The sequence below is a fragment of the Leiobunum rupestre genome, chromosome 1, assembly GCF_980474605.1.
Source record: "Leiobunum rupestre chromosome 1, qqLeiRupe1.1.hap1, whole genome shotgun sequence".
Lineage (NCBI taxonomy): Eukaryota > Metazoa > Arthropoda > Arachnida > Opiliones > Sclerosomatidae > Leiobunum > Leiobunum rupestre.
The window spans coordinates 33,150,665-33,222,753 of record NC_143384.1 but is presented as its reverse complement, the minus strand read 5'-3'; the positions used below and the strand labels follow the sequence as shown (position 1 = coordinate 33,222,753).

Below are 72,089 nucleotides of genomic sequence, written 5' to 3'. Positions count from 1 at the left end.
TCAAAATGGCGGATGTAGAAGGAAGTACAGATTTTCCTAACTTAACCTTGGCTCCAAATTTAGTAGAAATGATTATTAGGAGCGCAATTATTAATGCAGGGTTAACAGATCTGAGTGTAAAGTTAGTGTATAACGCGAGAAAAACATGTAGTTATTCATAAATAAGTACAAGGGCAGAGGAATATTATTTTCCAATTGTCTCATCACCCAAGAAGTTGTCAACTGATTCTGCGAGTAAATAATAAAAAATACGCGTTATTCTATTGCGCCCATAACAAATTATCGATATGAACGGCGAAGGTTAAGGTTATTTATTTCAGATTCTTTTTTCACATTGAAAGATTTCTCAAATATTTTAATGCAAGTTTTCTATAGGAATAATGTAAGGTTTTCAAAATAGGAACAACTACCGAGTCATTAAGCCTTGTCGTTTCTTTCCATGATTTCAGTAAAACACCATTAAATCCGTTCATTAAATATATTTTATAACGAAAAATATGAGCCAGTACTATCTTTCACGCTAAATCATTAAATACAATGTAGAAATTATAATTGTCCTTTTCGAAAGGTATCTGCTGGTCAGATATTTTGGGATTAGGTGTATTTGACAGAGGTGGGCAAAAATTGTGAGCGAATTCTGAGATGAACGCTCAGACCTTTTAAATTTGAGTGATCAAGTAAGCTAGTGCTCAATACTGTCGATGCTATTTTCTCTCTCTTAAACTGAACCAGCTCAGGCCGAGCGCCGTGAAAGTCTCTAAGTCACTGATCGTTCACGGTGCGTTGAGCGAAATTGGCTGATCGACACGCTAGGCTGCTCAATTTGAAGCGCCAAGTCCTCCAGCGGCGGGATAATTCGTTCACTAGACCAATATTATACAATCAGAACTCAAAGAGCGACTTCCGCCGGTAACGTGTGCCATCTAGCTTGAGTTCTTAATAATAATAAATTACTTTATACATTACTTCACTATAGAACCAGCAATTGATTGGCTGATATCTCTTTTATATTTAATTTTAGTGTCGATGTTTTTAAATATGGCGGGTGATCAAATTTTACCGACGAGGCGATACGAACAAAAATCTATTTATTTAATAATTTTAACTTTTATTGTTATGGCTCCTCAGTGTCTTCTTCCGACGGCCCTTAATGGGTCGGAGTGTGCAATAAATGGTGGCTTTACCGGGGAGTCGGGGTCCGGCTCTTGTGACCCAGAAGGGTGGTGGCGCACTGGGAGATGTTAGCTCCGATCAAATGGTCCTATCTCCACCTCCGACTTCGGTCAGGTTTGGGCTGGATACTGAGCTTCGGATCACGGCTCAGGCTAACGGAGAGGGTCCGTGCAAACTGGCCGCCTCGGCGGATTGGGTAGCCTGCTGTGGGGCGGCGGTCCTGTTTCCCGGCCTTTTGAAGTCACACCGGGATCTCCGGTGCCAGCTGTACCGGGTTAATTGGGCTGCTGTGTGCCCGTCGTTCCCTTTTAGGAGCTCTCTCCAAAGGGTTTGACTCCTTACCTACGTAGGTTGGGTGGCTTGCGTCTAAGGTGCGATCATCAGTAGTAGGGTTCTACTACCCATGCTGGATTTGTCAAAGCTATAATACCGAGTTCAATTTAAGTTAAAAATAGTTTAACTTCATTACAAAATATATGCCGAAAAGAAAATTATTCTCATAATCGTTGTGATTTTGTTGCGTTGGAGAGAAGACTCAGTAAACCCAACTGGAATGGATTCCATAAATGTCTTTGGAATTTGATTGTAATGGTAAGCAGATGGGTATTGTTAAACCATAAATAAATTTTGAGAAACTTCTTTATCTTTGTAAAACATAGTGTGGTCATGAGCAACTCAGCCCCAATTTGTCTCATAAACGGAACTGGACACAGATTATACCAAAGATAGTGATTGTGGCGTATGTAATTTGTGTTAAGATTTGTGTTTATTCTATCAAAACATTTGGAACTTTAAATTAATTTTTGTCAAATTTGTTGGATTTGATAATAAAGCCGGAGTTCACCGAATGAATAAAGTTGAAGTTAAATAGTGAGAGCTAGAGTGATACGACTATTATCCAGAACGCACAGAGGTGCCTCTATGCGTTCTTGCTATTATAATCTAGGGAATATTGGTTTTTGGCCACGCTAGATACAAGCCTAAGTTTTTATACAGTGCATTTAAAACGTCCTGGGGGCCTATTCTGTAAATATTCGAAATCCAATGTTAAGAAAATTATAACAAAACCAAAATTTCAACCAGAGATTCCATCAGTAGACCGTTTTCGCCCTTTTACGGCTCAACAGTACTGTGTAGGAACTCTGGCTTTTCTCGAAAATCTTCGGATATCAGAATGCTCTGACTAACTACTAGTCCTTTTCTCTAAATCTACAATTTAGGCCAACTATAAGTAATAAAATTGTATGGTGTGAATGGAAAAATTATAACAATTGTTCCTACTTTTTCGGTTCACACTTTACAGTTTTCTTGCTTACAATTAGTTGAATACAATTAAGTGGCCCAATTAATAAGATAGTGTGAAAAGCCAAAGTGCATACACAATACCATTGAGCCCCGAAAGCAAAAGGGCGAAACCGGTCTAATAATGGAATCCTTGGCTGAAATTTTTACTTTTGATATAATTGTCTTAACATTGGATTTCAACGAAAGCCCGAGCGTAAACGATGTCTCCTGTATAGCGACCGCCATCCAAACATTTGTGAAGAATATCACAATAAATTGCAGTGAACTGCTCACATCTTATTAATAAAAATATTCGTTAGACAAATAGTAGTTCGTTAGCATTTATTAAAGTTTATTTTTAAAAAAAATTTAATTCATAAACAGACAACAGTCCCAAAAAATTTACTTAAATCACGTAGTAGTTACGTCACGCTTGTAAACTATCAGTAGTTTCTTTTAAAAGGCATGTTTATATCTTCAGAAAAATATAACGGCTGACATTAGCGAGATATATGCCGAGTCAATATATCAACAATTCAAATAGTAGTTTTTAACTGCTCTCTGTAAACTGAGTGACATGAAATCAGAGGTGCAATATTATAGTCGGTGAAGCGTCGAACCGTATCTCAGTCGATTACTATCTGACTATTTATTTTGGGGTTGGCTAACGGTCGAACTTTGATTGATTGCCTTTCTATTGACTTTCGCCGACTCATTGTCAACTACGACTGCTAGTCGACTATAAAATGGAAACCCAATGCTGCTGGGTTAGTCGAATAATCGCAGGTGTGGCCTTGGTTTTCGATTTCCAAGGATCTAAAAAGAGAACGCGTGGTAACAGCTGCTTAGTCAACTATTAGGGAACTTTGGTCTAGCTTGTTATGCCTCGGAGTGTTTTGAACATATCTAATAGGTACAGCAGAGTAAAACTGAAATCATGCATGTATCTCAACAACGTCTTTCTCCCAAAGTTAAAATAAGTGCATTCTTGCTAAAGCTAAAACTGTAAAACCAAGTAAATTGGAATTTGAAAACTAATTATTTAACTATCCCCGTTATTTCATTAAAAATATTAGATAAACTAATCCACGTTTTACCTATTTGTTATGATATTTGACGTGATAAGAACACAAATAATTCATATCAGATTCGATCACTAATAATGTTATAAGTACACCTCTACATTTATTAACTTTAACTATTAATTTATTTATTTAACTCGGTCATTACTAGTATTAAATAATTGATTTCAATAATTTTATGATGTGAATACGTACCTCTCGCGTAATAGTAGTCCTGGAACTATTGTCGTAAAGGAAGCTGTCGCAGTTGACCGTGTCATTCAAGCCCAAGAGTTGACCATCGGGTGTCTGTTCTCCAGGGTAAGCGGGCCTGTCGCATTTAAACTCCAACGAATCGGTGGCGTTCGCACTGGGGTCGTCGTCGATATCGCCGGTATCGCAGCGGAACTCCACTTTCATGTTGATAAACTGATAATTGACCATGAGGACACTCCAACAGACTGCTCTGATGAGCAAAGTGACGAAGATCCGCTTTTGGAACTTTCCGAATTGGCCGGTGACGTCTGTTATGTCCATGGCTAGGTCTCTTACTTTAGCGCGAGTGCCTCTCCACAAATGTTCCCCAATTTATAACTGTGCCTCGTATACTCAAATAAAGGTACGTTCGAGTAAACAGATGCTAAACTGGGTTTAAAATGTAGACGCTTAACGCTATCGGCTGTTGAAGGACGGCAGAAAATAAAAACATCGATTTCTGGTTGTTGATTTTATCAAATCGGATTATTTTTAATTTTTTTTCTGCTAAATTCATTGATAATTTACAGGACAACCGCATTTAGATTAAGCTAAATCAAATTTATTTAGTACTTAAAATTATTTTGCTCTGACTTTTCATAGTAACTTCAACTACCACTGTATATTTATTAAAAAAAGCTGTATATTAGATGATTTATCCAAAGATCCTATATCGACTCGTTGATGCTTATTACGGAGTGAAAGCTCATAGAAAACAGAGCAAATGAGACCAAAGACTTTTCAAACAGAAAAACTTATAGACTCAAATAAATAATTATTCATAAGTATGCTACTAGCTCTATTTCTTCACTAACGGTTTGTTTCACAGATATTGCGTCATCCGTATCTACAAGGTTGGAGTCTTTGCAGATTCTTTTGAGCCTAGGCCTAACTCTTCTAGGCTTAATATGGGTTTTAATAACGCTGGTGGAATATCCCACTTCGACGACTTGTTCCATTTTCGGAAAGCGATCACTTATTGGTCATTTTCCCCAAGCCTTTTATTTTTCTAAATTACTCATTATTTAACTTCATCCGCACAAACCGAGAGAGTTTATAAATTTCAATAAAGCTATATTGGGCTGACTAAAATTCCAACGCAAAAAAATCCTTCTTAATTTAGAGGTTTTCCATTGGCTTAAATAAATATGTTAGTAGCCAACAGTGTTACTCCCAAAATTACTAGGATGGATAAAAAGGTTAAAATCTAACGTAGTCCCCCTTTTCACTGGTTCGTGGTGAAACAAACCGTTAGTGAAGATTTTTGAATGGAATAAAGGTACAGTGGCATACTTATGGGTAATTATGTTACATATGATAAAACCAAAAGCTCTTTATTTAAAATACGAGAGGTCACGTGATTACGTTAGATTCATCGTGCAGTTAAAGTTAGAGAGCGCGCGCATATTTTGGTTTTTGTTGAGCTCGCGCTAAAACGCACGAGACCCTCTACGCGTAAATATTAGGAAGCGCGCGCTCCAAAAAATGACACTTTATAAACATGTATGCGTATATATTATTTTTAAGAAAGAGCTATACATTTTAAATTGGAAATTTGAAACCAAAGACATGATATATAGGGCTAGTGATCTCATAAATAATATAAATAGAGAAAATAAGCCCAGAGTTCCTTCAAATAGAGTAAATGAAACCAGATACACTTCAAATAGAACAATACGCGCAGCACGTTGAGATGTTGAAGCGATAATGAATGTTTCACGCGAAAAACAATACCAAGAATTTTAAACGAGGCGACGCTAGAAAGAACATACAGTACACATGTTTAACCTCGAATTTAAAAAAAGTTATTCTGCTGGCTATTTCCGTTGAACTACGCGCCATGATCAGCCATGTGTCATTAGTGGGCGGCCAGTCAAAATTACGCCTGCTTAATTGGAATTTTGAACAATAGCTACGCGTTCTTATTTGGAATTTTCAACATTAGCTACGCGTACTTATTCAACATGATGTCAGTGATCCGCTCGCCGGACTCATCACGCCGTAACCGTTGAGCCCCACATGATGCCAGTGATCCTCTCGCCGAACTTGTCACTCCGTAGCCGTGGAGCCCCGCATGATGCCTATGATACTCTCGCTGGACTCGTAACGCCATTTCCGTTGCCGTTGAGCCCCGCATGATGCCAGTGATCCTCTAGCCGGACTCCACACGCCGTAGCCGTTGAGCCCCGCATGATGCTAGTGATCCTCTATCCGGACTCATAACGCCGTAACCGTTGAGCCCCACATGATGCCAGTGATCCTCTCGCCGAACTTGTCACTCCGTAGCCGTGGAGCCCCGCATGATGCCTATGATCCTCTCGCTGGACTCGTAACGCCATTTCCGTTGCCGTTGAGCCCCGCATGATGCCAGTGATCCTCTAGCCGGACTCCACACGCCGTAGCCGTTGAGCCCCGCATGATGCTAGTGATCCTCTATCCTGACTCCACACGCCGTAGCCGTTGAGCCCCGCATGATGCCAGTGATCCTCTATCCGGACCTCACACGCCGTAGCCGTTGAGCCCCGCATGATGCCAGTGATCCTCTAGCCGGACTCCACACGCCGTAGCCGTTGAGCCCCGCATGATGCCAGTGATCCTCTAGCCGGACTCCACACGCCGTAGCCGTTGAGCCCCGCATGATGCCAGTGATCCTCTAGCCGGACTCCACACGCCGTAGCCGTTGAGCCCCGCATGATGCCAGTGATCCTCTATCCGGACTCCACACGCCGTAGCCGTTGAGCCCCGCATGATGCCAGTCAAAATTACGCCTGCTTAATTGGAATTTTGAACAATAGCTACGCGTCCTTATTTGGAATTTTCAACATTAGCTACGCGTACTTATTCAACATGATGCCAGTGATCCTCTCGCCGGACTCTTCACGCAGTAGCCGTTGAGCCCCTCATGATGTCAGTGATACGCTCGCCGGACTCATAACGCCGTAGCCGTTGAGCCCCACATGATGCCAGTGATCATCTCGCCGAACTTGTCACTCCGTAGCCGTGGAGCCCCGCATGATGCCTATGATCCTCTCGCTGGACTCGTAACGCAGTTTCCGTTGCCGTTGAGCCCCTCATGATGTCAGTGATCCGCTCGCCGGACTCATAACGCCGTAGCCGTTGCCGTTGAGCCCCCGCATGATGCCAGTGATCCTCTAGCCGGACTCCACACGCCGTAGCCGTTGAGCCCCGCATGATGCCAGTGATCTTGTCGCCGGACTCGTCAAGCCGTGGCCGTTGAGCCCCGCATGATGCCAGTGATCCTCTAGCCGGCCTCGTCACGCCGTAGCCGTTAAGCCCCTTATGATGCCAGTGATCCTCTCGCTGAACTGTTCACTCCGTAGCCGTTGAGCCCCGAATGATGCCTATGATCCTCTCGCTGGACTCCACACGCCGTAGCCGTTGAGCCCCGCATGATGCCAGTCAAAATTACGCCTGCTTAATTGGAATTTTGAACAATAGCTACGCGTCCTTATTTGGAATTTTCAACATTAGCTACGCGTACTTATTCAACATGATGCCAGTGATCCTCTCGCCGGACTCTTCACGCAGTAGCCGTTGAGCCCCTCATGATGTCAGTGATCCGCTCGCCGAACTCATAACGCCGTAGCCGTTGAGCCCCACATGATGCCAGTGATCCTCTCGCCGAACTTGTCACTCCGTAGCCGTGGAGCCCCGCATGATGCCTATGATCCTCTCGCTGGACTCGTAACGCAGTTTCCGTTGCCGTTGAGCCCCTCATGATGTCAGTGATCCGCTCGCCGGACTCATAACGCCGTAGCCGTTGCCGTTGAGCCCCCGCATGATGCCAGTGATCCTCTAGCCGGACTCCACACGCCGTAGCCGTTGAGCCCCGCATGATGCCAGTGATCTTGTCGCCGGACTCGTCAAGCCGTGGCCGTTGAGCCCCGCATGATGTCAGTGATCCTCTAGCCGGCCTCGTCACGCCGTAGCCGTTAAGCCCCTTATGATGCCAGTGATCCTCTCGCTGAACTGTTCACTCCGTAGCCGTTGAGCCCCGAATGATGCCTATGATCCTCTAGCCGGCCTCGTCACGCCGTAGCCGTTGAGCCCCTTATGATGCCACTGATCCTCTCGCCAGACTCGTCAAGCCGTGGCCGTTGAGCCCCGCATAATGCCAGTGATCCTCTAGCCGGACTCCACACGCCGTAGCCGTTGAGCCCCGCATGATGCCAGTGATCCTCTAGCCGGACTCCACACGCCGTAGCCGTTGAGCCCCGCATGATGCCAGTGATCCTCTAGCCGGCCTCATCACGCCGTAGCCGTTGAGCCCCTTATGATGACAGTGATCCTCTCGCCAGACTAGTCAAGCCGTGGCCGTTGAGCCCAGTATGATGCCAGTGATCCTCTCGCCGGCCTCGTCACGCCGTAGCCGTTGAGCCCCTTATGATGCCAGTGATCCTCTATCCGGACTCCACACGCCGTAGCCGTTGAGCCCCGCATGATGCCAGTGATCCTCTAGCCGGACTCCACACGCCGTAGCCGTTGAGCCCCGCATGATGCCAGTGATCCTCTATCCGGACTCCACACGCCGTAGCCGTTGAGCCCCGCATGATGCCAGTGATCCTCTAGCCGGACTCCACACGCCGTAGCCGTTGAGCCCCGCATGATGCCAGTCAAAATTACGCCTGCTTAATTGGAATTTTGAACAATAGCTACGCGTCCTTATTTGGAATTTTCAACATTAGCTACGAGTACTTATTCAACATGATGCCAGTGATCCTCTCGCCGAACTTGTCACTCCGTAGCCGTGGAGCCCCGCATGATGTCAGTGAACCGCTCGCCGGACTCATAACGCCGTAGCCGTTGCCGTTGAGCCCCCGCATGATGCCAGTGATCCTCTAGCCGGACTCCACACGCCGTAGCCGTTGAGCCCCGCATGATGCCAGTGATCTTGTCGCCGGACTCGTCAAGCCGTGGCCGTTGAGCCCCGCATGATGTCAGTGATCCTCTAGCCGGCCTCGTCACGCCGTAGCCGTTAAGCCCCTTATGATGCCAGTGATCCTCTCGCTGAACTGTTCACTCCGTAGCCGTTGAGCCCCGAATGATGCCTATGATCCTCTAGCCGGCCTCGTCACGCCGTAGCCGTTGAGCCCCTTATGATGCCACTGATCCTCTCGCCAGACTCGTCAAGCCGTGGCCGTTGAGCCCCGCATAATGCCAGTGATCCTCTAGCCGGACTCCACACGCCGTAGCCGTTGAGCCCCGCATGATGCCAGTGATCCTCTAGCCGGCCTCATCACGCCGTAGCCGTTGAGCCCCTTATGATGACAGTGATCCTCTCGCCATACTAGTCAAGCCGTGGCCGTTGAGCCCAGTATGATGCCAGTGATCCTCTCGCCGGCCTCGTCACGCCGTAGCCGTTGAGCCCCTTATGATGCCAGTGATCCTCTATCCGGACTCCACACGCCGTAGCCGTTGAGCCCCGCATGATGCCAGTGATCCTCTAGCCGGACTCCACACGCCGTAGCCGTTGAGCCCCGCATGATGCCAGTGATCCTCTATCCGGACTCCACACGCCGTAGCCGTTGAGCCCCGCATGATGCCAGTGATCCTCTAGCCGGACTCCACACGCCGTAGCCGTTGAGCCCCGCATGATGCCAGTCAAAATTACGCCTGCTTAATTGGAATTTTGAACAATAGCTACGCGTCCTTATTTGGAATTTTCAACATTAGCTACGAGTACTTATTCAACATGATGCCAGTGATCCTCTCGCCGAACTTGTCACTCCGTAGCCGTGGAGCCCCGCATGATGCCTATGATCCTCTCGCTGGACTCGTAACGCAGTTTCCGTTGCCGTTGAGCCCCGCATGATGCCTATGATCCTCTCGCTGGACTCGTAACGCCATTTCCGTTACCGTTGAGCCCCGCATGATGCCAGTGATCCTCTAGCCGGACTCCACACGCCGTAGCCGTTGAGCCCCGCATGATGCCAGTGATCCTCTCGTCGAAATTGTCACGCCGTAGCCGTTGAGCCCCTTATGATGACAGTGATCCTCTCGCCAGACTAGTCAAGCCGTGGCCGTTGAGCCCAGTATGATGCCAGTGATCTTCTCGCCGGCCTCGTCACGCCGTAGCCGTTGAGCCCCTTATGATGCCAGTGATCCTCTTTCCGGACTCCACACGCCGTAGCCGTTGAGCCCCGCATGATGCCAGTGATCCTCTAGCCGGACTCCACACGCCGTAGCCGTTGAGCCCCGCATGATGCCAGTGATCCTCTATCCGGACTCCCCACGCCGTAGCCGTTGAGCCCCGCATGATGCCAGTGATCCTCTAGCCGGACTCCACACGCCGTAGCCGTTGAGCCCCGCATGATGCCAGTCAAAATTACGCCTGCTTAATTGGAATTTTGAACAATAGCTACGCGTCCTTATTTGGAATTTTCAACATTAGCTACGAGTACTTATTCAACATGATGCCAGTGATCCTCTCGCCGAACTTGTCACTCCGTAGCCGTGGAGCCCCGCATGATGCCTATGATCCTCTCGCTGGACTCGTAACGCAGTTTCCGTTGCCGTTGAGCCCCGCATGAAGCCAGTGATCCTCTATCCGGACTCCACACGCCGTGGCCGATGAGCCCCGCATGATGCCAGTGATCCTCTAGCCGGACTCCACACGCCGTAGCCGTTGAGCCCCGCATGATGCCAGTGATCCTCTAGCCGGACTCCACACGCCGTAGCCGTTGAGCCCCGCATGATGCCAGTGATCCTCTCGTCGAAATTGTCACTCCGTTGTCGTTGAGCCCCGCATGATGCCTATGATCCTCTCGCTGGACTCGTAACGCCGTTTCCGTTGCCGTTGAGCCCCTTATGATGCCAGTGATCCTCTCGCTGGACTCGTAACGCCGTTTCCGTTGCCGTTGAGCCCCCGCATGATGCCAGTGATCCTCTAGCCGGACTCCACACGCCGTAGCCGTTAAGCCCCGCATGATGCCAGTGATCTTCTCGCTGAACTGTTCACTCCGTAGCCGTTGAGCCCCTTATGATGCCAGTGATCCTCTCGCTGGACTCGTCGCGCCGTAGCCGTTGAGCCCCTTATGATGCCACTGATCCTCTCGCCAGACTCGTCAAGCCGTGGCCGTTGAGCCCCGCATAATGCCAGTGATCCTCTAGCCGGACTCCACACGCCGTAGCCGTTGAGCCCCGCATGATGCCAGTGATCCTCTAGCCGGCCTCATCATGCCGTAGCCGTTGAGCCCCTTATGATGCCAGTGATCCTCTCGCCAGACTAGTCAAGCCGTGGCCGTTGAGCCCCTTATGATGCCACTGATCCTCTCGCCAGTCTCGTCAAGCCGTGGCCGTTGAGCCCCGCATGAAGCCAGTGATCCTCTAGCCGGACTCCACACGCCGTAGCCGTTGAGCCCCGCATGAAGCCAGTGATCCTCTATCCGGACTCCACACGCCGTGGCCGTTGAGCCCCGCATGATGCCAGTGATCCTCTAGCCGGACTCCACACGCCGTAGCCGTTGAGCCCCGCATGATGCCAGTGATCCTCTAGCCGGACTCCACACGCCGTAGCCGTTGAGCCCCGCATGATGCCAGTGATCCTCTAGCCGGACTCCACACGCCGTAGCCGTTGAGCCCCGCATGATGCCAGTGATCCTCTCGTCGAAATTGTCACGCCGTAGCCGTTGAGCCCCTTATGATGACAGTGATCCTCTCGCCAGACTAGTCAAGCCGTGGCCGTTGAGCCCAGTATGATGCCAGTGATCTTCTCGCCGGCCTCGTCACGCCGTAGCCGTTGAGCCCCTTATGATGCCAGTGATCCTCTATCCGGACTCCACACGCCGTAGCCGTTGAGCCCCGCATGATGCCAGTGATCCTCTAGCCGGACTCCACACGCCGTAGCCGTTGAGCCCCGCATGATGCCAGTGATCCTCTATCCGGACTCCCCACGCCGTAGCCGTTGAGCCCCGCATGATGCCAGTGATCCTCTAGCCGGACTCCACACGCCGTAGCCGTTGAGCCCCGCATGATGCCAGTCAAAATTACGCCTGCTTAATTGGAATTTTGAACAATAGCTACGCGTCCTTATTTGGAATTTTCAACATTAGCTACGAGTACTTATTCAACATGATGCCAGTGATCCTCTCGCCGAACTTGTCACTCCGTAGCCGTGGAGCCCCGCATGATGCCTATGATCCTCTCGCTGGACTCGTAACGCAGTTTCCGTTGCCGTTGAGCCCCGCATGAAGCCAGTGATCCTCTATCCGGACTCCACACGCCGTGGCCGTTGAGCCCCTTATGATGCCACTGATCCTCTCGCCAGACTCGTCAAGCCGTGGCCGTTGAGCCCCGCATAATGCCAGTGATCCTCTAGCCGGACTCCACACGCCGTAGCCGTTGAGCCCCGCATGATGCCAGTGATCCTCTAGCCGGCCTCATCATGCCGTAGCCGTTGAGCCCCTTATGATGCCAGTGATCCTCTCGCCAGACTAGTCAAGCCGTGGCCGTTGAGCCCCTTATGATGCCACTGATCCTCTCGCCAGTCTCGTCAAGCCGTGGCCGTTGAGCCCCGCATGAAGCCAGTGATCCTCTAGCCGGACTCCACACGCCGTAGCCGTTGAGCCCCGCATGAAGCCAGTGATCCTCTATCCGGACTCCACACGCCGTGGCCGTTGAGCCCCGCATGATGCCAGTGATCCTCTAGCCGGACTCCACACGCCGTAGCCGTTGAGCCCCGCATGATGCCAGTGATCCTCTAGCCGGACTCCACACGCCGTAGCCGTTGAGCCCCGCATGATGCCAGTGATCCTCTAGCCGGACTCCACACGCCGTAGCCGTTGAGCCCCGCATGATGCCAGTGATCCTCTCGTCGAAATTGTCACTCCGTTGCCGTTGAGCCCCGCATGATGCCTATGATCCTCTCGCTGGACTCGTAACGCCGTTTCCGTTGCCGTTGAGCCCCTTATGATGCCAGTGATCCTCTCGCTGGACTCGTAACGCCGTTTCCGTTGCCGTTGAGCCCCCGCATGATGCCAGTGATCCTCTAGCCGGACTCCACACGCCGTAGCCGTTAAGCCCCGCATGATGCCAGTGATCTTCTCGCCGGACTCGTCAAGCCGTGGCCGTTGAGCCCCGCATGATGCCAGTGATCCTCTAGCCGGCCTCGTCACGCCGTAGCCGATAAGCCCCTTATGATGCCAGTGATCCTCTCGCTGAACTGTTCACTCCGTAGCCGTTGAGCCCCGAATGATGCCAGTGATACTCTAGCCGGCCTCGTCACGCCGTAGCCGATAAGCCCCTTATGATGCCAGTGATCCTCTCGCTGAACTGTTCACTCCGTAGCCGTTGAGCCCCGAATGATGCCTATGATCCTCTCGCTGGACTCAAAACGCCGTTTCCGTTGCCGTTGAGCCCCGCATGATGCCAGTGATCCTCTAGCCGGCCTCGTCACGCCGTAGCCGATAAGCCCCTTATCATGCCAGTGATCCTCTCGTTGAACTGTTCACTCCGTAGCCGTTGAGCCCCTTATGATGCCAGTGGTCCTCTCGCTGGACTCGTCGCGCCGTAGCCGTTGAGCCCCTTATGATGCCACTGATCCTCTCGCCAGACTCGTCAAGCCGTGGCCGTTGAGCCCCGCATAATGCCAGTGATCCTCTAGCCGGACTCCACACGCCGTAGCCGTTGAGCCCCGCATGATGCCAGTGATCCTCTAGCCGGCCTCATCATGCCGTAGCCGTTGAGCCCCTTATGATGCCAGTGATCCTCTCGCCAGACTAGTCAAGCCGTGGCCGTTGAGCCCCTTATGATGCCACTGATCCTCTCGCCAGTCTCGTCAAGCCGTGGCCGTTGAGCCCCGCATGAAGCCAGTGATCCTCTAGCCGGACTCCACACGCCGTAGCGGTTTAGCCCTGCATGAAGCCAGTGATCCTCTATCCGGACTCCACACGCCGTGGCCGTTGAGCCCCGCATGATGCCAGTGATCCTCTAGCCGGACTCCACACGCCGTAGCCGTTGAGCCCCGCATGATGCCAGTGATCCTCTAGCCGGACTCCACACGCCGTAGCCGTTGAGCCCCGCATGATGCCAGTGATCTTCTCGCCGGACTCGTCACGCCGTGAGGTGGTGCCAAAATCCAAGTAAAGTGACTATACAAAATTCCAAGTAGGACCAGGCCTAGTGGCCTACCGCGGCCTGTTGCTGCTTGGACTTGTGAAATAAAAATTTACTTTTGGTGTACTAAGGAGTAATACTAAATTATATATTTTTAGTTGTATAAGATTACATGCCGCAGAAATACGTGTGCAGACTATACTTTAGTAAGCATATCTTATTCTTATCCGTATTGTGGATCTAGCCTATATTATAGCAGTATATTTTCTATCCACCATTTAACGGGACGAAGCGGGGAAAATAGGGGTTTTCGGGCGTGAAAATAATTAATTCTATTTTAGCGGAAAGCGAGTGACTTATATTGATTGATTGATTGATTTATTTATTTATTTATTTATTTACATTCAAAGACCACTTAGCCACAAGCGGCCTATATGCGGTCCAAAAAAGCAGGGGGGGGGGGGGACACGAATGGATTATTATTTAAATATTCATAAAAAAGGAAACAGAAAAAAACATAATATAGAACAAACAGTCAAGTACATAAACAACAATTAATTTTGAGTATAAGGAAGAGGAACAGAATTATAGTGATCAATTTTAATTGCAAATGCAATTGGTAACAACTTTTGTTAAGACCGTTTTTGACGGCGATTGTAGAATCTCCAGCGGCATGGCATTCCAATCGTTAATCGCTCAACATGCTAAATGACGTTGACGAACAGAGCTTTTAACTAGAGGTTGAACTTATTTAGCAGAGTGACCTCTAGTATGGGTATTGCGTGTCAATACGGATAGTTCACGAAAAGGACCGTAATTTGGCAATTTCAGTGAACGCGAATACAAATCAAACACGTAGGCCAGTGAAGAAAAGGTAGATCTACTGGGTGGGAGAGGGTTGATCTAAATTTGGGAGAGCTGATTTAAAATCCTAACGCCGACTGAAAAACGTAAGATTTATTTTGATTAATTAACGAGACTATTTTTTGTAAAACGATAACAACTAAGTTTATTTCTTAATAACGACACAATACTTCGTGTCTTAAATTCCTCTAAACTTGCACTATACGGCGTGCTACAAACATTTTTGACTGAAAGCGCGGTCTATGCGTCGACCTACGCTCCTTTAATCTTTTCGTGCATACTGTATATTATTTTTCTTTTCTTAGGGGTCTCTTCGCTGACCACCTTTCTTACAATCATTTTTGAAACTTTCCGTTGTAAGTCACGGGTTTTATTTTGGGGATTTGACCCAAACGCTCGCTCTCGGCCAGCCCTCTCCGATACAATGGAGAGAAGCCGCGAGCTCGCATCTGCAAGGGGGGTCGAACCCCAATATCCTGTTTTACCATCTTTCGCTGTGATTACAACAAGGATTGAAATGCAATACAATAAACTTTTCCCTACCCTAGATACATTTAGGGGTTTACAAGTTAAAATTTCGCTGCACTGAATACAAACACTACCAAAGGTAAATCATCAAAAGTATACATAAAAAAACCACAAAAAAATCAAAATCCAAATCTTCCAATACATTAGAAAATCACAAACCAAATCAATACAATTTCGATTATAAGACATTCAAAATAACAAACAACATAATACACTCAAAACAAACACTAATGATATTGAAGCCACTTAGACCCAATCAGCCTATACGCAAACTATACAAATCAAGAAATCAATTTCTAAATACCCTTAATCAACGTAAATAATAATTTACAAAGGGGGAAAAATAGGGGACGCATTTCAACGTTTTAACAACCAGATCCTTAATGCGGTGTCGAGTTATCGGATCAACAATTCTGAGGGCATTGTTTCGGTCTACCGGGGACGATTTGTCCAGTTTGTGAGTTAACTTAGTAAATCGATTATGCGCTTTAGTGAGTACTAATTTTTCACCCTCAAGGGCGGGAGACCACACAACAGACGCGAAGTCGATGTTAGGAATTTGTATTTACGTTATTTGTTGACATGACTATAAAAGGCCTTTGGGTTAGCTTGTTTGTATTTTTCAAACGCCCCAATAACGGCAACAGTGCTAGCGCCGCGTCTTTTAATACGCACAAAACTCTTCAATCGTTTAAATTTATAAGCGCTAGATTTGCAAAGACGGGAGTCGACGCTCTGAGTAAAGGAATCAGACAATTGACGAAATGGAACGAATAGCGAAATTCCCGTATTTAAAATATCCATAAAGTTGTTCCACAAGTATCAATGTCAGTTGACTCGAGAACTTGGCACCATTGAATATCATTCAAGTAAATATTAAAGTTTTCATAATCTCCTTTAAAAAAAATCTACAGACCCTTCGTACAGAGGGAACTGGGTTGAATGAAATATCAGTCTTGAATAGATTTATATTATGATCACTACTTCCAATAGGAGGAAATTGAAAAGGATCCTACGCTAGGTCGGGATCATCCTATATAGCTAAGTCGAGGATATTGCCGGTAGCAGAATTTGAAATCCGAGTAGGTGTCCATATTTTCTGATATAAACTCAAAAAGGCGAGTGTATCAACAAATATGTGAGCTGCCGGTGAGGCTCCAGTAAGGGGACAGAACATCAATTAGTCAATATTCGGGTAATTTAAATCAGGAGGTTCATACCCTTAGAGTCACTATAATTGGTCACGGTGGTAATAACTTGCAGAGTTTCAACGTGATTGTTGAAAGTTGGTGATCGATAAATAACGCAGATTAGTACGGATTGCGTTAACTATAACGTTAAGCAACAAAAGAAACCACCATTGAAAATAAAGAAATTATAAAGATCTTTTTTAGCTATCGGAGGTGGATGTCTAGGACAGATCTGGACGGTGTCTAAAAATATAATTATTTTCAAAAGGTATAGCAAGAGCAAACGCCTTTTCAAAAACCAACTGCAGAAATCAAAAAATTTGTATTGGTGTGTAATGAACTATCGAATGAGTCAACAAGAAAAAAGGCTGTTAGGTTTTCTGAAATATGGGTGAGAGATCGAGTCGGACTGTTTTTACCCAAACAAGAATTTCTACCTTATTTAAGAGCTTTAAATTTGCGGTTGAGGATGGTGTTAAGGCTGGATATAGGATTATAGAACATAATAATAATAATAATAATAATAATAATAATAATAATAATAATAATAATAATAATAATAATAATAATAATAATAATTTTATTTGGATTTCAACTGAGTTTCATATAATGGTGCAGGGCTAAGTCTTCAGTTAGACTTTTAAGCCCAGGTAGAAACCTGGCCGAAGTAAGTTTATTAAATACGCTGCGTGTACTTAAAATTGTTATTCAAGTCGATTGAACATTTTTAACTCTTTCAGGCAGCCAAAAATGAGGTTGAAGGAGATAAAGACCTTAGAGACGAATTTCTGAAAGCATGTGCTAAAATTCACCCAAAGCAACCAATAAAAGACCAAGAAATGTTTTTCCATGAATGGCAGAGGTAAATGCTGCACGCAACAACAAACGAAACTATTACCGCCCGGGATGCCAAGTTATCTGAGAAACAAAAGAAATCTTCAAAACGCTCTGCTACTTTACGTGATAAATTGTTCGTGTTTGGGACTTCCAAAGGCAGCAATGAAAAAGAAAATGCCACAAAATTGAAAAAGTACGTTGAGAACAATTTAAAAGGGAACAAAACTTTTGCAAAGAAAAGTCAGGCAGGTTCTGTTACTGTAAATTCCAAGGGCAATGAAGGAAAGGAAAAGGCCAAAAGGAATCTCGGAAAAAAATAATGCTAAGGCAAAACAATCTTTAGTAACTAGTCAAGCTACAACCAAAACTAGTCAAGCCATAATCAAAACAAGTCACGGAAATAGATACCGTTCTTCCAAGATAACGTCATCTAAGCCTAAGTACTTGAATGACTATAACACTTAGAAAGTGGTAGAATATTTATAATGCTAGCTTTAGTGAAATTGAGATTTTACGATTTTGAGAATTTCTGGTTTAAAGTTAAACAGGCAATAACATTGAACAAAAATGCTGTGATGAAAAGTTTGAGACATTGTGATAGTTGCAATAATAATCTACCTCTGATAGTAACATTGTATTGTGATACACACGAAAAGATATTTTAAACATTTTCTATTTTATTGGATTTTTACAATTTTTACACGGGGATTAATTAAATGTTTAAAATTCCGTGTCACTTACTGTTTAAATTATTTTTAAGAATTTTGGAAAAATCTTGTTTAACATATAAGGGGGTATCTGTATAACCTTCTTGTCAAAAGAGCTGTCCGAGAGTAAGTGAAGTTTAAGCTCGTTATCTTACCATTTACATTGAATTTGCACTGAGAAAACAAGCTTTCGACTGCCCTTTTAGTGTTTTGGGCACTAAATAGTAACCAGGATATTCATTTAAATAAAAGGTGGCAACCCCCCTATACCAAAGACCATTACACGAAGCAGGTCCCCTGTCTGTAAATATGTAAATTTTAAAATCTCTATTGTGAATGTGACAGTAGGATCAAATAATACCTTAGCTGGCACGAAAGGAATTCTTTGCCAAGGTACATAAGGTTGAAGTTTGAATCATTGGCTACGATAAATAAAACAATTTTAAAATCTTTTATTATCTTAAATGTACGAGATATTTCCAACAAATAAATTACTTCGTAGGTCTAAAAGCCGTTGTTTAAAATAGTCCAAGCAGTCCTCAATATTGGTTTTAACTTGATCGTCTAAAGATTTGAGTTTGTAATTCGAAAGCTTTCCATTTTCAAAGAGCAGGTTGAGGACTTTCAAATAATTATAATAATAAACTAGGCTTAAACCCAAGCCTAAGTAACCAAACGACTTTTAAAGCCATTAATTCAGGTGGCCGGGTTACAATGCGTAGGAGGTGGTCGCAAGCCCTTCATACTACACGAGCCAACAGCTCCCGACACCACTATTACCGTTAACCTCAACAAGTTTTTATGGAAGGGGAAACCGAAGAGCTCGGCGGAAAACCCCTTAAACCAGTGGGGAGATAACTTCCAAACTCAACGCGGAAGGACTTGTTCCGAGTTTTCACCCAGGGCCACAAGCTGGGATCGAACCCGGCTGCGAGGTGAAAGTGCTAACCACTCCGCCACTATGTCGCCATAGTCTCTTCGTGATCAGTAGGTGGTTTTCGTTGTCAGGATAAGCATGTTCGTACAGCTCTGATAACACGTCATCTTGCTGTTCACAAATTAATGAAAATTAATTAGAATGTGACACTTTCCAGTGTGCATTTCCGATACAAAACTTACTTGCGTTATTTTGGCGGGTTTGACATTAAGCTTGGACCAAGCGTCCCGAATGATATAGGATTGTAACAATTAACGGACTTGGTGTGGAATGCTTGGACCGTGTCTACCGTCTTCTCTCACCTTCATATCAATGATAGACTGACATCCAAACGAAATACCTTTATTCTTGAAAGCTTGAGCACCAGAATTCTTTGATGAAAATTTCGCATTAACATAATTTTTTAAATAAAAGAAAAATTATTTTAAAATGGCCAATAAATTTCATTTTGGAGTAGGGCACATAATCCAATATATTTTATGGTCTAGACGAAATGGATTTTTGAACCAGGGATCTACTTCAATGTCCATTATCGTTGATTGGGTATATTTTCACGCCATAAGCACCAGAGTAATTTTGAGTAAGCTTTATCAAACTGAGATTTGAACTTGCAACGTCGCCAAAGCAGGCAGACCCTTTAAAACCAACGGCATGGAGAGAGCTAAGAACTTCCATCAAGCAAGCGCAAATGAAATGGGTGTTGGTTGAACCCTCGGACGCAAAATATGGGCAAATTATGTCATAATCAGATGTTAAATCTCCATAAAAATAATAAAGTAATTTTCCAAAGGGTAAGATAATTTTATTACTTTTTGTGACGGTAATGTTTTTAATGAAGTAATAGAATCTTCAGTAACACCAGGGCAGAAAAAAAACTATTGCCTAAAACTTTCGCAATATTTATGAAGAAATTTTCACCTTCAAACAGTTAAGCTGTTGTAACGATACCTTTAAAAATATGAAAATCGGATACTTAACCATTTTCATTTATAATAATTTTAATTGGGTCCATTCCACATTCGTTCATAAACCGGTCCTTCCTTGTTATTTCAAAAATACTCTGTAAATTGAGAGAACAGATGAAATTAGTAGATTTCTAGGATTAAATCAAATTAAGTGTAAAATAATTACCTCGGTAATACACAGTCCACTCTTTTCCACGATTAAGAGGCTTTTATTTTTATCTTCATTGCAAAACCAAGACTTTATTTGACTAATTTTCGTCATATCATCTACTGCTTTCGAATGTTAACTCCTATAAAAATGTTAATGTTTTCTTGGGGAGTTCTTCTTCTGTAATTTAATAATAATAATCAGCTGGGGTGGCGGAGTGGTTAGCACTTTCGCCTCGCAGCAAGAGGAGCCGGGTTCGATCCCAGCTTGTGGCACTGGGTGAAAACTCGGAACAACTCCTGCGTTGAGTTTGCAAGTTCTCTCCCCACTGGTTTAAGGGGTTTTCCCCCGAGCTCTTCGGTTTCCCCTTCCATAAAAACTTGTTGAGGTTAACGGTAGTAGTTAGTGTAGGGAGCTGTTGGCTTGATCACGTGGCATGCAGGGCTTGCCACCACCCTCCTACGCAGTGTAACCCGGCCACCTGAATTAACAGGCTTCAAAAGTCGCTTGATGACTTAGGCCTAGGGTGGTGCCTTGGGTATTAGCCTAGCTGATTATTATTATTATTATTATTATACCCAAGGCACCACCTTAGGCCTAAGTGATCAATTTCGGGACAGACACTAATATGATCTCGTTTCAACAATACATTATATTTAACAGTTGTTTGAACTAGTTTTGATTTAAGTTCTGGGCCAAACTGGGAAGAAAAAGACGCCGTCGTTCGTGCCTCCATTTTTTCAAACCCCGGCTGAAGGTCAATCGCCACTACATTAGCAACTGACGTCACTAGACGCTGCAAGTCCATCACAAAGACCATAGCTCTCAAGTTAATTATGTTATTTATGGATAAACTTTCATGTACGCGATTTTGAGCGTTGACTCTACGGGGCGTTTCATACTTCCCCCCACTATACACATCTGATATTATTGATTCACATGGCAGGACATCCGAGTAAAAATATTACTACTGAAGAGTCCTCGAAAGCCGAAGGGAAGACAGACAAGGGAACATCTGAAATTTGAGGGCTTAACTTCACCGATTGGTCACTCGAACTACCAAAATCTGATGTTCCGTATTCCTCGCGAAACCAATAGGCGGTTAAATAAACCCGTCCCTGACTGTCTTGCCCCCCTGTTGAAAAATGCTGCCAGATCCATGCATAGAAAATTCTCAGCTTTGGCAGTATAAAGAGAAACCATAGACAAACCCGTTATAAGTCCAGTTGCAGCAGCACAAACTCTATAATCGGCGATGGATGATCTTTTATTTAAACGCCTATTGTTAGTAATTCAAAAATAAGAGTTTTGCGGTTGCTTGATGAGTGTCCTCAATACCATTCTTAGGCATACGCGTAAAGATCCGTGATCAAAACTCTACGATATTGCGAAACAAGTTTCTTCTGGTATTTCAACTTGCTATATTTTTTAATTACCGGTTAAGTAATTAATTGAATACCTGATCAATTGTTTGGTATTTAAAAAAACTTCGATAGGAATTGCTGTCTTTATAAGGCAACGTTTGCCATTTCTAAATTGTTTGTCACATTCTTTAAAGTAATCGCTACAAATTTTAGATGGACTCACGTTTTCACGGTTTGTAGAATGAATTCATTTATCAAGTATTTTGGGTTTGGGTAGAGTAAACCAATTAAGGTTTAAATCAATAGTGAGCTCACATCTAATTGTACAAATACTATATCATATAAATTAAGTGACACAGTTTTGCAAATTAATAAGTATAGTTTCGGCAGTGATTTATTACACAACTTTAATTTATTATTTGGCGATGCAAAAAGAAAAAATGTTACTCTGAGGCAATCAACATTATTAGGCGTAATATATCTCGTTATTTTTCCAAGAACTAAATTTTGTCACGGATAGATGGCACTATTACGTAGCACATCCATAAAATATCGGTCTTCTGTTAGCCGTCTCTTCTCTGTTCTTCCCACGGCTGCGTGTCCATCGTAAATTATCTATGCTTTATCCTATACATGTATCTTTGATAGATCCTCGAAAATTTGGGTTTTTGTGTGTTTGGCATATTCAAGTGGCACATTTTAATCATGTCTCTATTTGAATATTCGCGTTATAAAATAATCTATAACATTTAAGTCGCCGGTTTATATTTATAACTTATGTCATGGTAGCAATCACGCGGAATTTTACTTTTCGTTCACGTAACCATAACTTTAAATAATGATTTGCGGGGAATAAATTTAGCACCATTAAAATCCTATAATGACTGGAATGTTTACCTTCCAACAGATTCGAGTTAATTCAGTTTCGAAACTATTCCGATTCGAGGGAAGTCAGATTCGAGGGAAGTCAGTTTCGACGCTAATCAGTTTCATGTTTATTCATATTCGAGACTAATCATTTTCGAGACTATTCAGGCGTCTCTCTTTAACAGGAAAATGATTTGGTTTTCTGGTCCAATGTAAAATGTTATTGTTTCTTCTTTTATTTGAAGTTTAACAAAATATTTTTGGGTGTTTTTTGCTTTAGGAAAATAATTGGTAAATTTACCGGTAAAACCACTCGGTAAATTTACCGTAATTTTACCATTACCGGTAAATTTACAGAGGTAAATTTACCGGCTCACATCTCTAAAGGTAGGGGCATCGAGGACGGCTGACCAATCCTTCGAAAGCAGTACAGCGAGGAATAGATCATAGTCCCCACGACTATAGGCATAGCGTGTAGACGGGGAAATGGGCACGGGAAGGGAACACTGGAGGTCGAAAGAAAAAGTGAGAGCATCATGATCGCAAGGGAGGGAAGGTGGGAAAGGTCCCAATCAAAAGTAAAAACGAGGTCTAAAAGTTAGTTGAAAGGAAGACACAGTATCAAGGAGCCTTTTCTCAACAGATCTAACCCCCTTACCTGTGGTACAAGAAGCCCAGTTTATCGTAGGCGCGGTAAAATCCTCCATAATAAGCACACGGTCAGCTAACTTGCAGGCTTTCTCCATCGTCCCCAATAAGATCTTCAAGAACTCAGGAGTTGCCGAAGGGCTACGATAGCAACATAACACAATAAATAATTTTTTATCAAGTTTAAGTTGGCAAGCCAAAATGTTTGGAGAAGTTAGAGAGTGATAAAGAGTAGCCACATGGTGCGAACGAAAAGACAGAACACATCCCCCGCTTCTTGACCAATCACAATCGGAGCGAAAGGAATTATAACCCGGAATGTGGAATAATTCAGAACATATGTCCATATACAGTCAGGAAGCAGTTCCCAGGCCAACGCACGCAGTTCAAGGATTTTACTAAGCAAAGACCCAGTAGTTGTTGCCAAAAAGGTAAAAGCACAAGGCGCACAGTTTTGAGGATAAAAATCATCAGGAGACGGTAAAGATAACACAGTCGAACAGCTATAGGGGACAAACGGCAGAGCGTCAGGGTTGAGAACAGTTACTGTTATTGTCAAGATCATTAGTATGGGATGTCAGCGAGAGAGAGCGCACCAAGGTAGGCCACACCGAAGTCAGTGGCGAAAGCGCGGCGGGACCGAGTTTTTTGGCTGGAGATAATTTTGCGAATGTGGGCCGCCGTGCTGAAGCGGCTTGTAGACGCCATTAGCTGGATAAGGAAGCCCATGTCCTGGAGGTGGCCCTGCGGGCCGGGACTCGTTTCCCGAGGCTGCGAATTGGTCATACGCTAGAGAAACCACGACATTGTTGCGGATAGCGAGGTGAGTTTTGCCATTGGCCAAACGATGGCTTAGTTCTTCGCAAGCGCGACGGTAGTTCGCCAACTGCTGTGGCGTTTGGTCAATACGAGCAGCCAGACGGTAAGCCGAATCCTCCAAACATCGCTTTTTTATAAGACCGAGGAAGGAACGTTTACCCCGCCATATGTGGAAATGTGATAAGTAGCGGACGAGGGCGGGCACCAGTACCCGAAGACGGAACCACCCCGAGCCTGTGATACGGAACGGTGGTCTGTACGCCGCACGAAGAAAGGAGTTCGTCAAGAATCCGATGTTCCTCCCCAGGCTGCTCAGGCACACCAAAGAGGACAGCATTGAGCCAGGGCCGTCTTTACGTGATTGGGGGCCCCTGGGCAAAGCGATACGCGGGGCCCCTAATAATTCCAGACAATTTCTTAAAGGCCTAGGTTTTTTTCTGCCTGTCCCCCTTTAAATTAACTTATTGGAGCACAAATACCCCGGTGGTAGGCCAACCGCTGAACATGTTGGCCTAATTTAAAGGGGGGGCAGGCAGAAGAAAAACTAGGCTTTTAACCTCCAATGCAAAGTCCATCGTCGCCCGAATCTTCAAATATTGGTTCAAATAAAAAAATGCGACGGTCTACACCGTCTATATCACGAAAAGACATGTTTTAGATAGTTTAAAAATTTGTAAAATGTAAATAGACAATACTACAATTTAAAAAATGTGAAAAACAATATTTGTAAGATTCATCTTTTTCACCTTACAAAAGTTGAAAATGGGGCCCTCCAGAATCTTGGGGCCCTAGGGCAGTGCCCTATTTGCCCAATGGGAAAGACGGCACTGCATTGAGCCGTCGGGATTCACGAGCCAGGTCTTCAGAGGTGACATAATCAGCGGGAGAGGGAGGCTGGCGCGTAACCACCAGTTTTTCTACAAGTGAATTTTCCAGGGTTGTAAAATTGTCGCGAAGGGAGGAGGAGAGCGAGTGCACCTCAGAAGCGAGCAAAGTTACTGATTCACCATTTGTTAAAATAGCCTTGTCCAGGCCGTCCATGTGGTGAGATTGAGCGGTAAAGGCTGTATGGAGCGTATCTTGGACAGATTTGAGGTTTTCAAAGGCCGTCTTATAATGGCCTTCAAACTGCGAAAGCTCGTCGGCAGCCAAGCGGATGTCCGCTCTGTCGGCCCTTTGCGCCGCCTGGCAGACCCGCAGTCGGTTTTCAAAATCGGAAAGCGAGGCTTTGACTGACTCATGAAGGTCCAGAGGAGGTAGGGCAAACTCCGAAAGTTTATTTTCTAAATCGGCAATCTTCGCCCGCACAGCTTGAATGGAGAGCCTCAAAAAGGGGTTACAAGACGAACAAAGCCAATGAAAACGTGAGTCTTTGACGACCCCCTCGTACACGTTGTCACTATGAAAATTCGACGAGTCACCCTTTTTAAAAAGAACTAACCTTCAAAACTGAACTGAACTCCTACGTATCTCGTGACGATAGCAATACATAAAAACAAGTTCGGCAAGCGTAATGACTTTATAGAAAGGCCTATTTCTTGGAACCGAATCCGCAGAAGCAGGCAACACGGGACCGGTTTTTTAGATTTTTTCGCCGGCATCATGAACGAGAGAGAGAGAAAAAACACCACGCGGAGAGCAAGGCCTAGCTCTGCGATGAAAACTTACTTTTAAAAGGCCGAAAATCAAACAAAAAACCATAATCACCCGAAACAAAGATCACGAGCCGAAAGAGCGTTAAAAACTGAATTAGAATCCCACAAATAAACGTAAAATATTCACCTAATAACCGCAGAGGTATAGAAAAGCCGAGAACGAGAAACAAGTCAACCGACTCAGTCAGTGATATATATGCCCCAAGGGGAGCGCATTCGCGTTTTTGCCCGGCGTTCCTTTTGAGAAAACTCGCTAGCTCTCTTTCAGTTTTCTACCGCGCGAGTGACGTAGCTGGTTGACGGTTTTCCCGTAGACACGGAGAGTAGGGTGTCTTATAAGTACCGTGTAGTTTGTCTGTCATGGGTAAAAAAAATCTGTGCAAAAATGTGGTGAAATTGCATAATCTTGGGAGAATGTGAAGAATATAAATACGTTGGAATTATTTTTAGGTTTTTCAATTATTGTGGTCGGACGTGGTCAGAAGAAAGAACTATATTTTTTAATAAAACTGTTATTAAAATAAAAAATAAGAACATTTTAATATTGAAAAGGCACATTTTGAAATTCATTTAAAAAGGATTATATTGTTCCGTTTAAATCTGTCAACTGAACAAAAAGGCAGATTATTTTTTAAACTTAACTACTTAATTTTTTAGTTTTCTTATCTTTTTTCCTGTCTTGGGCCTCAATAATACTCTGAATTTAAATATTTAATTCTAGTTCTCTATTTTAAATAACAAAAAACAATCTCTCTTGGATATTTTGAAAATAATGGCATACGTTCAATAGTTAGGTTATTGATAAAAATTTAAATCTTAATTTCCTTTCCAACTTTACCTTAAAACTATCACTTTTACAATTTCACTATTAATTTATAATAATATTAGGCCTAGGCCCTATGCTATAAGCTTATAAAAGTTCTGGGTTTATAATAATATAATACTTACAGAAATTTATATGAAGTGCCAAAACAAGTGTAAAATTGAAGCGAAATCGACGGCACGTATTTATCTTCTATACCGCATTTTTTCTGGTTTCCTTTTTTAGGAATTCGACTGATTTCTCTAGCCTCTCTCTCTCTTCGCGCTCTACTAACCTCCCACGGCTTGTTTCGGGTTTCCTGTCAACCAGCGACGTCATTGAAGGAGGGCCGGTAGTTGTCAAGCCCCCCAACGTACCCGCTGAAGCGCTTCTCTACAGACCCCGTCGAAAGAGCTAAGCTTATTATTATACGCAGTATTTTACCAACCTTGTATATGCCCGTAGTTTGAGAGATATCCTTTGAAGATTCTACTTCAACATGAAATAAATTATCAGTTGGAACTGCGTTGGGTACCAGTCTCGGTATCATTGAATATTTCTATATTCGCGTTTAAAAAATGGTCACTATACAAACAAAATCGTTCTCTGATGGATGCCAGTTATCACGTTTGACGGCGCTAATCCATTTTGAGAGTGTTTCGGGTTTTGGGAAGGGAAACCTATAGTTTAAAACAATTAGAGGCCTATAAATAATAACATAAAATATTTAAAACTACTCCTACCTATGAAAAGATACGTTTGTGCGAAAACGCGCAACTTTTGACCATTTTAGCACTTGTAAATACCAAACCGTTTTGCATCTCTTTAAAGCCTACGTCGAATTCCGGGAAAACTCACAAGAAAAACTCTCGAGCCTCGCAACCGTAATTCGACGAAAACTCGTTTTTAAGCCTAGTCATGGTTATTATATTATTAGCTTACCTGATTATCTCTTTTATAACCATACAAATACCTGAAATTAGGTATCACTACACTTCTTTCGCGAAGAACATTATAATTACTTTAAAATATTAAGTACGATAACAAATTGAGGTTTTTAATAAGCCTTTTTGTGCGGGAAGATAGCCTATTTGTTACCATTACGACGCATTCTTTTCGCGTCAAACCGAGGGGTAAGACACTCAAGAACTCAGGTGTACATTTGCTATTGGAACTCTTATGAACTCCCCTGAACTCTAGAGAACTCTCAAGAACTCCCACGAACTCTCACGAACTCTCCTCGAACTCCCACGAACTCTCAAGAACTCTCCTCGAACTCCCGCGAACTCCCTCAAACTCTCGAAAACTCTCCCGAACTCACCAATGAGCTCTCTGGAACTCACCCTTGAACTCTCAAGAACTCTTGAGAACTCTTCCGAACTCTCGAGAACTCTTCGGAACTCTCGAGAACTCACCAATGGACTCTCTGGAACTCACCCTTGAACTCTCAAGAACTCTCAAGAACTCTAGAGAACTCTCAGGAACTCTCGTGAACTCTCCCGAACTCTCGAGAACTCTTCGGAACTCTCGAGAACTCACCAATGAACTCTCTGGAACTCAACCTTGAACTCTCAAGAACTCTCAAGAACTCTAGAGAACTCTCAGGAACTCTCACGAACTCTCGTGAACTCTCGTGAACTCTCACGAACTCTCGTCAACTCTCGAGAACTCTGCAGAGTTCGAACTCCCGGTGTACACAAAAATCCTAAGTGTCTTACCCCTCGCGTCAAACCTCGAGCCAATGTTTTTGAAATGTCGTGTTACGTCTTACACTTGATGTAGTTAAGCCACGCCTTTTTCTCGATGCGCTTTCGTATCACCATGGATTACTACCCATGTAGCACAAATCTTCCAATTTACAGTTGGCCGATGGTCGGACACCGGTCATTTTATCCGACTAAGAGCCAACCTGAAATTTTGGGGGTTGACGTTTTTAACTTATTAACGAACATATAATCAGAGAGGGTAAAGTCGCTTCGCTACTGAGAGGCGTCTCTTCCTATTCCCGCAATGTTAAAATTTCGTTACCAGTTTTTGACGCACGCGCGAATAGAAGAAATTACAAATGAAGTTCAGGATCCCACTACCAGGTGCTACAGGGTGTCGTTAGTTAATTTTTTTTAGAAGATTTTTGTTACATCCGGAATATGGCACCGATTATTTTCTTATTTATAATACTAAAAGGGTTAAATAAAATGTGAAATGGTTGATTCATGTGAATTTATGACGGAAGTAAGTACAACTAATTATTTTTAAATATTATTATATTTTAATATTGAAGTGTCAATTCTTTTTAACAGCCTAAAATAATGGGAAACATAAATAGCCAAGGCCTAACAACAATAACAATAGAAATTAATATATTTGAAATGAAATTAGATCAAATAACTTAATGAAAATAAATAAGAAATAAATATATAAGATAAAGCTTCGAAGTAGTTAAAAAAAGACGAATATGAGGTATGTGTTTAGTGCTGTATCTTCATCAATTTCCTGTCCAGTCTTTTCTGTGTCTTTTTGTATTCATGATCGAGATCTTGTTTTTCCAGGGCACTGTGTATGCAAAACTCAACGAAGAAACTTATCATGTTTTGAAATACAGTCGGACATGTTGAATCTATTGAAGCTTGAAACCAAGTCTTGTCAATTCGACGTGTAATAAATCTTTCCATACGCTCTTTGACATTTGTCATGTGAGATAGTAGTTTAAAGCTAGTATCAAATACCTCATTTGTTTCAGTAATAAACTTTCAAAAATTGTCAGTAGGTACTATAAGGCTACCAAAAGAAGAGTTCTTTGTTGTTTTGATAGACTTGAAGAAGGAGAGCACATTTGTAGGATCAATAATTGGATCGTTCTTTTTGAGTTGGTTGAGGCAAGAGGAGCATTGGTGGTTTGAAAAACAGCGATGGATTAAATATCCTGATATATAGCTAAGGACATTTTGTTTAAGTAGATTTGGACTCTCAATTGAATTGCATATTTCCAAGTCCTCATCAGTGCATTGTTGTTGGCCTTGCAAAACATTTTGGTTTTCATTGTCCGTAAGTATGTCTTCATCTGGCCCAGGGGCTGGTGATTTAAAGGAATCAATATTCAAAATGAACTCGTCTAAGTCATCAATGCAATTAGAATCAGATGGTTTTAAAAGGTGGTTTACAGATGCAGCTCGAAATTGTTGAGGGTTTGGGTGATCCCTGTTACTTCCTTTTTGTCTTATGGAACCCAAGTAATTTTCAACAAAATCTTGGCTTATTCTTCCAGTTAATAAAAACGTAAAACCATAATTTTCTTTTAAATCTTTCCACAGGAGTAACAAAGATTGAATCGAAAGTTTCCACCCTTCGATGCATGGCAGGGTTATGTATCTGCAGTTTTGTGGTTTCCATGTATTGAACCATTCCAATTTATCCTTCAACATTTGTACATGAATTGTTGTCTCGCTCATTGCTCTCTTACACAGGGTTTCAAGGTTGAGGGTCCTGCTATTGAACAAATCAAATAAATCATTCATATGTAAGAGGAACTCTACGGTGTACGTGCTTTGTAGCGTTAATTCTCACAACCCCAATGAGCAAGCAGTTTGGATACAGTTAGCAACGCTTCTACTAAATACTTGGGCTGCTAGACTAACTTTCATATTAGAGAATGCTGGTAATTTAATGTGTTTTTGTTTCAATTTGTGTGCACTTCGAAACTTTCCTATTTCTTGATCCAAGTCAAAAATTATCTCTAGATCTCTCCATGAAACCACATTTCCCTCCACCATAATTGGATATTTTTTGAAATTATTTCGAGCACTTTTCAAAAGATGTGGAGGATCAAAGAAGAAATAAATTTTCTCATTATCAATTTCAATGTAAGGCTTTTCCACAGTGACACCCAAATTTTTAAACAGATTTTGGTTTCCTGTTCCTTGGTCGCATACTACAGCTTTGACAATGAGTCCAATATTTTTTAGGTGTGATATGCATTCTTTAAGCAAAAGTTCCAAAGTTTGACCAGGGCACGCATCTTTGGTGAGGAAGTACCCAATTGGTTGCTTCCATTTGAGCTTTATGCCTTTAGCCATAAAGACAAGGGTCTGATTAGCGTATTGCTTCGACCTTCCATAGGACCCATAATCTACGAAACCTTCAATGATGTCATTTTCATGGTCATAGGTGAGTTTTTCTTTTATACTCATTTCATCAAAGGAAACTATCACTACTTTTTCACTACTTTTTCTATTTTGAAACTTCATTTTTAAGGCCTCTAAGGTTTTGTGATCAAAACCCGGAGCAATTTTCATTCATGCTAACCATTTCTCCAAAGTTCGTTTTGTCGGGAGACATAAAACTGCTTGCCACATTCTATATGCTTGGGGGCTGTGGTAGAAAAGGGAAAGCGCCCATTTCTTCAGCATAGTTGAGTACCTTCTTCCTTTTTTACTTCTCTGTCTCAGTTTCAACTCTGAATCAAAAAGTTCTTTACCAAAACTAGATAAAAATCTTGTGGCATTAGAAACATCACAAACTGTAGCACTGTTCACTAGTTTTTTTTTAAGCTTTTCAATTTATGTTGCATTCTTTGAATTTTTTATTTATGCCTATTAATGGTTTTTTGCATTCTTAACTCTTGTTTTGATTTCAGCCCTGTAACTTGGACAGCTTTATTTTCGCTTTGCTTTTTTTTCTGTTAAACCCACTTCAGCTTCTGCTCCTACATCTGTTAATACTGATGTAATAATTTAAAATATGTTAACAAGTAATTGCATTGAAGATAAATAAATTTATATCACCATATACACTGTCTTTATTTTGAACATGGGTTTTTTAAGTGCTCTCTTCGAATGTGTTTAGAAGATGGTGACAATTGCGTGTTTAAATCTAAAGTTCTTTTACCATTGTGATTAACAACTAAAGTAATGTAATTTTTTAAAATTATTTTTTATTGAGATAGACAGTTTCAAATTTAAATTACCATTTTCGGAATTTTCGCATGAAATACTGTTGGACAAAGAGTAATTATGTTCATCTAGAACATTCAATGTGTTTTCCTCAGAAACTGGTTGTGATGCGTTTTTGACCAACGCGCTTTCTTCCAACCCATGTTCATATGTCGCGTATGGATATGCTATGCATTTTAGTATATTAACTGTCAGTAAATTTTTTAAACAACATTAAGAGCACTTAGATGTTTTTCTTTACCTTCACTAACTGTACTGGAAAATGAGTAGTGTTCATAAAATATTGTTGGCACAGCTGATGGTATTAGACTATTTTTAGTTTTAATATTCATAAAACTATTGTCAGTGAAATGATTAGAGCCAAGCCTGTGGTTAAAGTGTAGGTATTCCGTTGTTTTATTTGTCAGTTTCTCATTTTTTACATTATTCAACCATGATAGGGAACTGAAATTTCAATAAGAAAGTTAAAGTAAGAATAAACCTATGTAAAAAACGCGTATTCGCCGTTCTTTTTCCCTTGGAAACTTGAAAAATGATAATCGAGAATTCTTATTTTTCGTATTTGAACAATTTACGGCGGAACAAAATGGTCCAGGCATATTTATACCATTTATAAACTAATTAAAATGTAAATTACCAACTAATCAATTTTTGCGTCGTCCTAAACTGAATATTGAATCGCGCGCTAGGACTGGCAGAGACTCTTGCAGCGCCATCAAACGTTCGGATCCTATGGGCATTTTCGCGGAAAAAAATAAATACGGATTTTTGAACGAGAGACGCCTCACAGTAGCGAAGCGACTTTACCCTCTCTGATATAATTTAGTGTAGTTTTAATGTTGGCCAAAACGACTCTCACTATTTAGCCGAAAAGTAGGATGTTTTATGGTTGGTCAAACCGTCTTTGTTTTGGGCACGGCGCCTACGCTTTTTTTTTCGTTGGCAAGCCGACACTTAGGATTTTGAAATCGAATATTTTGAAAATTAGCAAGTTTATAGGTTGCCAAATCCGTCTGTACTTTTTCACGTTGCCTACTTGATTTTTAATATGAATGCCGACTCCCCCATGCCATCCAAATGGATGGCATAAAGTCGGTAACAAGTCGCGTCGCAAAGAATACAGATTTCAATTAACGTCGGCATAAAAAATATTTTTTGTTAATATTTAAAATTAATTATAAAGTACAAATTAAGTCGGCTAATGTACTTCAATGTCGAAGTCGGCTGACGGTCGGCCCATGATCGGCCAACATTATTTTTACCGTCAAAATGTCCTAGCGCATTTTATTTTGGCAGGACGTCGACTGGCCTTTAAATCGCGACTCCGTACTGTATCTAATCTGACTATAAGTTTAATGAAAATTTACTTAGCATCTTTAAATAACAGTTGGTCGAATGTACTTTTTGAGGTCAAAATCTGAACTATCTGTTGTATACTAGCCGACCAATTGCCAACTGTGTACGTCTTTATATTTGCCCTTACGTCGCACAAAACTAGGAAATATTAAGCTTTAATAAAACAAAAACGTAAATAATTTTTAATTAACTTCTGGTATGACGTCTACTACTAAGAAAGAGTTCAAATAGACAGTCGAAATATTTATTATTTTATAATAAGTCCCCTCTGGCATAGGTCACATGGGGGTAGAGGAATTGTTTTGAAACAAGTACAGTTCACAAAGATCCTAAATTTAATTAACTTCTGGTATAGAAGTTTGAAATATGGGGTCTTTTCAACGATAGATTCAAGAGTTAATCTATCGGCAATTTAAATGCCTCAATTAGGATAAAACACATAAAAATTATGTTGAAAATACATATTTTATTATGCGTCGACGTCGGCCCGACCCTACTTTGCTATGATTCTTCAATAGTTTTAGAGTTGGCAAGTACTAAGTTTTAAAGTCGAAGAACCATCAAGGAATATCTGTTGGGCCGACGATATTTTAGGCGGACATTTCGACCCTCAAATGTCCGCAACGCCAACTACAATGGTCGGGACCATGGCCCAACCATGGGCCGATACCGTAAATAAACCGCCGTCATGCTGTTTTAGAGTTGGCAGGTACCAAGTTTTAAAGTCGAAGAGCCGTTAAGAAATATCCGTTGAGCCGACGATATTTTAGGCGGACATTTCGACCGTCAAATGTCCGCAATGCCAACTACAATGGTCGGGACCACGGGCCAACCATGGGCCGACATCGTCGGTAAGCCGTCGCCGTGCTACATGGGTAGTGTTTAATCCATGGTAGCACCGTCCCAATGGAACCTTCCAACTTCCAAGTGTATACATCTATAGTTTCCTGATACTACCCAACACTGACCGTGGAGTATAAGATTTCTATGGTGAAGACTTTCTCCCTTTGCTGGAGTTGTTTACAGGGCCGGCTCAAGAATTTTTTTTCACCCGGGCAACGGGGATTTTTGGCGCCCCTCTTATTTTGAAACTAAATTAAACTACCCCCCCCCCCCGTAAAAAACCTTACCATGTCGATGTTATAAATTTACCGTTTTCATAACAATAAATAATCCCTTTGATCACTTTTTAAATACTTTGTGTAAACATATTTAATAACTTTTTTATGGTACATGGTCGTTTTACTTGGAGCTTGAAACACTACGTAAGGTGGCAAGACTAGTATAACTTAAGTACATTAATTATAATGTCCATACTGAATAGTATCATGGTTAATATATGTTAAATAAAAGAATTAAGTTTACAAAGAACCCCCGAGTTAAAGATAAAAATAATGAATATTTTAATTTTTAACTCAAGGGTTGTTCTTAGTAAACTTAATTATTTTATTCCTTACATTAATTGCTTTAACAACTAAATCAAAACACTATTTTGCGGGATTTTTTAAGGCCTACACCGGGTGACCATCGGCTCCTCATGTCTTCGTCTCTGATACATTTATCGGCCACCGATGGCCACCTTCACGTTCACCAAGAGACTTAATTCCCTACTTCAATGTCTTGCCGATCTCATCATCACCGGCAACTTTAACTTTCCCAGTATTGACTGGGTTATGCAGACAAGTTCCTCGTCAGTGGCAACGAGCTTTCTTCATCCTCTCCTGGCCTCTCACCTCAGCCAGCGTGTCGCTGAGCCCACCAGGGATTCAACTGCCAACATCCTTGACCTGGTTCTGGTTTCCGATGACAACATTCTTGAAACTGTCTCCCATCTTCCGGGCATCAGTGACCATGATTTTCTCCTGCTCAATATTCGTGGGGTCCACCCCCTACCCAGGAATCCTCCTAGATCGATTCCTGACTTCAACAACGTCGACTTCGCGTCCATGGCATGCTCGTTCACTGATATCCACCTCCTCAATGCCTCTTCTATTGAAGAGACGCGGAGCATTTTCACCTCGGCCGTCAGGCAAGTGGTGACGGACCATGTTCCCACATAGCATCTATCCTCCAGGCATAATTTCCCGTGGGTAGGCTCTTCCCTCAGACGTCTGATACGCATCACAAAGCGTAGGTACAACCGCTCCCGGAAGTACCCTTCGGCTGCTAATGTACAAGCCTTCAGTCATGTTGACAAAGTAGCGTCGGATATCACCACCCACAGGAAAAAGTTCTATCAGCTAGTCTCCAAGAAGGCAAAGTCAGCGGGAGATCCCGATCTCTCCAGCTCTGGAACGACGTTCACCACAGCAGTAGACAAAGCCAATCTCCTGGTGTACAACGGAAGGTATTCCGGTGTACTTTTCCGGCGTATGTTGTAGCCGTAGTTCCGCTCTTGGCGCCTCTTGCACCTCATCTTCTCAGTCAAAGGAATACACCAGCTGTTGACCAAAGTCAAACCGAATAAAGGCCCTGGCCCTGACGGCATCCAGTCAATTGTATTGCGCCAGTTCGGCGATGCATTAGCGGCTCCGCCTACGACCATCTTCCAGCTGTCTTATGACGCCAATGCTATTCCGTGTTATTGGAGTCTCGCTAACGTCACGCCGATACCTAAGGGTGGAGATAAATCCGATACTACTGAGTACGGCCCAATTATTCTGAAAGCCGATGAGCATGTCTGTGTGTCTGCCATTTCTACGCATTTCATCCAGCACAATCTGATGAACCCGTTCCAGCAGGGCTTCAGGAGTGGCTTCAGCACCGAAACCCAGCTCCTATGCTTGAGCAGGCTGGCCGTGTCCTTGACTTCCGCAAAGCATTTGATTCGGTCCCCCACAAGGCAAAGCTCCACTCTTATGGGGTCCGGGGTCGCACGCTAAACTGGCTCTCTGCTTACTTTGAAAATAGGGAGTTTCGGATTGTTCTGCCCGGTGCCACTTCCAATTGGCCCCCAGCATCGTCTGGGGTCCCACATGGCTCGGTCATGGGACCTCTCTTCTTCATAATCTACATCAATGACATTGGAGACAACGTCGTCTCTAAGATGTATGTCTTTGCGGATGATGTAGCCCTCTCCAGGACGACCTTCTCGTCTCAGGACAGTAACACTCTACAATCTGACCTAGATACTATTAGCAAGTGGAGTGACCAGTGGCTTCTCCCACTTAACACAGCCAAATGCTCTGTCCTTTCCCTTTTCAGGGTGGGCCAGCTAGCGCATGATGCTAAATATACTCTTCAAGATGTCGACCTCTGTTTGGTCACATCCCAAAAGTATCTTGGGGTGACCCTCACTGATACCCTCGAGTGGACTACGCACATCACCCGGGTCGTCAAACAGGCTGCGAGAGCGCTTGGGTTCATTCGACGTCACCTTTCCCACTGCTCTTTTGCCACGAGGTCACTCGGTGTCAAAACCTATGTATTCCCGGTCCTGGAATATTGCTCAGCTGTTTGGTCTCCTTCGACAACGGGTGGAGTCCACGCAGTAATAAAAATCCAGCGCCGAGCCCTCCACTTCGCGTGGAGTACCTTCATAACTATAAGTGGAACACCCTGACTGCGCGCCGCCGTCTGAAGAGGCTTGTCATTATCAACAGTGTCGTGCATCGTGCTTCTGCTGCCATTTCTACACTTTCGATGGTCATTTTGGGTTGGCATCGCCTCCCCCGAGGAAATCGTGTAGCCTCCATGGTCCTCCCGGGTTTCCGACTTGCCGTTCGGAAACATTCGTTTCTCCCCTCCTCCGTCCAGGAGTGGAATTCCCTTCTGGAACACCTGAAGGACATTCCGAGTCGCGTGTAATTGCCGAAGGTACTTTTCTCGTTCTTGGACCTGTACGAGTAATGCTTCCCTGTCTCGACATGATGGGTTTTTAACCCTTTGTTGAGCAAACCCGAACTCAAGAAATGTATTACTTTGGGCTTCCTTCTATTCTTGTAGTATCGCCCAACCACTTTTTCTTCTTCATATTAAATACCCTGGTTTATAATGAAAATACCAGGAAAATGCTTTATCCGTCAGAACTATGCACTGAAATTTTATGGTTTATTTACTATTGTAAAGAAAATAGTAGCGAAAAAACGTTCATCGATGATGGTGGACATTTTGGTTGGGAAAACGATTTGTATTTCTTATTAGCTAAATATTTTTCAAATTATGTTATGCGTTCATTAAAATTTTTATAAACAAATCCAATTCTTGGTAAACCAAAAAGGCGCTCAACTCAATTTCGGCGCCCCTCTGAAACCGGCGCCCCGGGCAGTTGCCCGGGTTGCCCGGCCCTTCAGCCGCCCCTGGTTGTTTAATCCAGGAGATTTTAAATTTCTGATAGCCTTTTCTGTTACAAAAAAATTAAATTTCCCGCGTTTAAATAATTCCTAGAAAATGCAACGGCGATAATATATACTACAGCCCCAGGTTTGGTGAAAGTCTTCACTGTTGTCTTTGGATAGCATCGATAAGCTACATCAAATGAATTATGAAATTGGCTATTTTCACTTGAATTTGGTAGAAATAGCCACGGTAGGGATTACGTAACGACTTACGATCAAAGGCTTAATTTAAAACGGTACAACCACGTTGTGACCTGTGAAGAATTCGTATCGCCAAATTTGTTAAATCACTTTAAATTTGTATTCTAGTCGCTATTTCTTAGTGTCTGATATTACGAACAGTATCTTAGTTTGAAATAATCATGTAAAATGCCTTCAGATTCCAAATCAATTCTAAAAACCAAACAGAACCATTTTAGTGGAAGGCCTAACAATTTGGGTGACGTATCTTCCACGTCAAAACAAGCCATCAGTAATCGCTGGCCACTTGACCGTAAGGGCAAAGAAGATACGCCCGTCTTAAAAGTCAGATTTAATTTGAAAAACGTAGTACAGTATAATATTCCTCCTCGTATCGTCCGAACAGATAATGTACAAAGTGTAATGGATGCAAATGCAAAACTGTTGGCGTTACGTAGCCCTGATATTGAGGTAAACTTTGGAACAAACATGCTTAGCATAGCATATGTTATAAACCCAAACTTTATGCATTTTTAGGATGATGTTCTCGTTAAATGGCTTGATCAACTTAGTCAAAATGTAGCTACATTCAATAAAAAAAATGAACGACTTTTTGATATTTTACTTGAATTGAAGTGGATGGAAAAGAGTGATAGTGTAGTTAATTCATATTGTGATCTTATGCTTAATTTGATGACTGCGTTTACGAATCATACCAGAGCAGTTTTAAAGATGATTTTGAGAAACTTTATACCTGGTACATGTAAATTTTACTGGTTAAGTTACAAAATATGTATTGACACTAAATGTTTTATATTAATAGAAATTCCTAAAAATGATGAGAAACCTAATTTATCACAGTTCCGGCTTGAGAAGTTACATAATCTGTTAAAAAGTATTTTGAAGCTTATTCCATCGTAAGTTTACTTATATTTTTGGTTTTATAAATATTGAAATGATAATTTTTTTGTAGGACTTCAATGCAGTTACCTTTGCTTTTATCCGATTGTTTTCCATACATGAAGAAAACCTCATTTCACCATCGATGCTATGTGTATAATTTATTAGAGATAACAAAATATGCACCTACATTACGAAAGTCGATTTTGGAACTAATCGTGACGAAAATGATCAATTTAGATGTAAGTGTTAGCGGACCTGTTGTCTTAAATTACATTTTAACTCCCTATTATTTGTAGAGTCATTGCTCAAAAGCTGACATAGAAGACGCTGAACTATCGGATGAAGAGGAAGATCTCGAAGACAAAGAGAAATCTGAATCCATTTTCAAAATGGAAACTGACGATACGATAGAGGAAAAGCCTTCTGAAATGAAACATCCTCTTGCCAGGAACCTAGACTGCGTTCTCAATGATTTATTTGAGTACATAGATTCTGTTTGTTGGCGAGATGCGGCGAATAAATGTGATTTGGACTGGGAAGCTACGAAAAAACTGTATAAGGAATTACTGACGATATTTGATAATGTTGTTTTACCCACACATGCATGTGCTCATGTTCAGTTTTTCATGTTTTACATTTGTAGTTTTCGACATGTAAGAAATATTTTATACGATTTTTCATTTTAATTATTTTAAATAGGGTGCTAATTATAATTAATCTTTATTACAGCATTTATTTGAAGGTTTTATTGATTATTTATGGAAAAAAGTTCAAAATCCCAACATTGCGACAATCTTGCGTCAGGTTTCTGTTTGTTATTTGGGTAGTTTTATCTGCCGAGCTGCCTTCATAAATATTCAGTAAGTTTAAAACTTCATTTTTAATCTCGCTTTTTTGTTACCTTTCCGTTGTAGCTAGCTGTGCCTAATAGGTGTTTCTATAAAATAAATCAATAAAAATTAGGAGTACAAAATGTTTATCTGCGTTATGAGTGCAAGTTATTTAAGTGCTTTACTTGCACTCGAGTTTTGCAGTCTGGTTTCAGATTCCAAAGCGTCTTGCAACCTCAGTGCTTTACTTGCACGCTGGTTTCAGATTCCAAAGCATCTCATGACCGCAGTGCTTTACTTGCTCACTGGTTTCAGATTCTGAAGCGTCTTGCGTCCACAACACGTAGTCTCTATCTTAAAGAGCTACAGCTAAGTGATGTAGACAGAACATTGTCACATGATCTCCCGTATTTCATAGAAACACCTATTGTATGTGTTTTGTCTAATTTGAGTACCGTTTTGTAGACTGAAAATCTATTTTTAATGAGAATGCCTATTTTAAAAGCTTTGGCTATTTTTAGTACCTCTTACAAATATATCAAAATTAGTAAAATTGTCTATTTTAATTTTTAGAGTAGTGAAAGATTGCTTAACCTAATGAACAACTGGCTAAACAGCTATATTAGCAATATCACTGATAGTAGCAAAAACATCCCCAGTACGGGCTTCCATGGAGCATTTTACTCTGTTTCTCAAATAGTTTTCTATGTGGTTGCCTTTAGACACAAGGAACTAATTGAAACTAAAGATGGTAAGCTCTACTTCATTATTGTTCTGTTCATATGAGTAATTAATTTATTTCAAAAGGTCTATCGTTTCTACAAAGCCTGAACTTGGACCGTTTAGTGACGTGTAGTTTAAATCCTCTAAAAATGTGTTTAACATCGGTAGTTACGAACTTTGCCAGCGTAGCCAAAAACTATCAATTTGCGTATTGTTATACGATAATCGAGAAGAACAATCGAATGGGTATTCCCGTCGCAATTGAAGTTTCCAGTTTATCAGCTGGAGTTTCTAGCTTTGAAGCTCTGGAAACGTTTTTCCCGTTTGACCCTTATTTACTCAAAAAGTATTAAAATTTATTTTGTTTTGTAACTAAAAATTTGCTAATTAATATTCGGTTTTTGTTCCTTAGCTCTGGTTCCAAAATTACTCCTTTATATAGGATCTATAGCGGAGCTTTAGAAAGTGAAGAAGATGAAGATATTGAAGCGGTAAATAAATATTTCATTTTGTCTAAATAAATTTTATGGTCCATAAATTTCGTTAGATCTTGTTCTTTTTTCATTTCATTTAAATTAGGACGAAGACGATTTTATCCAAGATGTTTCTGGGACAACTCCTACAAGTCCAAACATTGTAATGGATGTTTTATCCTACGGAAGCTCACCCGGCTTTAAATATCCCCCAAAAACGCGTTGAAAATAGGTTGGTTTGAAATAAAAGCAATGGAAATGAATATTGTAAGATTATAGTTTTTCTTATTTATTAATTTTTGGGTTTTTAATAAAAATAATTTTGGGGTTATAAGAAAAACGTGGAAAAAGGAAAGCAAATATTTTAAATCCTATTTGGATTCACAGATGGCGTTAAGTTTCGCGCCTTATTGACTCCGTCGAGGCTTAAGAAATTTTCGCGTTTATTCTGAAAGTGCAACTTTCCAACTTCCTTTCGCGTTGAATTGTGTTTATCAAAAGTCCATTTTATTCCAAATAACAATAGTTTATAAATAACATCTTAAGATGAGTAAATCAACTATTGAAATATCTCAATGCAAAGATATCAGTTCTGATGTTCATCTCATGCCTTGCCACTTTGCGGAGGATGCCAATGCAGCAGTGTCAACTTATTTCAAACCATCAGTGAAAGACCATAAAGATTTGGACAATGTTAAAACCACATCATTTAGAGGTAGGCCATTGTTAGGTACTACATTAAGTGTTCCATCAGGGTATGACGGTGCATTGTTGGAAAGTCTTGATGAAAACAATGATGATGACGAGAATAAGGCTTTCACTGTAACTAAAACCTTTCACTCCATAAATTATTGGAACTGGGACAAGATACCAAGTAAAGATGACAAAATTGTGCGTGCTATGGACTGGTTCGCAGTTGCTGAAGCTATTCACAACCCAGTGGACTCAAATATTTCTATTAATAATCCAAATAAACATGCTGCGAGTGTTTCACCGATAAAGTCTGTTAAGAAATGATAGGTTCTAATCATTGTATAAAAAAATGCAATTTTAATCGCCAAACTTAATCTCTACAATTCCTAACAATGTTTAATAATAAATGAAGTTTGCACTCATTTGAGGGTTGTAAATTTTATTACCCGCAAAAATAATAATGGGTTATGAACTAGACATGATTCTCGCAATTTATTACTATTGTTATTCTATGGTACATGTGCCACCTACAGCTTCCAAGGCGGCTTTGAGTTTATCCGCTTCATCCTTGGATATATCGGATTTGACTACTTGTGGCGCTGCTTCTACAAATTTCTTAGCCTGAAATATTTTAAAACCCTTTTAAGTTACAACATTAACTGTTTACAGGGTTGCCACCGAAATCTGGAAAATAGGAACCAATATTTTTTAAAAACCATTAATTTAAAAACTGACTCATGTTCTAAGTTATACTAGAGCTTCAGCCACTTTGTAAATTGCTTAGATAAAGGCATAAGTGCTTTAAGCCAGATTTATAGCAAATAAGGTATTTAAAGGGCCCTGAAGAAAAATACAGGCCTGGTGGGAACCAAGCAAAGTTAATCAATAATCATTTAAACATACTTGAACCAAATTCATTCCCTCTACAGAGTTTTTAATTTCTTTAATGAGAGCCACTTTTTTGCTATCATCAAACTTCTCCAGTCTGACCACAAACATAGTTTGAACTACTTTAGACGTTGCCTCCTCTTCCTACGTAACAATGTGTTATTAAACCCTTTTTTTAATTTCTCACTGTTTTTCTACTACTTGCCTCTTTTGGAGCTTGCGGAGCCGCAACAGCCCCCATAGCCATCATTGGCGCATCTTGAATGTTTAAAGTTTTCTGGAAAAATTGAAAACCATGACCTTTTGTAAGACAATTTTAATATTTTGGAATAATACCTTTAACAATTCATTTAAATCTGCCACTTCTATTAACGTTAGTTTCGCAATGTCATCGACTATAGTTTTAATTTTATCTGAATATTTTTTATCTTCACTCATTGAGGTGGGATGTGGAATTGCATCTTCAAGAGCCACAGTTGCTCTATGCCTTTGTGTTGTTTTATTAACACTCGATGATGTTAAGCGTGTTACATTAGATTTGAACCTACATTGATTCTGTCGACAATACTGAAAAACTAGTGACCTATGGAAAGAATTAAAATTTCAATGAATGTCATGCCACTGTTGATTAAGCACGTAATTGTCACAGATTTCATACAGATTTGGCCAACTGATTTCCCTGATATTTTCAGGTTTTTCTACTGACAGTTCCAGGAGCAAGAGCACCCAATGTTTTAAGATAACCTCAATAAAAAGGTTTTACCTTATTACATCATACACTCTTACCTAGTGATACACTTCATGTCATTTCTAACTTAAAACAATCTTTTCATGAAGAGGTATATAGTTACTCATTTCACAATTGACATTTGAACTAAATTAGTTTCATATGTAAGAGCAATAAAAAGGCAAATCTTTAATAAGAAAAGTTCATTGATGCAAATTGGCACTCTCAACTTCTTAAGAGCAAACTTTGTGACCCTCAGGGTCTGTATGAACCCTGTCACATTACTGGCCTCTATTTTTGGTAAGTTTGAAAGTTAAACGTAAAAACCACCATTTACGTAAGCCTTGGTTACTACTATTGTCCTTAAACTTACCAGCGATTGCACACAAAAGCCTGTTTGGGTAAGGCCATACCGATATTAGTTAAAGTACCTATTAACGCCATTTTACTAATTACTTTACTTGTTAAATTAATTAAACTTCAGAAGTATGACAAATTAGAAAATTTAGAAAAAGCGTGAATCCAGAATCCATGCGTTTTTCCTGGCTTCCCACTCGCAGCGCCAAAACGGATACGTTCCAAACTAACTTACGTAATCCCGTTACATAAACATTTAGTATAATATTATTTCAATTAATTTATAAAATAATTAAACCTAAAATATGTTTTTCAATTACTTTGTTAAACTATAAACCGTTTAATTTATTTAAGATGTTTTAATAATCAGTTGCATTTTGAGTTGCTAGATGGCGGTGGCTCCACTAAACTCAAGGAGGTGTTCCCAATTTGAAGCGGGTGGAACAAATATAGTATTATTAAAGAAGTATATCACCTGAGCTTCGAGATATTACATTTCCTAGCATGGAACAGTAAATAATTTTATAACAAGGCCCATAAAATGTTTATGACCAACTTAAAACTGCGCGGGGTCGTTCATGATCACTTTCAACCAATAAGAAGGCCATTTCACTCTACGGTACTTATGTCTTACCATATAGGATCCTAGCTTATGTGTGTGGTGGAGCCTTATTTTTATAGCCTTAATAACTTGTAGTTTCGAAGTTGTCATAAAACTTTTTATACCTGAGCCCGGAGTATGCAAACATATTTCAGTTTAAATTCCCCAATTGCTGAACCTCTATGCTCTGAAATAGTTCTTGGTTCTCTCAAGTTATTTCAATCGTTGTTCAAATATTCTAGCTTTGAATATTCTTACTGTTTATTCTGGGAATTAGATTTCAATAACTTATGAATGAAATAAATTTCAACATTAACCGTTCAAGTACTTCGCTTATCCATTTTAATAAATATACAATGCATTTTTAAATTAACAAACTATACGGCTTTATCTCGAATATTTGGTCTTTGACTAATTATATTTTCGATTTTAAAATTGACTAATAAATATCCGTATTTTGTTATATCGTGTTAGTCTTGAAAGGCCTCAAAAAATTAAAAAGTTCAATTTATTTTATTCTAATAAAAAATATTAAAATTTGAAAAAATGCCATGAGTCTATAAGTCATAACATTAGTGGAAATTACTAAGCCTAAGCAAACTATCGTCTGCTAATACAAGGTACGATTTGTGCTTAACATAAGTACGTAACTAGCTACCATTATCCCTAGAATCTGTTAAACCTGGTGTTAGATCCCCCTGAAAGTCATAGTCCATAAATCCTCTTCTACATTTTCTGTGGAAAAAACTTGAGGTGCCACTGGATTGTTGCCAGTCTTACGATGACTTAATCGAGTTTTAAGGTTTTCCCGAAATCGATTTTATAGCTTCAAATTTGAGCGTTCGGAAATTGCTAGTATACGTATACGCAAAAGTGACATAATTACCAAAAGTGTGTCAATCTGACCTATTTCTTAATGAATGTTACTAGCGAAATACAAGTTGGGAGGGGAGAAGGGAAAGTAGGCCTTGGGGAGGGAAGGAAGTTAAAACCAACAATTAACGCCTCCTAGTGCGGAACGGAGGAACTAAGTAGCAGTGATCAAAGTTAGTGTATTTTTTAATTTTTCGTCGTTCTGTGGAGATGCTATCGCCATCTACTTACGATATAATACCATAGACTAAAAAAATATTAAGAAACGCGACAATAAATAGTCTTTTATGTGGTCGATCTCGAGTCGAGCATTCATTAAACCTTTAGCATACGAAAGTATAGGGATTGTCACACTTTAAGTAATTAAGTCACTTTTGGTATACGGACTTCAATTCAAAGGCTCGAGGGCTTGGCCATGGCCTATGGCCAAGGCCTAAAAATTCTTCGAAGTTAGGGAAGTGTTACTAGATCCTGAAAATTACATTAGCGTACGTAGCATTTTCAAAATATCATCGATTTCGGAAAAAGAATAATCGTACGCAACGGAAATTGAATATAAATTTGAATTTGATCGGAATATTGTCCGAGAAAGGAAAACGCACGAAATAGGTCCGCTAACCAACATTACAATTTACTATTGTCAAAAGCGACATAAGACCCAAAAGTGTGTCAGTATCATATTTAATGAGAGTTTGTCGCGAAGTAAAAAGAGGGAGTGGGAGAGGGGGTTGAAAATACGTCATCAAAATTTGTTATTTTCTCCACTTCAGACCCGCCGAGTTGGGCGTTTTAGAACGTATGTCTAAGGGAAAATAAATCGAAGAGAGAAAATCGCGGCAGACCATAGACTAAATAGCGTTGCTAGTAATATTCCAACTAGTAGTTTATGTAGTCTATTGTGAGACTAGCTCTCAGTAAATATTTTAACGGGCGCGAAGGTAGAGTTAATTGACACACTTTTGGGTCTTATGTCACTCACTTTTGCTATTGTGGAAGCTGTGAGAGGGGAGAGGAGGAGAGGGTTATTTCTAGGAGGATACATCCTCCATCCTCCTAAGTTATTTGAATTATTTCATTTTCAAAAACATCGTCTATGCTGTCGTCTGCACAAGCAGTTCAGAGCTATGCTTATTTATATTGCTTATAAAGTTATTTTTTAAATACTAAATGCAGATAATTTTCAAGTGTAATATTCAATTTAAATAATAAAAAATGCTATATCTGGTACATTCGAATAGTATTAGCTCATTTTAGGTAAGTGATAATTGTTTATTTCAAACGAATATATCACACACGCGGTCTAAATTCGCCAAGGCTTAAGTTGTATTGGCTTTTTAAAACTCCCGATTTATCAGAATATTGACCTTTAACTTTGGTCGAAGTTATATTTATAAGAAGTAAAAATAAACCGCTTGAAATAATCGTAAATTTCTCTCAAAATTATCGACGTGTATGATAATTATTGTACGTCTGGCAACACTTGGATAAACGGAATAATTAATCAACGTTCATAGTTTTTATTAGATGTTGAAGAATCGACGCTAAGAAAAAATAAATAAAAGCTACCGCAGCGAAATTCCTGGATTCTTGAGAAGCGCAGTTTTATGTAACAAAATCCTGATATTAAAGCAAGTGATGTCTCTATCATTGCCACCTGTATTATGAAAAGGCCCTTGTTATTCGAGATGGCCATGAGTCTATCCGATTCATAGATATAAGAAATGTATGTAAAGGTCTAGATAAATTTCGGGGCGTCTAAGCCTAACATAAAATACACCGAGGAAGGCACGTGACCAAGAGCGCCAGCTCTCTTAGCATTTTAGTACTAAGTGCTTGACCTTTCCGTAGGCCGTAGTCTTTAGTATAATTTTTAAGCACGAGACAACGGCTCTCGCGACGATAGCACGAGCTTTCTTACCGATAGATAGCGCCTTATGAGAATAGACTGCAGAAATTACGCGTTTCTGCTAGCTGTCACCTCCGTATTCACTCCATTTGAAATATTTTATCTAGACCTTTATATGCGTTTCCTATATCTATGATCCGATTCTTCGAAAAACGCGACTTTACTGAAGAGCGTGGTGCCATCTATTAATGGCAAAGGAAGCTAAAATTCAGAATAGCCTTATGATAACGTCGTCTATCTATTGAAAAAAGATACGTCACGTCGACGCCGCTTGCTTTAAAAGTGTAAAATAATTTTTTAAATTTTTGTTCAAATTATTATTTCGTGATTATTTAAAATAAATGAGGCTCATTTTATTTCTTTTAAATGGCCTAGATATAACTTTAGAACTTGTGCTAAAACGTAAAAATATTTATTTTGTTACTTATTAAGATTTTATGAATAGTCTATTTGGTGTTAATTTTTCAAGGACTATAACTAGACTTGAAACCCATAAAGGTTTTTCTTAACAAATATTTTACTTCACAACTTCATAGAAATCAAACTGAAGTTTAAAATTGTCATTATCAACATTTAATATATACTAATGAATTTTTAATGACCAGGTTCCAATCTTAGATAAAATATACTTATTTGCGAAAGTTCAAATTCTTCTGCGGGGTTGCCAGAGTTTAGAGAATTCAGTAAAAGTCAATAGATGTTTAAATAAAATCCCAATCAAAGTCAAATATAGAGTATGTGCTAGTGGAACCAAAAATAAATAGACATAAACAGAAAGTCTCGCATTGGAGGCAAATTTCGCGCCATGTAATCTGAGAAACTACTTTAACCCCTTTAGGCGGTGCAGACCACCTTCGCGGACCATTACAAATTTAGGGCATTGTACGAGGTACATGCGAAAACTGGTTTTAAAAACGTCGCTCTCCGCGAAATAGCTAGCAGCTAAGTTCGTAGTCTCCGCGCGCACGTGTGTACCAAAATCAAAACTTAATGTTTTAGTTTTGTGTTATAATGATGGAAATTCTCGGAGAGTTATGGATGTTATTATTAAGAATTATGCTGAAGACGTAAACCTATTTATTTCATCCCATTTACTTAAAGGAATTATAAATCCGAATATTTCAGTGTTCGTTTCTTTCTCTTCCACAGATTTTGGATATTCAGTTACTAAGCCTAGGTCTACCTTATCTAAGTCTTCTAACGCTTTGCTTTTTTTAAAAAATATCTTCATTGTTCTCAATTTCAACGAGTTCATTTTGGACTCCAGTCGTATGTAACTCTTTTATGTAAAAATTACATTGATTTGCCTGGTTTTTAGCATTTTTAGGCATTAATGCCACTTGAGCTGGGGTTTTTTTTTCGAGCCATCTAGAACTGAAAACTAAGCGGACCATCGAAAAAGCTTATAGGAAATCCCGCCAGGGTGTTTAGCATCCCGAAACACTACTTTTAAAAATTTCCGACCAAAATTTCCAAATGCTTTAGAGGCGATCTGATTGGGGGGCACTCAAAGGGTGGGAAGCATTGGGGGTTTGCACCTTAGAGTTCATGGAAACCAAAGGGAAAGGTACAGAATACCGCAAATGCTAGACTTTCTGTTTATGTCTATTTATTTTTGGTGGAACTGGACTTCCAACTGTTTTTCTTCAAAGCAGTCGTCAAAGTTCTGGCAGATATGTTAGGCAAGGGGGCAAGACAGTCGGGGAATATTTTATGGAATGAAGTATTGTTATTAAATTAACTTTACTATAGTTCTATAATAAATTATGTGACACAAATTTAGTTTAATTTTTATATAAAAATATACGTTTAAGCAGAAGCATATATCTTACAAGATAAGTAATCATCTACGCTAGACCATAGGCCCAACCTCGGAGAAGCTAGCGTCGTTACGCCACCAAGACTCGTTTCGGTCGCGAATAGATTCTTCGATAAAGTAAGTAGTTCGGATAGTTGATAATTTAAAGAAGGGCTTTTGATCTTTATTAAATTAAAAATTGGCCTTAAAACGGTCAGGGAAAACAATGCAAAGTTAGGGAATTAAATCTAAAATATTATGGCAACCCTGTTCCGGTTAAAATATGAATTGAACTGAGCATTATTGAAAAGCGATTTATGTATTAGAATTTTGCCCTAGATAACCGAATTTAGCTGTAAATACAACTTTGATTTCAGCAATCTCTGATCAATAGTGTGAATTTCATTTGCAATTCGATATGAGGAACACCAGCGCCATCTCTACTTACTCCCCGCGTTCTTTACAAACTTACGTCTGAATAGACCCGTTGATTGGCTACTATTCAATGAAACCTTTTTGCCTTCTATCCACACTCGTAAAAGTACGCGTCCAACGCCACTCCTTAAGCTCTTACCTACCTTATCTTAGTCGAACGTACGAAGTGTCCCCCAACGGCGAGCAAAATTGCCGCTGTATTCAGCTAGTAGCGCTTATAAACGTCAACGTAGTGATATGGCTTTATTTGTATATACCCCCAGTTTGTACCTACTGTAAATGCACATTGACATTCTAATGTTAAACGGTAAGGAACGTAAACTATAGTATGCAGCGCGTGTGAACTTGGGGTAGTATGTATAACGCTGTCAGGTTGTCTCCGTGATCTGACGACGTCTTTCCTTCCTGGGGAATTAATTTAGTTTCGATTTCTACCCTCGGGAGGGGACAGGCTAATACTGAAAGCTTCCTTGATTGGCTACCAGAGGGCGGGCAATGGTCAAGTTTTCTTGTTATCTAGGATTTCGCTCGGCCCTCTTCTCCTTCTGCATTTCGGACAACGGTCACTGTGCTCGGTTCAATGAATTGTTGGTTTTAAATTAAGTGGTTTTCAAGCCAGGAAAGGCCAACTTTTCCATTTCTAACTATCGACATTTTGAAGGTCGATCAGTGGCGTAGCCAGGATTTTGTTTCTGGGGGGGAGAGGCACGCCATTGAAAAAAGTAAAAAAATATAAATATTTGTACGTACGACCATACGTTTCGGGGGGGATATGCCTCCCTGGCTACGCCACTGGGTCGATATGGCCATTTTCAAGGTCTATATTACCTTGTTTTGAAGGTCGAGATGGCCATTTTCAAGGTCTATATTACCTTGTTTTAGAAGGTCGAGAGATGGCAATTTTCAAGGTATAGTATATTCCCTTTTTTTTAAGTACGAGATGGCCATTTTCAAGGTCTATATTACCTTGTTTTTGAAAGTCGAGGTGGCCATTTTCAAGGTCTATATTACCTTGTTTTTACCGTCGCTGTGTGTATATAGGTAGTGTCGATTTTAACATTATAACTGTGCTTTCCCCCACGCTTAACGCTATGGAAAAGTTAGCCCTTTTGGCATTCAAAACCTATGGTAATTTAGCATTGGCTTCACGCTATGGGAAAACCAATATGCCCTATGGTAATTTTTGCCGATTTCAAACTTAAAGCAACTGTCGGCTCTATCATTGCCACCTGTATTATTAAAAGACCCCTGTTATTAGAGATGGCCATGAATCTATCCGAACCTTCGAAAAAAATGACTTTCGTGGAGAGCGTGGAGCCATCTGTTAATAGGAACGGAAGCTAAAATTCAAAATAACGAAACAATAACGTCGTCAGAGAGCCATTATAGAGTGTTATATTTAGACCACTTTTACTCTACTTACGTCGTTAGTGAGCCTCAACCTAATTTATATATCCCATATAAAAATATTGTTAACAATTACTATAATTGAATTTATGGAAAAATTTACAAACGAGCCAATCAACGCGAAGCATACATTTATGTCCCGCCTTTTGGGTCAAAATGTAGCTTCAGCATCTTGTTTTGATTTCGACGCTAGCGACATCTGTGGGAAAAAGAGCTACTTCACCTAGAGCCGACACTTGCTTTAAGAACTGTTTAGTTGATTGTTTTAAAATTTTTAAGGGAATCTTCGTTTAAGTGTAGTGTAATTTCTTTATTATAATTGATAAAATAAATTGCAAAAGAAGTGTTTGAAAATTAACTTTTTAAAACACATTCATTTACAAATTACCGTCAGATGGCGATACATCTACCGGTCCAGAAACTTTTAGCTTGAGGGTGTAGCCTTCATTGGTTATGTCTCTGGTCAATCATCCGAATAATGCGAAAAGTAAAATGGCGGATTGCCGCCATGCTCAATACGAAATGAGTAATACTCAATGTGTTAGCCAAGGCTTAGATAATGACGAGCTAGAGCCTCTAGCTCGTCATTATCTAAGCCTTGGCTAACACATTGAGTGTTACTCATTTCGTATTGTCGAATATTACGTTCGAGTGTGGTCGTATGGTTAAAGATGAAAGATCTACGCTGCTTGCTGCTGGAGGCAACACGAGTTCGAGTCCCATCAACAAGCGTAATAAAACGAAATTGATTTTAATTATTTTTTACTAATAGTTAATTTTTTTATTAATAATTATTTTTTATTTTTTATTAATAATTATTTTTTATTTTTTATTAATAATTATTTTTTATTTTTTATTAATAATTATTTTTTATTTTTTATTAATAATTATTTTTTATTTTTTATTAATAATTATTTTTTATTTTTTATTAATAATTATTTTTTATTTTTTATTAATAATTATTTTTTATTTTTTATTAATAATTAATTAATTAATTTTTATTAATAATTAATAATTAATTAATTAATTTTTATTAATAATTAATAATTAATTAATTTTTATTAATAATTAATTAATTTTTATTATTAATTAATAATTAATTAATTTTTATTATTATTTAATAATTAATTAATTTTTATTAATAATTAATAATTAATTAATTTTATTATTAATTAATTATTAAACTATAGGTAGTGTTATTTTAACATTTTAATATTAATTTTATTATTAATTAATTATTAAACTATAGGTAGTGTTATTTTAACATTTTAATATTAATTTTATTATTCATAATTATAATTTTAATAATTATATATATAATATAGGGGGGCGCATTTCTTCCATGGGGGCCGAACACATTTTTGCGTTAGCTAGTAGTGCCCGTAAGGGCGGGAGAGAAACGTTTGACATTGCAGCAAAGATATTTATATGCTCTCAGATTGCAGAGAGGTCTACCGTGTATGATCTAAAGGAATAAATAAGTGTCGCACTTTCTTATCGAACAGTGTATGGTCCGAAGTAATAAATAAGTGTGGCACTTTCTTATCGAAACAGTGTATGGTCAGAAGTAATAAATAAGTGTGGCACTTTCTTATCGAAACAGTGTATGGTCAGAAGTAATAAATAAGTGTGGCACTTTCTTATCGAAAACGTGTATGGTCAGAAGTAATAAATAAGTGTGGCACTTTCTTATCGAAACAGTGAATTGGTCAGAAGTAATAAATAAGTGTGGCACTTTCTTATCGAAACAGTGTATGGTCAGAAGTAATAAATAAGTGTGGCACTTTCTTATCGAAAACGTGTATGGTCAGAAGTAATAAATAAGTGTGGCACTTTCTTATCGAAACAGTGAATTGGTCAGAAGTAATAAATAAGTGTGGCACTTTCTTATCGAAACCGTGTACGGTCAGAAGTAATAAATAAGTTTGGCACTTTCTTATCGAAACAGTGTATGGTCAGAATTAATAAATAAGTGTGGCACTTTCTTATCGAAACAGTGTATGGTCAGAAGTAATAAATAAGTGTGGCACTTTCTTATCGAAACCGTGTATGGTCAGGCCCTTAAGCTGCAACGTATGCGACCATGGGGACATAATCTCCGTCTTGTCATATTCTTAGTACATGTACATAAATACATTCTTGGAATAATATGATTTATGCAGTTGTTAATAATCCATATTAAATATCTGCTCTAAGAAAATACCAATTTAATCACCGAGATAATATAAAATCACATGGCCTCAACAGCTTTGGTATTGGTTTGCCCACCCGCGTATCCTGGGGGTGGGCGGTGGCCACTCTTTAACATAGGATGATAAATGATATTTCAAACGATAGTAAATCACATGGCCTCAACAGCTTTTGTATTGGTTTGCCCACTCGCGTATCCTGACGGTGGGCGGTGGCCACTCTTTAACATAGGATAGTAAATTATATATCAAATAATAGGAAATACCATGGGCTCAACAGCTTTTATATTAGTATGCCCACCCGGTCTCCTTTAACTTAGGATGGAAATTTATATATCAGACGATAAAAAATCACGTAGCCTCCACAGCTTTTGTATTTGTTTGCCTACCGGTGTCTACTAAGGGTGTATTGGCTTGCCCACCGGAATACCCCGATGTGGAACTAATATTACGGCCTGGCCGACTTGTTCAGACTTTTCTTAGTCAGGGTGGTGACCACTGTAACACACGGGAGTCGGTTACGGGTCAGTCTTGGGTTGAAAAGTCGTTTTAGGTCCATGACCAAAAGCCGACCTAAAAAGTCTTAATCTAAAAAATATATGTACGTAATTCAGACTTTTCTTAGTCAGGGTGCCGACCGAAATTTATAGTGCAATTTCCGACTTAAAAAGACCTTACACTGTTTTCTGATAATTGAGATTTTGGGCATCTTATCGGTTTCATGAACCCAAAATATTACCAAAAATACTGTGCTAACGTTTTGAATACGTATATAGATAAACGATTAAATCAATAAAATATACAGCAGTGCTAGCTTGTAATATTTTGTTTATTTTTAAATAAAATTTATTGAAAAAGTGATATGCATTGTCAAATTGCTTTACTTTAATCGTGTACAAGATTACAGATAAAACGAGCTGGCGAACACCGTAAACGACAAAGTGACTAAAAATCTTTATCTTCATACTTTTCAACTGACATATTTTTCTTTAATTCTTAAACACCACTCGTTTGGTTCTAACACCATTAGGTACTTTTTGGGTCGAAAATAAGACCTACCCTGTAGCACGAAGAGTCGATTTAAAGTCGATCTTTGGTCGAAAAGTAGCTTATCTGTCCTGGTCCAAATACCGACTCTAAAAGTCCTAAACGTTTGTGAGATAATAGGTACCTTGAAAAAACGTTTTTGGTCGTTTTAAAGTAGGTATGGCGACTCAACATTTTGGACCACTTCCCATATCTAAAAGTCTTAGCATTGGAACTATTTAGAATCCGAACGCCGACCTTGAATTGTTATAGCTGTCGTGACTTGAAAAAGACATTACACATTTATAGCCCAACCAACGGCCGACGTATATCCGACATTTTATTTGCCAATTAATCGCTCAAAACTGTGAAACTTTTGTGATTTAATAAAACAAATTGAAATATTTTTAAAATAACATCTATTCTGTATTATATTTTTTCGAAAAGATCATATATTCAATCTGAGAATGTTTCCTTGTTAAAAAATCTCTCAACTCAAGTAGGTTATATTCATATAGCTAAATAAGTTAGGGTAAGTTATTTTTAATGAAGATTTACTAGATAGTTCTAATAAGCCCTAAAAACTAACGAACTCTGTACCCTAGATTCCAAAGCTTTCCGATTGATGGATAGAAATTCATTGCTTCACTCCCGTTCATGGGACATCATCAATTACCTACATGTATATAGCTATTTATATAGCTATATTAATGACTTAACGTGGTCATTTTCAGTCATATAAAATATCAAAAAGGACGTCGCCGAGACTACCTGACGGTGTCGGGCCGACGTCGTTTTGACGTAATTATACAGTACATTCTTAGTCGGGATGACGTTGGTAATTTTGGGTATTTATCTTGATCGTCGACGTCGGCTCGACCCTACTTTGCCATACCGGCCCACCGATGTTTCGGAGTACATACGACGAACATTTAAAGTCGGCAGAAGTCGAACATACGACGTCGGGCCGACCCTAAATCAAGGAGGACATTTCGACCCTAAATAGTGCAGTGGGCCAACGTCCACCCGACTCCGCGAATTGCGTCTCCCGCCGACGTCAGCCCGACTCCGATTTGCTACAGGGGTGGTAATTGAAAATACAACTTATATACATGTTTTGCCGAAAGTTACAAATGCACCAGCTAATTAATGGTAAACCGGACCTTAAATATTTTTTCGCTTGAAAACAACAAAGTTTATTTGTTTCGTTTTTCTGCAGCAAAGTAAGTAAATTGAAAAGTAAGAGTTGGTATGTGTTTATAATTGTTGAAAGTATGGTGAAAAAAATTGAAATGGAATTTATTTGCCGATTTAAATATCGAAAGTGTGACTGAAATTGCCTATTTAAAAAAAAATAATATTCATTAAAGGTCTAATTGAAAAATGTGCTTCTAACTTATAACCTCCTCTCACAAAACTGTAGAATTTGGAAAAATCGCTATTTTGAGCCTTCAGTCATGTTCGATAATTTTTTTAATAATATCTCGGTGGTTGATAAAAAACCGGCTTCCTAAAAAACCTGGAGTAAGTATTGTAGTTCATGATCTAAAAAACCAATAAATTTAATATCTTTTCAAATGTCCGTAAAATTGGATACAATATTCACAATGTTTCCCTTTAAGGTTTCTAACATAAAAATGTTTATTAAGTGCGTATTATGCTTAAAGCTAGTTTTATTTAGGATATTGAATATGTTGTTGGTCTTAAAATTGAAGTAAATTAGATTAGTGTAAAAATAAAATAAAATAAGATTAGTGTAAAAATAAAATAAAATTAGATTAGTGTAAAAATAAAAGTATACTAAATTAGTGTAAAAATAAAAGTATATTAGATTAGTGCAAAAATAAAAGTATATTAGGTAAGCCAGCTCTAAACGTCAACCCATGTAGTTAAATTGAAAAACATTTCAGAATAAGGTTAGTACCTTGCTAATAAATGGTGTTTTATAAGAAAGTGAAGTTTACTGTAGATCATGAACTATGCATAATACCCAAAATACCACGTTTTCGTCAAAGCCAATGGACGGTTGGAACCAGTGTGTAGTTAGCCTGCCTAATTATCATGTTGCTTGATCTTGGCGTATTCCTATATTGTCATACAACTGGACTGATATTACTAATTTTGAAAAAAAATTCAAAGAACGAGATATATTACTTGAACAAAGTATAGCGGAGAATGCTTTTATCTCATGCGTCTGTGGGGACCAGAATATGTATGAGCCTATGAAGTCGTTGAACTGTTTGAACCAGCGTGTAGTTAGCCTGCAAATTATATTGGTTGGACTACGGACATATAATGTCATGAAACTGGGCTGACACTTTTAAATTTTAAAGATACTACTTTAACCAAGTAAAGTCAATTATTTTACATATGCACCTGTGGGGACCAGATAATACATAAGAGCTTATGCAGGCATTCTCTTGGTCGGAGTAGTGGCGTACTCTATTTTACGTTGTAAAAATACGAAATCTTTTGAAATGTGTGAAATATGTTCCTCCAACAAAGTAGTGGCGCATAGTTGTCGAACTGATGACACTGAGAGGACAAGACGCAAAATTTAAAGTTCCCAAAATAAGAATGTATGTATTCAAGTGGTTTTACTTAGTCCTTCGAAGTGCTTAGGTTCTGGTCGGATCTAACCAAACAAATTTGTGAATTTCTCTGGTGGCGTGCCTAAATTCCAACGCTGTTGTCTTTCAACTTCATGTGGAACCATCACTTTTAGAATAATCAACGAAAATGGACAAAAAAAACTTGCTTTAAAAAGGGTTACGAAATGTCTAGAGCTGGATTATTACCCGAAGTGTACCCAAAATTTAAAAAAGATCGCATGCCTAAGGTATTTCTTTCTAGTGACCGCTATTTTAGTTTTCATTTATATCAGTGTTTTCCTCGTTTATTTTATGTTCTACTAAGGAATTCAGGGTAACCAAATATATAATTCTAACGGAATTGGAAAAATGGTAAAAAGTAAGGAAGTATATTGGCAAAACATTTGCACATAAAGTTAAAATTGCTTTTCTTAGAGGTTTTAGAATTCCAAAAAATACCCTGATGAAGTGTTTTAGAGAGCACAGTGATCACTAGGAAACAACAAAAAATTGCTCATAATGCTCAATTTGATTCCTTACGTACGTGATAATGTATATGAAAAATAATTTTATAAATGAAATTGAAGAAATATGTTTATTATTTTACAAAGCAGTAAACCTTATAGAAAGAAATGTAAATGTTTTCAACATATTGTTAAATGACGAATAAATTAGTTTTGGAAATATGTGTGGTATGACAAGTGTCATTGAATGCTTTAAAGTATTATTGGTTTTGTATATTGCTATGTATTTAAATACATTCATTTTAAATTGATTCTCGTCTCTGCTCTTAGTTTTACACCACTATTAAATTATTTTACACATATTCTTGTAACAATAATTATAAATTTAAATTTAGTGTTTCGTCATTTGAATAGAACTTACAAACGACTCAAGTGTAATATATCGGTCACTGACGTTGTGAAAGACATCTTACTAAGTGAAATCGTACCACGGGACGTCGCCCTTAGTAGACTCGTACCTAGTGCCATCTCCCTAACTAACAACGTACTTAATGACATCTTACTAAGTGAAATCGTAAAACGGGACGTCGCCCTTAGTAGACTCGTCCCTAGTGCCATCTCCCTAACTAACATCGTACTTAATGACATCTTACTAAGTGAAATCGTAAAACGGGACGTCGCCCTTAGTAGACTCGTACCTAGTGCCATCTCCCTAACTAACATCGTACTTAATGACATCTTACCAAGTGAAATCATACCACGGGACGTCGCCCTTAGTAGACTCGTACCTAGTGCCATCTCCCTAACTAACATCGTACTTAATAACATCTTACTAAGTGAAATCGTAAAACGGGACGTCGCCCTTAGTAGACTCGTACCTAGTGCCATCTCCCTAACTAACATCATACTTAATGACATCTTACTAAGTGAAATCGTAAAACGGGACGTCGCCCTTAGTAGACTCGTACCTAGTGCCATCTCCCTAACTAACATCGTACTTAATGACATCTTACTAAGTAAAATCGTACCACGGGACGTCGCCCTTAGTAGACTCGTACCTAGTGCCATCTCCCTAACTAACATCGTACTTAATGACATCTTACTAAGAGAAATCGTAAAACGGGACGTTGCCCTTAGTAGACTCGTACCTAGTGGCATCTCCCTAACTAACATCGTACTTAATGACATCTTACTAAGTGAAATCGTACCACGGGACGTTGCCCTTAGTAGACTCGTACCTAGTGCCATCTCCCTAACTAACATCGTACTTAATGACATCTTACTAAGTGAAATCGTAAAACGGGACGTTGCCCTTAGTAGACTCGTACCTAGAGCCATCTCCCTAACTAACATCGTACTTAATGACATCTTATTAAGTCAAATCGTAAAACGGGACGTCGCCCTTAGTAGACTCGTACCTAGTGCCATCTCCCTAACTAATATCGTACTTGATAACATCTTACTAAGTGAAATCGTAAGACGGGACGTCGCCCTTAGTAGACTCGTACCTAGTGCCATCTCCCTAACTAACATCGTACTTAATAACATCTTACTAAGTGAAATCGTAAAACGGGACGGCGCCCTTAGTAGACTCGTACCTAGTGCCATATCCCTAACTAACATCGTACTTAATGACATCTTACTAAGTGAAATCGTACCATGGGACGTCGCCCTTAGTAGACTCGTACCTAGTGCCATCTCCCTAACTAACATCGTACTTAATGACATCTTACTAAGTGAAATCGTAAAACGGGACGTCGCCCTTAGTAGACTCGTACCTAGTGCCATCTCCCTAACTAACATCGTACTTAATGACATCTTACTAAGTGAAATCGTACCACGGGACGTCGCCCTTAGTAGACTCGTACCTAGTGCCATCTCCCTAACTAACATCGTACTTAATGACATCTTACTAAGTGAAATCGTAAAACGGGACGTCGCCCTTAGTAGACTCGTACCTAGTGCCATCTCCCTAACTAACATCGTACTTAATGATATCTTACTAAGTGAAATCGTAAAACGGGACGTCGCCCTTAGTATACTCGTACCTAGTGCCATCTCCCTAACTAACATCGTACTTAATGACATCTTACTAAGTGAAATCGTAAAACGGGACGTCGCCCTTAGTAGACTCGTACCTAGTGCCATCTCCCTAACTAACATCGTACTTAATGACATCTTATTAAGTGATATCGTACCACGGGACGTCGCCCTTAGTAGACTCGTACCTAGTGTCATCTCCCTAACTAACATCGTACTTAATGACATCTTACTAAGTGAAATCGTAAAACGGGACGTCGCCCTTAGTAGACTCGTACCTAGTGCCATCTCCCTAACTAATATCGTACTTAATAACATCTTACTAAGTGAAATCGTAAAACGGGACGTCGCCCTTAGTAGACTCGTACCTAGTGCCATCTCCCTAACTAACATCGTACTTAATAACATCTTGCTAAGTGAAATCGTAAAACGGGACGGCGCCCTTAGTAGACTCGTACCTAGTGCCATCTCCCTAACTAATATCGTACTTAATGACATCTTACTAAGTGAAATCGTACCACGGGACGTCACTCTTAGTAGACTCGTACCTAGTGCCATCTCCCTAACTAACATCGTACTTAATAACATCTTACTAAGTGAAATCGTAAAACGGGACGTCGCCCTTAGTAGACTCGTACCTAGTGCCATCTCCCTAACTAACATCGTACTTAATGACATCTTACTAAGTGAAATCGTACCACGGGACGTCGCCCTTAGTAGACTCGTACCTAGTGCCATCTCCCTAACTAACATCGTACTTAATGACATCTTACTAAGTGAAATCGTAAAACGGGACGTCGCCCTTAGTAGACTCGTACCTAGTGCCATCTCCCTAACTAACATCGTACTTAATAACATCTTACTAAGTGAAATCGTAAAACGGGACGTCGCCCTTAGTAGACTCGTACCTAGTGCCATCTCCCTAACTAACATCGTACTTAATGACATCTTACTAAGTGAAATCGTAAAACGGGACGTCGCCCTTAGTAGACTCGTACCTAGTGCCATATCCCTAACTAACATCGTACTTAATGACATCTTATTAAGTGAAATCGTACCACGGGACGTCGCCCTTAGTAGACTCGTACCTAGTGCCATCTCCCTAACTAACATCGTACTTAATGACATCTTACTAAGTGAAATCGTAAAACGGGACGTCGCCCTTAGTAGACTCGTACCTAGTGCCATCTCCCTAACTAACATCGTACTTTATGACATCTTACTAAGTGAAATCGTAAAACGGGACGTCGCCCTTAGTAGACTCGTACCTAGTGCCATCTCCCTAACTAACATCGTACTTAATGACATCTTACTAAGTGAAATCGTAAAACGGGACGTCGCCCTTAGTAGACTCGTACCTAGTGCCATCTCCCTAACTAACATCGTACTTAATGACATCTTACTAAGTGAAATCGTACCATGGGACGTCGCCCTTAGTAGACTCGTACCTAGTGCCATCTCCCTAACTAACATCGTACTTAATGACATCTTACTAAGTGAAATCGTACCTCGGGACGTCGCCCTAAGTAGAATCGTACCTAGTGGCATCGCCTTAAATGGCATATAGTACCTAGTGGCATCGCCTTAAATGGCATATAGTACCTAGTGGCATCGCCTTAAATGGCATAATGTAAAGTCCCTGTATATTTAAAAATTATTATATTTTCCGCAATCGCGTTTCTGGAATGATTATGTTACTAAATTAAAATGCGCTTATAAATGCATGAATTTAATTATTAAACATGCAGCCAATTTTTTCGTATATTGTAAATAGAAAAGTAGATTAAAAACAAAAATAAAATAACCACTATTGCACAATTTATTTCATTGTCCAATATTGGTTATTTTATTCTTATTTTTAATTTACAAGTGAGCCGGTAAGAATTTTTCATTATTTTAGAAAAATAGATAATAAATAGATTTTAAAGACCGAAAATAATTTATAGTTTTATTTTATCCCCGTGAAAAAAAAAACTTCTAAAAATATAAATCCAGTAATTTTGCGGACGTGTAAAAATTGATATATCGTTGATATTTAAAAGATTGAATCTTCCAACGTCCTGTCCTGCATCCGTCAAAGAGCCGGCAATGTCCAGGTTATCTTGGTTGAGCCGACGGAAGCCATCATTTGATAGAACTGACTTTCTAATCCGCGTTCGGCGCTGCTGACGCCTTATCTCTGGCACGAGTGATGACAACGCCCCTGGCGGCGAACTGTGGAACCTCATCCCCTTCTCTTCCATTTAATCGCGTCAAAGTACCCCCGCGCGAGGAATTCTTTCTGGACTTCCGGATTACGTATTGACAGATGCTGCGCCACCTAGTAGCCTTGGTCGATAATTAACAATAAAGGCCTATACTCTTGCTATTTTCGAAGTTCATTTCTATAATTTACAATTTAATTTAGAAATAAAATTTCTAATCCTATAATTGCTCTAATTAATTATCGGCTCTTGGTTAATACAATTATACGTAGTCGCCCTTCTTATTTGGGAAAAAATGGCGCCATCTACTTGTGGGACGTCTAATTGAAACCAAATTGAAATAAATCAAATGTAAGTTTTATAAATTATTTGCTTTAAATCGCCTTTTAATATTCAATGTATTTTTGGAAATGTACGAAAGTAGTTTCTGTAGCAATGCCAAACTAAAACAAAATTAAATTGGATGTAGTAGTAACGAAATTAAATTGGATGTAGTAGTAACGAAAATAAATTGGATGTAGTAATAACGAAAATAAATTGTATGTTGTAGTAACGAAACGAAATTGTATGTAGTAGTATCGAAATGAAATTGGATGTAGTTGTAACGAAATTAAATTGTATGTAGTAGTAACGAAATTAAATTGTATGTAGTAGTAACGAAATTAAATTGTATGTAGTAGTAACGAAAATAAATTGGATGTAGTAATAACGAAAATAAATTGGATGTAGTAGTAACGAAATGAAATTGGATGTAGTTGTAACGAAATGAAATTGTATGTAGTAGTAACGAAATGAAATTGGATGTAGTAGTAACGAAAATAAATTGGATGTAGTAATAACGAAAATAAATTGTATGTAGTAGTAACGAAATGAAATTGGATGTAGTAGTAACGAAATTAAATTGTATGTAGTAGTAACGAAATGAAATTGGATGTAGTAGTAACGAAATGAAATTGGATGTAGTAGTAACGAAATGAAATTGGATGTAGTAGTAACGAAATGAAATTGGATGTAGTAGTAACGAAATTAAATTGGATGTAGTAGTTACGAAATGAAATTGGATGTAGTAGTAACGAAATGAAATTGGATGTAGAAGTAACGAAATTAAATTGGATGTAGTAGTTAAATATAATTAAGATTAATTCAAATTATAGTTTCTATTACCACTGCACGCCAACAATTAATCACTTTTTCAAGAAAAATATGTAATAAATTCTTTGAAATAAATTGAAAAACACGATCCAAATCAAATAAATAACTTTGTTAAAAAAACTAAATAATCAAGACCCGGTGGATCTACTTTAATTATCATCAATTAAATGCAAAACAATTTTTAGTATTTGATTAAAAAGGCTTAAACCTTTCAGATACAATTTAAAACTTATGACTGAAATTGAAATAAATTCTCACATTTTCCCATCGGATCGTATTCAACTTAAACATACTCTCTTTAAGAAATTAGACGTAAAAATTTATTTAATTATGGGAAATTTAATTAAGAAAATCACTAGGAAAGTTACCTTGGTGTTTCCTACTAATGTAAAGTCCGGGATCGAATTTAAGGGAGAGTTATTTCGGCGGACTGAAACACCGTTGTGTGGGACCTAATTGTTCTACAAATGAACACTCAACACTTCCGTTAACCTTGTTTTATTTGAATCTTGCTAAGCCTACTTTTATGCTGTCGGAGAAAATACAACTTTTTACAATCGATTTTAAAGGGAGACTGATTTGATTTGTAACTTTGCTCTGCGCGCCAGCACGATAAACACAAGGATAACATACTTATACAAATATTATACAACATTTTGATATGTTTTTATAGGGCAGTATAACGGTCACTTTGAAGTTTAGATAATTACATATACATGTACAGTGTAACGAATAAACAAATACAAAAAATAAATTCCTACGCGGGCAATTTACTCTTGACACGAATTTTCTAACAAATGGTGACAACTCTGTAAGAATGGAGTGGAATCGTCGAAAAATTGTGTGAACTCAATGGAAATCGAAAAATTATTATGGGAACTAATTGGAAATTGAAAAAAAGATTCATAATTTATTTAGAGGGACTACAATACTGCAACCTAACAATGAGACTATTTACGTACGATGACTTCGTTTTTTCGCGTCGGAAAGTTTTCGCGTTAGCCTTTCAATCACGTTGTGCAAGTTGTCTTGCATCTGCTGGCTCTTCAATAAATGTTGTCTCAAAGTGTTCATTTCCTTGTTGAACTCCGTTTTTGTCTGTTTTAAGTCGACCACCATGCCGTTAAATTGCAACACGAAACGGGACAATTGGAGCTGTTTGGCGTGCAATTCCTTTTCTAGGGCTTCGACCTCGTCGGAGTCCAAAACTGGAATAGGCACATCAATGATGGTCGTGTTTTTTATTCGGTCTAATCGCGTCCTGAAGGAGCACAGACATCCGGAACTTCCGTAACTAGTGGCGTCGCTGCTTACAGACATTGAGTCATCCTGCAGTGGGACATCGGACCCCAAATATTGCCCATCGGGAAGTACATTTTCAGCGTCAATGTTGGCTTCTCTTTGCTGAAGAAGTCGTACAAGGTCGCTATGACCCTTCTCGGTCGCTACACGCAGTAGGGTGTCCAGTTGGTCAGTGATATACGGACTAGCCCGTGGCCCTAGAAATAGTGACACCACCTCCGTTTGACCTTTGTCCGTCGCGAAGTTTATCGGCGTTAATAGGCAACCGTTTCTGCGGTTGAGAAATGATTCTTTGACGTTGGCTCCGTTTCGCAGCAGCAATTTGACGATGTTGACGTGTCCCTTCTCGATGGCGCCCTTCAAAGGACTGAAAACGTCCGTTTGACTCGATTTAGGATTAGCGCCGCCTTCCAAAAGCCTCACGCAAAACTGGTAGTTTCCCCTTCTTGCCGCCGAGTACAGAGGAAAACGACTGAACACGTCCTTTATTTCCGGGTTGGAGCTCACGGGTCCACCAAGATCCCAGGACGAAAATTTGTGATTCTTGTTGAGCACCTCGTATTCGTTGGCCCCCTTTTCGAGAAGTAACTTGACCACCTCGGCGTGGCCCATTCTGGTGGCGATTTCGAGCGGTGTCCGAGATTGTTCGCGGTGACAATTAACCCAGGCACCTTGTGCCAGAAGAGTTTCGCAAATCTGGTAATGACCGAAGTAAGATGCCCATAATAGGACTGAGTGTCCGTTTTTATCTCGGACATCCACACTGGCACCGGCTATTATTAAGGAAAGCGCAATGTCGGCATCACCTTCTTTGACCGCTTTCATGAGCCGTTCATTCGCGATAGTCAGCTCTTCGTCCGTGTCCATGACTCAATAATTAATCTTACAACTACATGTAATCCAAAGTAACCGTTTGTTTAAATATTCTACGCAACCGGACGTTTTTATTCCAAATGAATTGGTAACTAGCTGATACGAGTGTGACAGATGATAGGCAAATTATCGCACTTTCGTTGCTACGCCGGCTTATCAATACTAAGAAGACGTACTGCAATATAAATTGTCTATAAAACATTTCAGTAGATATGAAAGAATACGGAATGGAATGTAATAAAATTTACCGATATATCCGTCTATAAATTTTCAAATCTTTGAAAACTCTATCATTGCGCGGGTTTCATGTGCCTTCATCTTCTAACCAGGGCTGGACCAAAGTATATTTGTTTTAGTAGTCAGCCTGACTAGTGAGCCTCCTATCTTAATTTATTTTAGTTTCCACTGACTAGTAGGGGTAAAATGGAGATATAAAAACTAGAAGGACAGCCAACATTTTGCTTTACCCGTCAGAATTAAAATAGGAGTTTATTAAATAAAATGGGATTGATGAATGATGAATTTATGGTACGCAATATTGTCCATTATTTATGAGTATTTATGTAAATTTTTCACTAGTCAAATTGACTAGTTAGCCCCAGATTTCGATTAAATTTAATAGTCAGAGCATTTATTTTAGTAGTCAAATGCCGTGAATAGTGCCTTAGGTCCAACCCTGCTTCCAACTACACAACTGACTCAGGAGGCTTCCATCGGGTGATTCGGGTCCTATAATACTTAAAGCAAGTGTCGGCTCGATGTGAAGTAATTCTTTTTTCAACATATGTCACAAGCGTCGAAATCAAAACAAGATACTTAAAGCAAATGTCGGCTCCAGGTGAAGTAGCTCTTTTTTCAACAAATGTCGCTAGCGTCGAAATCCAAACAAGATGCTGGAGCTATATTTTGACCCAAAAGGCGGGACATAAAAGTATGCTTCGGGTTGATTGGCTCATTTGTAAATTTGTCAATAACTTCAATTATAGTAATTGTATCAATATATTTTATATGGGATATATAATTTAGGTTAAAGTTCACTAGCGAGGAGACGACCCGAGGTGTAACACACCGATTTTGTTCAAACTCGGGGGTTTGGTAGACCTTCATGTAACTTGATAAACCCCAAAGGGAAATGTCTCCATAGGCATACATTTTGCCATGGCAACCAAAAATGTTTTTTACAATACAAAATGGAAATTTTCCCATTGAAAATAACATTGGAATCTGACCAATATTAAGGGTAACCCCTGTAAAAAAATTTAAATTTTTGAAAATGATTAAAATAGAAAATATAAATAAAAAATAATGAAAAAGTTCGACATTAATTTAAATTGTTACAGGAGGTACCCTTAAAATTGGTCAGATTCCCATATTATATTCAACGGGAAAATTTCCATTTTGTGTTTTCAAAAACATTTTTGGTTGCCATGGCAAAACGGTTGTCTATGGAGACATTTCCCTTTAGGGTTTTTCAAGTAACATGCAGGTCTACCAAACCCCCGAGTTTGAACCAAATCGGTATGTTACACCTCGGGTCGTCTCCTTGTAAGTAGAGTAAAAGTGGACTAAATATAATACTCTATAATGGCTCACTGACGACGTCATTGTTTCGCTATTTTGAATTTGAGCTTCAGTTCCCATTAATAGATGGCTCCACGCTCTCCACGAAAGTCATTTTTTCGAAGATTCGGAGAGATTCATGGCTATCTCTAATAACCGGGGCCTTTTAATAATACAGGTGGCAATGATAGAGCCAATAGTTGCTTTAAGCTATATTTTGACCTAAAAGGCGGGACATAAAAGTACACCTCGTGTTGATTGCCTCGACTTAAATTATAGTAATTTTTAACAGTATATTTTAAATGGTATTAACTCTGGCCTATCGGCCAGAGTTATTTATGGGCCGAACATGCTTTCCTAAGGGAATCGATAGTACACTGGAAGGCAGAAAAGAATATAACTTTTTGTTCACTTTTTGAAAAAAAGACAATTATTTTCAAGGTTTTTCATGCCCAAGATTCAGCATTAGGGAGGCTAGCGGCATTATTCTTATTGTCAACAATAATTGATTAACATATTAAAATTGCAATAATTTTCAAGGTTTACTCGGCAGTAAATAAGAGTATACCAATGGCTTTTCTTCATAGACTCATATCTGACATAAGTCTGCTTTCATTGGCTGGGAAGTTCCTGAGCTAGCAACCCTGTTACAAAATTCCAAAATAAAATGGCGGTCCGCAATGTCACCTTAAACTAGTGTTAAAACTTTTCGGTTTTTAAAAGCGTATTATTTATGAGATGTATTTATTTAATTGAAAATTATTATTACTAAACAATTGTATTATCGTTAATTATTTAAAATTTTAACTAATATTTAGAACTTTAGGGTAAGTTTTAATAATAATTTGAAATTCGCGCAACAAAGATTGTAGAATTATACGCCATTAGATGGACTCCTAGGATGTAGTAGGATATACATTATTTCAGCTAAGGGGCTTTGTAATTTGTTGAAAAGTAGGAACTCTGACTAGCTTTCTATTGAATTAAAAAGAGTTCCAAATTTAGAATATAAAACTGTGACTATAAGTGAAGATAAGTGTTAAGGTATTTTGTGAAAATAATTCTGTTAAATTTGCAGTTGAAAAGCTAGTCCTTCTCTTCAGTTTTAATATATTTTAGACTGGAAATGACGGAGTGACAGCAATGGTTAAACTTATAGTGGGCACTGATCAATTTGATCCCATTTTTGTTAACAGTGTGAGGTCTCAGTAGTTTGTTTCTAATTTCAGGATTTCTGGTAAATTTACAGTAGAAAAATCAACGAGCAGAGTCCTATTCTTCAGTTAAAATTGATTTTATGGTAGAAATGAAGTCATTTAGTGAACGAGTGACAACAATGGATAGTACCATTGCTAAGGAAACAAAGTACATGTACACTGTGGCCCACAAAATGCTTTATTTTTTTTAAAATTCCACTCGTTCTTTAATTAACTAATTTAGAGACTGAAAAAATTACTTGATTAAATTGTGTTTTTTCCGATTGGAAAAAATGCATGATTCAAGTATTGAAGTTAATGATTTGGTTGTGCAAAGTGAAATTTACTAAATTTAAAGAATTTTGATAACTACACATTTGGAAAGGCACGAATCAAGAAATATTATTGTGAAATGTATGATATCTCTGTAGCTCCTAACTTTAATTGATAAAATTTTAAGAATTCTTATTAAATTGAAACTCTAGTCTTCAACATTTTTGATATTGTTTCTTTACATTTTGGTTTGAATCAAAGTGTAGGATCTGTCATAAACAAAACTAACATTTTTTACTATAAAGTGAAAAGTTATAAAACTTCTTAAAAAAAACTGGAATGACCGGAAATGACAATTACATAAATTGTGTATTCAAAGTGACCTACAAATAACGATATTAAGTTATTTATTATTGGGTCTTGTAACTGAATGATTACTTATGGCTTATATTTACAATAATAATTTCTACGATAAATATGCCCTGTAGGGCAGGGACAAGAGCCAGATATTAATTAAAAATGCTTTTATCAAAGCAGTTTAAAGGTAATTTATGGAGGGGGGGGGTGAGTTGGTACCTAGAAAGGTACAGATATTGCTTTAGATTTTAAGAGATATTTTTTGCAATTACTTTCAAAAGCCAAATATATTTTATTACATTTCATCAATTTTCCTCTCCTTTTCACAAATTGATATTCATATTTATCAGATGGAAATGTATATATTTTAAAACCCTTTCCTTAAATTTGAGCCTTGAAACTGTAACAGGAAATTTATTAACTCCTGATAAAAGTAAAATATATCAAACATTTTACCTTAAAAAGTCAGGGAAGATCTCTTAAAGTGGTCAGGGAAAACAGGGAATAGTGAGGGAATTTCATTCGGAAAATTTTGTTTCAACCCTGTATTAAATTAATCATGGTAAACAGGAAAACAGTCAGGGAATTTGAATCTCAAAAAATCATGGCAACCCTGCATGAATCCCGAACAAAAAATATCTTTGTGAAGGCGAAAAATATAATTATCTTTGAAGTCATTGTTTTTATCTTCTCCATAGGATCTTCCTAATGATAGCGAGCCGGAACACAATACTGGCCGAATGGGCGGGTCCGAGACTGACCACTACTTGACCACTTAATGATTCTTTGTCAGGCAAAGCGGACCTAAATGGGGTTAAAGAGAAAATAATGTTACATTCGTGTTCCCAATGTTGCCACGACTGTGTGTGCTTTCACTGTTTTTGCGAAAGAGTAGTTTTCAAGACTTCAAATCAAAAGATGTAATTAATTTCTTTATTAAATCGAGTATTGTTGAGAATTTATTTTTATAATTACGCAGGAATTAATATAATTAGAAGTTTCATTTAAATCAAGGAATACCTCCGCGTATTGTTCCATAACAGAGTGACTGAGAAAAATCATATCACCTCGGGTAGGAATCGAACCTACGACCTTTGGGTTGTTGGTGATTTTTGGTTATGAATAAAAAATTAAAAAATACGATTTTTTATAGTTGTCGTATTGATTTGTATAGCGTGTTCTTAACAGCCCTATAACACTAAAATAATTATTATTTATTATTAATTAGTGTTTATTAATTACTAACCAAAATCACTTTGTCGAATTGAAATTAAATTTTAAACCTATTAAATTTACCCAACCGAAATATATCTAAACATCATCTTCGGTGGGCCGTCGAAAAGTTTTGAAGCTTTTAAAGACATAATAATAATTATATTGTACAAAAATCAATTTTAAAGAATTCGGCAAATTCGGAAAGAAAATAAAGTTCAAAAATTTATTTAAAAGAATTCCCCAAATTCGGAAAGAAAATAAAGTTCAAAAATTAATTTAAAAGAATTCACCAAATTCGGAAAGAAAATAAAGTTCAAAAATTAATTTAAAAGAATTCACCAAATTCGGAAAGAAAATAAAGTTCAAAAATTAATTTAAAAGAATTCACCAAATTCGGAAAGAAAATAAAGTTCAAAAATTAATTTAAAAGAATTCACCAAATTCGGAAAGAAAATAAAGTTCAAAAATTAATTTAAAAGAATTCACCAAATTCGGAAAGAAAATAAAGTTCAAAAATTAATTTAAAGAATTCACCAAATTCGGAAAGAAAATAAAGTTCAAAAATTAAATTGAAAGGAATTCACCAAATTCGGAAAGAAAATAAAGTTCAAAAATTAAATTGAAAGGAATTCACCAAATTCGGAAAGAAAAAAGTTCAAAAATTAATTTAAAAGAATTCACCAAATTCGGAAAGAAAATAAAGTTCAAAAATTAATTTAAAAGAATTCACCAAATTCGGAAAGAAAATAAAGTTCAAAAATTAATTTAAAAGAATTCACCAAATTCGGAAAGAAAATAAAGTTCAAAAATTAAATTGAAAGGAATTCACCAAATTCGGAAAAAAAAAGTTAAAAAATTAATTGAAAGGAATTCACCAAATTCGGAAAAAAAAGTTCAAAAATTTATTTAAAAGAATTCCCCAAATTCGGAAAGAAAATACAGTTCAAACATTAATTTGAAAAATTTTGCCAAAGTATATTTCTTTTCAAAGGAGGAAAATAATTTTACAGAAACTTTCCATTTAAAATAATTGTAAAATTTAAAAATTAAATTTCTTTTTTAATTAAAACTATACCCCGAAAACTACTAAAACATATAATTATCTAAGAAATTGATATATTCTGTAGACCTTCCTGATTGAAAAATCAAGTAACATTTTTCATAGTCAAATAACTAAGTTCTAGCAAAGATATCTAATCTTTACAAATGATACGATAAGTCAAACGGGTGTTTTGACGGAGCTTCGAATGCAAAACGTGATTCTCTTCAAGCGAGCTAGAGCTGGTTTCACTAGTTGGTACGATTTTACGTGTGTATTTTCAAAAAGACTTGCTGACTACAGAGGAACTATTGGTATCTATTTTAAGAGTAATTCAACCTTTTACTTTTAGTATTCTATCGGTTTAAACTTTTTCGCGTTCGCATACTAGAACTAATCTATGAAACGGAAACAGTACAAGATAAATTATTTATCTGGCTTGAATTCATGGTGCTGTAATTCGGTTGAATAAAATCCGTTAAATTATATTTTATTTAAATCAGATTCTTAGTTCCAAAATTTTTATATATTTAATTTTATACCTGGTTCATTCTTTTCCTTAATTTTATTTAAGCTTAGGCCAATTTGAAATATCATTAATACCGAAATAGGTTATCTAAATATTAGTATAAAACATGGAAATTGGAGCTATTTGTCAATGTTAATATTGCTTTACCCTACAAGTAGTCCAGCTGTCCTATAATAGATATAAAATCCTATATTATCCAGTAATTTCATCAAATGTCCTATAAGTTTGAGTTAATATATATTTCCGAAATAATTTTTTTAATTGAGGTAGAATTTAACTTAAAAATAAATTGCTAATTTCTTAATTTGCTTTTAAAAGTGTTATTGCGTATGGTAATTTAAATTTACTCTTAAAATCCTAAACTTGAAAAAATGTTAGTCCTATATTACTCAGTATAATATTTTTTGTCGTGTATAATCCTATAAATTATATAGTCCTATGAATTATATAATCCTATAAATTATATAATCCTATAAATTATATAATCCTATAAATTATATAATCCTATAAATTATATAATCCTATAAATTATAAAATCCTATAAATTATATAACCCTATAAATTATATAATCCTATAAATTATATAATCCTTTAAATTATATAATCCTATAAATTATATAATCCTATAAATTATATAATCCTTTAAATTATATAATCATATAAATTATATAATCCTATAAATTATATAATCCTATAAATTATATAATCCTTTAAATTATATAATCCTATAAATTATATAATCCTATAAATTATATAATCCTATAAATTATATAATCCTTTAAATTATATAATCCTATAAATTATATAATCCTATAAATTATATAATCCTATAAATTATATAATCCTTTAAATTATATAATCCTATAAATTATATAATCCTATAAATTATATAATCCTATAAATATATGTTATGGATAAATACTCAGAACTAGTGTATCATAATAGATAAAGTAAAGAAATCTACAACGATTATTTGTACACTTTAAAACATTTTAATACTTAAAAAGAAAGAATTAAAACTGCGTTACATGCCGCCGTTCTCTAACGCTTCAAAAAGTCTAGATAATGAACAAAAGTAAAAAAAAACTGTAGTAGAACGCTCACCTGTCGTGCAGGAGGGCCACCCGATACTAATGCATATTGAAAAAACATTATACTTCACCCAATGACAAAAAGAAAGCTCTTTTGCAAAAAAAAGCTTTTCCCTAATTCCAAGAAATTGCGAACGCAGCGATTTCAAGAAACTGCATACGTAGTGATTATACTTTGCCCCGAAAATGCGTACGCGTTCACAGCGCGGACAACACCCTCAGACAGACAGACAGACAGACATGGTGATTGTAAAACCCCTCCTAGGGGACATAGTTTCCAGAACCGGAACCGAACCGAACCGCGGCAACCCTAACAAACGGCCGACATTTTTTGGCTCATTGGGTGTGATGATGTGCAATGGGGGGACTACAAACAGAGAAAGGTTTTCTATATACAGTGTGGTCCATTTTAGTGTCAAGTAGCTCTACATTAGTATCTAGGAAAGGGAGGCTCTTTCTATTAAACAGTAAATTTTATAAAACAATTAAAATTATTAAGAGCGTCCAAGAAATTTTGAAAGCTCCTTTCGTCTCCCCTCCACACAATGAAGGTGTCGTCAACGTATCTTAACCATAGGCGTAAGACTATGTATAGTGTACTGAAAAAATCTAGTTCTAGATTAATCATGAAGATCTCGCATAAGATGGGGAGAGAGGAGAGCCCATCGCTAAACCTTTAACTTGTTTGTAGAAGCGACCATTAAACCCTTACAAAATATTTCTATAGGTTTTCTATGAAATCTTATAGAAACGTATAGAGGGCCTATAGATTTCTATGTCCTATAGAGTGCTCTATAAATATTTCTATAGAAAATACCCTAATTTTTTCTATAGATATTATATGGATTGATTTCTATGGTGTTTTCTACAATAATTATATCAAAATATACCAGTTATTTCTATAGAAATTATATTGATTGATTTCTATGGTGTTTTCTACAATAGTTATATCAAAATATACCAGTTATTTCTATAGAAATTATATGGATTGATTTCTATGGTGTTTTCTACATTTATTATATCAAATTATACCAGTTATTTCTATAGAAATTAAATGGATTGATTTCTATGGTGTTTTCTACAATAGTTATATCAAAATATACCAGTTATTTCTGTAGAAATTGTTGGTTATTTGAATTCTCCAGATTAATTTGTCTAATGGAAGTATCAATTGGCACCAAAGTGAAAGCTCAAAATTATTATGGTTAATTTGAAAAACACCCCAAATATGTTGTTTGAGTTCAACCAAAGGGTTTATAATTGCAAAATTGATTTATAAAGGACATCGCACTTTTCTTCTATGGGATTTGGCTTTCGACCGATTTTTTTCAAATTGAAACATATTGTTGGGCTTGATCAAAGGAGCAAAATTGT

The 72,089-nt window shown here is 38.8% G+C and overlaps 4 protein-coding genes and 1 long non-coding RNA gene across 5 annotated transcripts; 4 read left to right on the top strand and 1 right to left on the bottom strand.

Annotated features, from left to right (window-relative positions):
• The first annotated feature begins 28,565 nt into the window (after positions 1-28,565).
• On the top strand, positions 28,566-29,077 carry LOC149962173 (uncharacterized). The gene is made up of 3 exons (XR_016478167.1): positions 28,566-28,638; positions 28,728-28,871; positions 28,943-29,077. It is a non-coding gene; the product is annotated as an uncharacterized LOC149962173 (long non-coding RNA).
• A 4,977-nt stretch (positions 29,078-34,054) lies between these two features.
• On the top strand, positions 34,055-37,175 carry LOC149962172 (uncharacterized). Its single transcript, XM_090164411.1, has 5 exons — positions 34,055-34,512; positions 34,618-34,853; positions 34,908-35,325; positions 35,394-35,759; positions 37,130-37,175. The coding sequence occupies exons 1-5, from the start codon at positions 34,055-34,057 to the stop codon at positions 37,173-37,175; spliced, it is 1,524 nt and encodes a 507-aa protein (XP_090020537.1).
• Tif-IA (RNA polymerase I-specific transcription initiation factor RRN3 homolog Tif-IA) lies at positions 36,973-40,192 on the top strand. The gene is given in 11 exon segments (XM_090164623.1): positions 36,973-37,471; positions 37,538-37,757; positions 37,824-37,917; positions 37,974-38,142; positions 38,200-38,556; positions 38,633-38,763; positions 39,307-39,324; positions 39,327-39,484; positions 39,541-39,802; positions 39,869-39,947; positions 40,036-40,192. Coding segments are annotated over 11 exon segments (1,890 nt in total). The 5' UTR covers positions 36,973-37,189; the 3' UTR covers positions 40,156-40,192.
• Positions 40,193-40,397: 205 nt separating this feature from the next.
• On the top strand, positions 40,398-67,750 carry LOC149962169 (uncharacterized). The gene is made up of 2 exons (XM_090164604.1): positions 40,398-40,644; positions 67,540-67,750. The coding sequence occupies exons 1-2, from the start codon at positions 40,476-40,478 to the stop codon at positions 67,548-67,550; spliced, it is 180 nt and encodes a 59-aa protein (XP_090020730.1). The 5' UTR covers positions 40,398-40,475; the 3' UTR covers positions 67,551-67,750.
• mRpL12 (mitochondrial ribosomal protein L12) lies at positions 41,045-42,805 on the bottom strand. Its single transcript, XM_090164597.1, has 5 exons — positions 42,611-42,805; positions 41,847-42,093; positions 41,712-41,787; positions 41,526-41,650; positions 41,045-41,243 (listed from the first exon to the last, which is right to left on the bottom strand). The coding sequence occupies exons 1-5, from the start codon at positions 42,679-42,681 to the stop codon at positions 41,127-41,129; spliced, it is 636 nt and encodes a 211-aa protein (XP_090020723.1). The 5' UTR covers positions 42,682-42,805; the 3' UTR covers positions 41,045-41,126.
• Positions 67,751-72,089: the final 4,339 nt, after the last annotated feature.

What these genes read in the sequence shown, in the direction of transcription:
- LOC149962172 (XM_090164411.1), top strand. Translation starts at nt 34,055, where the DNA reads ATGGCCACCTTCACGTTCACCAAGAGACTTAATTCCCTACTTCAATGT. An exon ending in ATTTTCACCTCGGCCGTCAG is followed by an intron (nt 34,513 to 34,617) that starts GCAAGTGGTGAC and finishes CACAAAGCGTAG; the next exon opens with GTACAACCGCTCCCGGAAGT. An exon ending in TTCCGGTGTACTTTTCCGGC is followed by an intron (nt 34,854 to 34,907) that starts GTATGTTGTAGC and finishes TCATCTTCTCAG; the next exon opens with TCAAAGGAATACACCAGCTG.
- mRpL12 (XM_090164597.1), bottom strand. Translation starts at nt 42,681, where the DNA reads ATGGCGTTAATAGGTACTTTAACTAATATCGGTATGGCCTTACCCAAA. An exon ending in ATTTAAATGAATTGTTAAAG is followed by an intron (nt 41,788 to 41,846) that starts GTATTATTCCAA and finishes CAATTTTTCCAG; the next exon opens with AAAACTTTAAACATTCAAGA. An exon ending in AGGGAATGAATTTGGTTCAA is followed by an intron (nt 41,244 to 41,525) that starts GTATGTTTAAAT and finishes AAAATATTTCAG; the next exon opens with GCTAAGAAATTTGTAGAAGC.
- LOC149962169 (XM_090164604.1), top strand. Translation starts at nt 40,476, where the DNA reads ATGAGTAAATCAACTATTGAAATATCTCAATGCAAAGATATCAGTTCT.